This window comes from Morus notabilis, unplaced genomic scaffold (assembly GCF_000414095.1).
Source record: "Morus notabilis unplaced genomic scaffold, ASM41409v2 Scaffold552, whole genome shotgun sequence".
In the NCBI taxonomy this organism is placed as follows: domain Eukaryota; kingdom Viridiplantae; phylum Streptophyta; class Magnoliopsida; order Rosales; family Moraceae; genus Morus; species Morus notabilis.
In genome coordinates this window covers 57,761-124,117 of record NW_010384344.1, presented here as the reverse complement: position 1 = coordinate 124,117, position 66,357 = coordinate 57,761, and the positions used below count along the sequence as shown (strand labels likewise).

Below are 66,357 nucleotides of genomic sequence, written 5' to 3'. Positions count from 1 at the left end.
AGATAGATACAGAACTTGTAGTTCAATCTCAATGTGAGGCTACATCTACTATAGTGTTTAGGTTTTTGTTATGTAGATAGAATATTACAAAAGAGCTTGGAAAAGCTTGAGAAAAACAAAAGTTGACAATTAGGAAAGATTGCGGCTTAAGGCGTGCGTTAGATGCCTTGAGATTGAGGGAAAGCTTCCTTTTATAGCCGATCTCCTTAGTTTCATTGATTGGAGTAGGTTTTACTTATTTGAATTTGATTAGATTTTTCCGATCTTGTACTTAGTCAACTTTTATTGTAGAATTCGGACTTGGTAATAAGGAGTGCCTTAATTATGATTTGGTAACTCTAAAAATTCCTAAATAAAAGATTCCATTAAAGATTATAGATCCTTGGTGATATAGACTTAAGTGTTACCGTTCTGGATTGATCTAGATTCTGAGATGATTTTTAGTTGTCTTTAGTCAATAATTTCTTGAGAAAAGGAGATAAATATCTCTTAAAGTGCATGAATCTGGACTTTTAATCCTCAATCTTGATTAATATCATTTTTTTGTTAAGTAATTATACTAGTTAAAATGATATTAATTAAGAGTAGGGAATAAAAATTCAGACCCATACACTTTAATTTCTTTTGAAAGGTTTTTGTGGTTGATCTGCAAATTTAGTCGATTCGAGGTGAAACGTGGACGATTGAGATTGAGAGACAAAACCTAAAGGCAATGGGTGCGTTTAAAACTCGTTTTAAAATGATTGTGTTTTTTGTATGAAAATGGAAATGAAAACGTTTTCAATCTCGGATAGAAATCATTTTTGAAAATGCATTTGGTACTTTTATCAAGAAATTATTTTCAGTATAAAAAAATCCATTAATGTCTCTCTACTCGAGAGAGGAGAAAACGGAAACAAAAAATGACAAACGGCTAAAAGTCATTTTTCATTTATCTCCCATTTTAAACTAAACCAAAAAATCATTTTTATTTCTGTTTTTTGTCTTTAATTGTGTCAAACGCCGTTTCTCTCCCGTTTTTATTTTTTTTTTCCACAAAAAACGTGAACAAAAACAACTCTAAATACAGCCAACATGTCCCACATGGATTCAAAATGATTCTAGTATTTTTTTTCCTCTTCCTCTTTTTTTTTTTTTTTCAAAAGGTAATAATGTGCTTCAGTTTGTACATACACATCCAAACCAAGCAAATAAAATCGTTTATCGTACTTTATTGATAAATGAAAGAACCTGATGTACCACAATTCTCCTAAATTTTTATAAATATGCAAGTGTTTAAGATTATAGAATAAATATTTTTCAGGTCTTATTAAAAAAATTTCTGAAAATTATTAATTTTTTTCCCTCCCGTTGTCAAGAAATCTCGACTGAAAAGTATTAATATTTTTTTATTTGAAAGTTCTCTCCTTTTTTTTTTAAATTTTTTTTCTTTTTTTTGCGTAATAGCCGCCAAAGGAGAAGTTTTGGTCAAAACATGAGAGTCACAAGAACGTGATTATAAAACACCTCACCACATAAAATAATGAATCTAATTATAGCTGAACTTGGACCCCACGCTACTCCAATATGCTTGGTGCCCAAGAAAATTCCATTCCACCGCTTTTCTTGATCGTTTTAAAACACCGATGCATTCATAACTATAAATAAATAAATAAATAAATAAATAAATAAATAACCTGTTGCAAAAATCGGCTGCTCTTATTTACCAAAATAACCCTTTTCCCATTTTCCAGTCATTTTTTATTTTAATCGCTTTGACGAGTAAGAAGAGGACCCCATGTCCCCTTCCATAAAGTTATATTTTTGACGAAAAAAACATATTTTACTAGGATGCCAAAAATGTTCTTAGACACTCTTATTGTTGACGAGATTTTTGAAAATTGATCATAAGTTTTTCTTTTTATTCGATCAGATACTTAAGAAAGAAAAAAAAAAAGAAAAAAAGGAAATGAAATCAATTTTAAGGAAACTTCTTTATGAGCCAAGAAACATCCTATAAAGCGTGTCCTAAATGAAGACCACACAGGTCAGCACCGTTCAAGACCAACTCATACCCGTCAACTACAAATGAGTTGTCAACTTCGCCTAAACCATTCACCAAACAAAAAAAAAAAAAAAAAAAAAAAAAAAAATCCAAACTGTCCCTGTATATATTTAAACCCTCCCTTAAACCCTTCCTTCCACACATAAATCAGAAACACCAAAAACCACAAATAAAACCAAAACTAAACGACAAAAACATCCAACGCCTACTTCTTCTTCTCCTCCATTAATCCCAGAAAACAAAATCTCTCTTCCTTCCTTTGCATACAATTCTCTGTCTTCCGTACAAAATTCAATACGTGCACGTACATACGTACGGACGTGATGATGTCGGTTATGAGTCGAAGTGGGGCCTCCAAGTGCTCCTCCATGCTGGCCGTGGCCGGCGCCCGCCTCTTCTCAGCCGCCACCGCTCGTGCTGTCGTTAACGACTCGGCGGCAGCGGTGGCGGGTTTCTCGAGGCCATCGCGCGCCGTGTTTTGGGTCCAGAGGGGCTACGGCGGCGGAATTAGGAGCTGGAGCACCGTCGCGATCGGCGATGAGGAGCCGGAGAAGCGGGCGGCCGAAAACGGAACCGTTTCGGCATCCGAAAATGAGGTGAACGAGAAGGCAGTGGTTGTTAGCTACTGGGGAGTCTCTCCCAGCAAGATTACCAAGGAAGATGGAACTGAATGGAAATGGAGCTGCTTTAGGGTGAGTTTTTTTTTTTTTTTTTGTTAGAGATTTTTTTTCAGGAAAATATTGGAATAAATAATTTATTAGAGGATTTATTTATTTATTTATTGGTTTGTGATTAATTAAGCCATGGGAGACGTACAAATCTGATGTGTCGATTGATCTGAAGAAGCACCATGCTCCAACAAACTGGATGGACAAAATGGCTTATTGGAGTGTCAAGTCCCTTAGATGGCCCACTGACCTTTTCTTTCAGGTACCTGTTACCTGTCTATGCCTTCTTCTTATTTGTTTGCTACTTTTTTATTTTATTTTTTATTTGGAATTCAATTTTCTTTTAAACGAAACAGAATTATTTGTTTTTTATGAAAAAATAAAAGGATTACTAATATTGTGGTAAGTTGCAAATTTTTAAAACAAAAATAACCAAGCAACCAAACAGGATGTGTTGGGGGAAGATTCCACCAATTATTTTCCCTTTCTTTAAAGAAAACAATTTAAATGCGTATTTGTTTACGACAAGTTTTTGGTGTTTTAGTTCAAATCAGCTTGCTAATACTAAAGTTACTAACCATTGTTTAATGTAGATTTTCAAGCAAAAATCTTATCATGGATCTTTAAACAAAAAAAATACAAAAATAGGTTAAGTTGGAATTTTTAAACAAAAGTAACCAAGCAACCAAAATTTGTCGGGTGCATATTCCCTATGATTGCACATGGTTTAATCTAGATTTTTCCATTTCTTTAAAGAAACCAATTTAACATACATTTTTGAATACTTCAAGTGCAAATTAACTTTTTAATATTAAAATATCTATGATTAGGCAGAGAGGGCTACTTTTTATATGAAAAATGCTTCTAATTCGGACCGATTGAGTGGAGATGAGATAATAAAATGTGGGCCCCATCATATATTTGGATCGGGAAATTCAGTAGTAGTCTTTTCATGTTGGTAACCATAAAAATGTGATAATATATTACAGAGGCGATATGGATGCCGAGCAATGATGCTAGAGACGGTGGCAGCAGTGCCAGGCATGGTAGGTGGAGCACTGCTACACTGCAAATCGTTGAGGCGATTCGAGCACAGCGGCGGGTGGATCAAGGCGCTGCTCGAAGAAGCGGAGAACGAGCGGATGCACCTCATGACATTCATGGAAGTAGCCAAGCCCAAGTGGTATGAGCGTGCCTTAGTCATGGCCGTCCAAGGCGTCTTCTTCAATGCTTACTTCTTGGGATATCTGATTTCGCCTAAATTCGCTCACCGAATGGTGGGATACCTTGAGGAGGAAGCAATCCACTCCTACACTGAGTTCCTCAAGGAACTTGACAAAGGCAACATAGAGAACGTTCCTGCTCCGGCCATCGCCATCGATTACTGGCAGCTTCCAGCTGATGCAACATTACGAGATGTCGTAATGGTTGTCCGAGCAGACGAGGCTCACCACCGTGATGTTAACCACTTTGCATCGGTATGTGTTAACCTTTACATACACCACTCATATAATGCTAAAAAATTGATATTTTTTAACACGGATTCATTTCGAAATTGAATCTCCATTTTTCTTGAATTGCAGTTCAAACCATTTTATTAATGTATTCTCTAATAAAAAATTTAAATTTCTATTCATACTGCGAGACATTACTATTGTTGTTTACATTAGTATACTATTTATGGACTTATATGGGATTTGGATGAATTTTTTTTTTCCAAATTGCAGGATATACATTATCAGGGACGCGAGCTGAAGGATGCTCCTGCTCCATTGGGATATCACTAAATTAATGCATGAGATTAATTATTACTTCAACAATGGGAGTCTGACATTTGAAGGATAAAAGAATATTATTTAGCATGAAAGATCGGTGCTGCTGGAGACTGTATATAATAAAGTGAAGGTGGTTATTTCTAGTTGTTTTTCAGGGCTTGAAATCCTGGAGGACCTTTTTTTTTTTAAATCCTGGTTTGAATTAGTCTTTGTGGTGATAATTCTATGCTGTATCTGGTATTAAAATTGATGAAATCAAAGCCTAATGGTTTGGTTTTTTTTTTTTTTTTTTTTTTTTTTTTTTTTTTTATGGTAATGCTAATTTATCTTCCTGAATAAGCTTTCATTAGAATAGTAATTTAGACTTCCTATGATAATTTGAGCTTTGCGGGAAAAATTACAAAATTACTCTCGAGTTCAAACTAAAAGCGTGGTCGTATGCATTCTCAGGAATTACAAAACGGAATGTAAAGAACAAAGTTTACTACAATTTTTAGAAATCAGCTTTTGACTTTCTAGACTCAAAATATTGAAATCGAAAAAGAGCGAGTTGATATGAGAATTTGAGTTGAAAAAAATATTAAAGCATAAAAGTTGAATTTGAATTGTGAAATAATCAGGGTGTAAAACCTGTAGGATATAAGTATGAAAAAAGAGTCTAATCTATTGAATCAATAGATTTATCGCAATAACTCCCTTACTATTGCGATGCATTTGATATTCCATTTTTCAATTTAGCACTCATTTTGTGTTGTAATTTACGAACTTGGTCTTCCTCACTTTATAATTCTATTGTGCCAATATTATTTATTTAAGTTGTGTAATTTAAATTTTAGCATATCTTTTTTTTTTTTTCTTCGCTTTGTAAAACTAACCCTCTTTGCTTTTTGTTTATTTAGTATGACTTGTCGACCCTGCCAGACTTGGAGATCATGTCATGATTTGTGTGCTATTTAGGTAACAGTTTGTATTTCTGTTACCACAATATAGGTTACTGCCATTTTCTATGATATGTTTTGCTGTTTTATTTAAACAGTGAAGTCTTAACACATTCCTTGTAGATGCATGCATTTTTTTTTTCGCCTTTTAAATCATTATTCCATATTCCATATGAACCAATATTTGACAAAACTTTTTTGAGACTTGAATCAAACCACTGATTTGATGTTTTGAACCAAAAAAGCTTAAGAATATGAGTTTAAGTCCCTCTTGTTTTCAATGTTTTGAACCAAAATTCAAACGACATATTTCAAACTTTTTGTTCCAAACCACAAAAGTTCAAAACCACCCTGTTTTGAACATATTTACTAAATGGATCCGAATCCTTTCGTTATATTATTATTTTTAAATTTCCTTTTTCAGTGGGTACTTATTTGTTTGGGTTGACTCTAGGCTCAAGATCGTCAGTCACTGGTTACTATTCGCGAAACCGAGTGACTAATGAATTATTATGCAGACAAGCATTGCCACTTGGTGACGAGTAGTAACTCACTTAGTAACTTGGTAAACCAGAGCCAATAGATGACTGATGATCACCTACTAGCTTGAGTGAGGGACAATGGTGGATGACCAGTAACCCACTGGAATGAATATGGTTACCCATGGTGAGTGACTCTAGACACCGAGGACTGTGGGAGCTAGAGAATAAAAGACTACTTAAATAATAAATGGTTTTGTTCGTCTCACCAAATAAATCACAAGTTAAAATTTTTACTCTAGTCCTTTTTCTCATAAAAATTTAAATTCTACGTTTTTTGTTATAACGTTTTCTCTCATATAAATTTATTTTTCAACTTAAGTACTCAATTCGAATGAGCGAAACGAACGGAACATAATTATATCAAAAAAGAGAGTGAAAAAGACGCATAAATATAATGCTTATTCACAAGGGTTATAAATCTTTATGAATGTCAAGATGGGGGAAGTTATTTGGGGAAATAGATAGGAATGTGTCCCTCGCATAAAGATTTTATGCCTTGAATTATTTTATTACATATCAACTTAAAAGAGCATAAATCAAAGTAAAATGTACAAAACTAAAGAGGTGTTAATAACGGGACAAATTTTCTATTTTCCTCTTCATTTAGTTGTCCCTCATGTTTTCCTAACTTAGTAGATATGAATCAAGCCGATTACTAGCCCAAATTCTCTTAGGTTTAGTCAATTTGATTCATATATGTATTTTTTTTTTCACACTTATTAGTTTCTAATTATGGGATCTTAGGAATTGTTTACTCGCTTGCTCTTATTAGATCTCACAAAGAAAGTGAGAGATTTGAGAACAAAAAAAAAAAAAAAAAAAAGAAAGAAAGAAAGAAAGAAAATGAGATAAATACTTCTTTAAATAGTATCATTTTGTTGTTTGACCCATAAATATTGGCCCATTAATTTTTACTCAACAAACTAGATTAGTCAAAAATAGTATTAATCAGGGTAAAAATTCAAACTCATAGTTCAATGATTTTCTCAAAAAAAAAAAAAAAAAAAAACAAAAATTGTATTAAATAGTAGACTTATGAAACTAAATTAAGTGAATAACATATTTTAAAACTATTTGAAGTAATAGCAGTTTGCAGTGTAGATTTTTTCATTTACAATCGGTAAAAAATAATTTACACAGTAAAAAATTTTTATTTACGTAAAAAAAAATCTTTTTATCAGTCATAAAAAAAATTTACGTGGTGATTTTTTTTACTAGTCGTAAAAATTACATTTACATGGCAAACACTATTTACTTTAAATAGTTTTTATTAAAGAATGAAAGAGAAAATAGAGAAAAATAAGAAACAATCCTTCATTCCTTGAAAAGAGGTACAACCGAATGCACATATATAGAGAGGCCTTAGATTTGATTCACACAAATCTTACCTCACACGATAGCTGGCATAACAGAAAAAGAAATACATAAAATATGACAATATGCTAAAATTCTAATACTCCCCCTCAAGATGGAGAATACAGATCGTGAATTCCCATCTTGCTCAAGAGAAGATGAAATTGAGAAGAATGTAGAGCCTTAGTAAAAGGATCTGCCAGCTGATTGTGTGTCGCTATATACATTGTTTTAATGATCCCATCCTGTATCTTTTCTCGCACGAGATGACAATCAATCTCGATATGTTTGGTGCGCTCAGGATAGATGGGGTTGGCTGCTATATGAAGAACGGCCTGATTGTCGTAATAAAGTAACGCTGGACAATGATGGTGAACACACAGCTCACGAAGAAGGCCAAGGATCCATACAATCTCATAGGTGGTGTTGGTCATGGAGCGATATTCAGCTTTTGCCGAAGAACGAGAGACAACTTGCTGTTTCTTTGATCGCCAGGAAATGAGAGAAGAACCAAGAAAAATACAGAAACCAGTGAGAAAGCGATGCGTATCAGGGCAGGTCCCCTAATCTGCATCCGCAAAGGCCTTATGCTGAAGTGTAGAATTAGAAGGGAAGAAAAAACCTTGTCCTGGAGCTCTCTTGATATATTGCAAGATGCGAAGTGCTGCTTGGAGATGTGGAGTTCGCGGAGCAGCCAAGAATTGACTGAGGCGATTAACTGAATAGCTGAGATCAGGCCTGGTAATGGTGAGATAAATCAACTTGCCAATCAACCGTCTGTAACTGGTACGGTCAGTGAGCAATTCGCCATCCGAAGCGGATAATTTGAGGTTCAGTTCCATAGGAACAGAAGCCGGTTTACACCCCAAATACCCTGCACCAGAAAGCAATTCGAGTGCATATTTTCGTTGGCAGATTGATATTACAGTGTTGGAACGAGCAACTTTAAGACCCAAAAAATATCGTAGAGCACCCAAATCTTTCATCTTAAACCGTTTGCTCAATGTTAACTTAAGAGCATCCACTGATTCTTAATCATTGCTAGCAATGACAATATCATTGACATATACCAAGAGTGCTAAAAAAGAATGCCCACAAGTTTTGATGAATAAAGAATGGTCACAAGCAGATTGAGTAAAACCTTCTGAAATCAAAACAATAGAAAACTTATGAAACCATTGTTGAGATGCTTGTCACAGCCTATATAAAGACTTATGAAGCCTACAAACAACATTGGAAGGTAAGGTCTCCCCCTTGCGACGAGCGTAACCAGGAGGCAAAGTCACATAGATTTCTTCGGTAAGGTCACCATGAAGAAATGCATTGGTGACATCAAGTTGGGTAAGAGACCAACCCGAAACAGCAGCTAAGGAAAGCAAAATTTTAACAGTAACAATTTCGGCAATAGGAAAAAATGTGTCAAGGAAGTCAATACCTTCTTGTTGCGTAAACCCTTTGGCCACAAGGCGGGCTTTATATCGATCCACAGTACCATCTGCATGAAATTTAGTTTTGTAGACCCATTTACATCCCACAGAATGCTTACCAGGAGGGAGTGAGACAATGGACCAAGTCCCATTGTCTTCCAAAGCCTGCAGATCCAAATTCATGGCATCACGCCACAGCGGATTCTCAATGGCTTGGGAAAAGACTTAGGTTCCGTGTGTGAGGAAATATTCAAGATAAAGTGGCTGAATGGTGAAGAAAGCTTGTGATAGCTAAGAAAGGAAGAGAGAGGATATGGAGTTGAGATTAAGGAGGAGACTGCCGAGGCAGGGGAATCATGAGTGGCGAGATAACAATGGTAATCTGACAAATAAGAGGGTGGTTTTATAATGCGACGAGGATGAGATGAAATGATAGAATGATCAGGGGCAGGAGTTGACACATGGCCGGAATGAGCATTGGGATACTTGGATGAGGTAGAGATGGGAGTGGGAAGGACACGATGACTAAAGAAGTCATGAAGGACAGATTGTGATTGAGAGTTGACGAAAGGAAAGATGGTTTCATGAAACTGCACATTCGGGGATGTTGGTAGCTGAATCAAATTCGGATGCAGAAGTGTGGCGGGGAGGCGGATCGTGTATAACAAAAATTTTCATAAAACTTTTGAGATACTCTATAGATTATATTAATTTATGCACGAATAAATTAATCACATTTATTTATATGTCAAGAACTCAATTAGAAAAAAAATACCTGGAGGCCGACTCGGATGATAACTTGAGTTCTTTGACCACGAACAATCCTTGCTCCAATCTTTGTGTTTAGAAAACTAAAGTCTTCAACGTCAATTCCTTAATTCCACGTAGACGTGTGTGTGGGCACACGTGAGACAAAAACATGTTTGATTAAACACTCGAATTTTCCACAAACACTAACGCATGCACGATGTGGAATTTTTAGGAGAAAAATTTTCCTTCTTCTTGCTCTTAGGAAAATTCGGCCAGCCCTCTATTAATTAGGTTAAAAAATTTCATCCCGCGCAATTTTTTATCATCCCTTATTTATAAAGTAGAAGTCCAACTTCTAGAAGGAATCAAATCTCTCTCTCCTGTTTGAATTTTGAACAAAAAATTCTCCTCTACCTTATCTATTGTGGCCGGCCATATTAGGGATTCCTATTCCTGTGCGTAGCGCCAAATTGCATATAGGAAAGGAAGAGAAAATCATCATTTATCCTGTTGTCTAATTTTAATTTAAACTTAAATTAAGTCAAACTTAAATTAACATCGCCTAATTTCGTATCAATGACTTGCTAAATGTACTTTTACACATACTTTAAAATGCATACATGAATATATTAATTAACTTGGGGTAACTTTGAAAGTTATCTAATAATACAAAAATTAGAAGCTTGGAAAGTTATTAATTATGTAACTCAACTTATATTAATTCAAGTTCTCTTTTGGAATGACTAACAAGTCATGAAACTCGGAGATGATAAGCCAAGCAAATAGGAAGATAGAATATTATAAGGTACAATCTTGGGAAAGATACATGAGAGATGTTAGGATGTTTATTATATTCATTATGTTCTTTCGTCCATTGTGGTCGCAAATGTCCCTTCATCTTCACCTTTTACTTCTCATGATCATCCGCCTTCATCTCTACTCATTTCGCGCTTCGATGTCGACGCTAAGACTGTAAGGGAACAACCACCACGGCGGCCACCTCCGCCACCTCCGCCACCTGAAAAGATCGGGCTCATAAAGTTTGTAGAGAAAAAACGAAGCACATAAAGATAATCAAAGAGCTACTGGAAAGAGTATATAACCGTTGTGTACGTAATACATTTGAAGAATGTATTCGTATACAGGGCTTTCCAGTAAACCCTCCAAAATAATATCTTTACCTTTAACCCCCCATGTTTGATCAAGTTCAAATGTAATAATGATGATTCATCTTTATACGTACACATTTGCAATAAGTACTATTTACCTAATTGATCATATCTATTTTGCATTGTAATGACAGATATCATTGCGCGACTAGAACATATTTTTGGGATTTTTTATTTTGTTTGTATTCTTCTCACTAGTTGGGGAATATTTTATAAAATTCATAATATTTTCAAAGAAAAGGTGGACTACTAAAAACCAAAAAAAAAAAAAAAATGGTCAGCATGTTTAATTAACCAGGTTATTTTTTATTAAATGATTAGCCAAGTTTATTTTGTGACATAAATTTAATGTTTCAGCGCATGTCTTAAATTCACTAGTTATTATTATTATTATTTTTTTATAATTACGAGTTGGGGTATTCATACTTTAGACATCAACAATAGTGGGGCAGGGCTACGATTAAGCCCCCAGCACCAAAGTAATCCTCACATTGAAGAAACTAATTACTTAACAAAAAACATTTATTATATGTATTTTATCCTATCAAGTATCAAGGAGGTAAATCATTGATACTTTTATTACTGTTTTATCCAATCAGTGTCGGAGCCATAATTTTTTTTTGAGGGGGGCATGCATGAAACAAAAAAATGGAGCTAAACTACAACACAATAGTCTTTTTACCTTCATTTATCTCTTTGTATCTTTGACTTATTAGAGATTTTAAGTTTGAGATAAGAGTACTTAAAAGAATTAAAACTTAGAGTAAAACTGAAATTTTTAATAAAAAAATTCATGGAAATGTTGTAATTAAAACATTTTTAGGGGGACAAATGAAAGAAGAAAATTAAAAAATTTTGAGGGCGGGGGGGGGAAGCAAATATTTAAAGAGCTGCCCCTAGGCCTCACCTATCTCCGCCGCTGTATCTAATTATATTTGTAAGTGTGCTCAATAAAGATAATATAATGAAAAGTATACCTTGCTTTCCTCAAAATATTTATCGTTTTTTTACTCAAAAAAACAATATATTTATCGTTTTAAGGATAATAGTCAAGTATTCTTCGTATGAGACTTTTTTTTTCTTCTTTTCTTTTAATGGTTCGAATGTGGTTTACAAGTTACCTGAATACTGTATTTCAATTGAGATTATACCAACAGACTTTGAACCAAATTTATCTACAACAGTATCCCTGATAAAAACTATTTACATCAATGACCACACTTGATCCGTTAATAAAAATTTTGTTGTCTTAAATGTATACAAATCACAAAAGTACACCCAAAAAAAAAAAAAAACTTAATGATAGACGTCTAACTTATTCCTGTTAAGGGTAAAATACTCGAGTCCTAAATCTTCTAAATATAAACATAACCACGTATTAGATCACCTCACTTAATAGGTTGACTTTTTAAGATGGAAGTCCAGTCTCTTATTAAGTCTAATTCTTCTCCTTAAAATTTTTTCTAATCTCTCCCTTGAACTTTAAAAATTCCTTGGTGTCCTTGTTTTTGGTCTGCTTATAAAGCTCAACGTAGATGCTACTTAGATTGACGATCTTCCTTATCTCGGAGTTAGGGATATTGTATGGAAGGTTGATGGTGTTGTTTTTGGAGTGTTTTCCAAGGTGTACTTCCTCTCATATTGCTTGTTGCAAATATTTAAAGAGCTAGGCCTCACCTAGCTCCGCCGCTGTATCTAATTATATCTGTAAGTGTGCTCAATAAAGATAATATAATGAAAAGTATTCCTTGCTTTCCTCAAAATATTTATCGTTTTTTTACTAAAAAAAAACAATATATTTATCGTTTTAAGGATAATAGTCAAGTATTCTTCGTATGAGACTTTTTTTTTCTTCTTTTCTTTTAATGGTTCGAATGTGGTTTACAAGTTACCTGAATACTGTATTTCAATTGAGATTATACCAACAGACTTTGAACCAAATTTATCTACAACAGTATCCCTGATAAAAACTATTTACATCAATGACCACACTTGATCCGTTAATAAAAATTTTGTTGTCTTAAATGTATACAAATCACAAAAGTACACCCAAAAAAAAAAAAAAACTTAATGATAGACGTCTAACTTATTCCTGTTAAGGGTAAAATACTCGAGTCCTAAATCTTCTAAATATAAACATAACCACGTATTAGATCACCTCACTTAATAGGTTGACTTTTTAAGATGGAAGTCCAGTCTCTTATTAAGTCTAATTCTTCTCCTTAAAATTTTTTCTAATCTCTCCCTTGAACTTTAAAAATTCCTTGGTGTCCTTGTTTTTGGTCTGCTTATAAAGCTCAACGTAGATGCTACTTAGATTGACGATCTTCCTTATCTCGGAGTTAGGGATATTGTATGGAAGGTTGATGGTGTTGTTTTTGGAGTGTTTTCCAAGGTGTACTTCCTCTCATATTGCTTGTTGTTACGCTTTGAGAAACGACTTGATATTTAAGAAAAGGAAGATAAATGCTCTATATAAAAATGTGTGTAACAAGAAAATGCTTGTATGTATTAAGTATATGCTCCTAATCTGCTAATGTGATTGTGTTTATAAGGGTGCATTTTACATGTATGCATCGTCGCAAGGAGTTTTTTTTTTTTTTTTTTTGCTTGCACTTTTTAGATTTAATCTGCTATTGATTCGATCGATCATCAAATTCAATTGTCTTTAGAATTTATTTGAATCTATTATCAAATGGTTATGATCTAACAATGAAGATTATATCCTTTCATAAAAATTTTAGGCTTGTTCTTTTGAGTGAAAAACTCAAAAAAAGACAACTCGAGTTACAACTTTATTCGAGTTCATATTCTTTTAAGTTTAAATTTGAGTTTAAACTCGAGTTCAAACTCGAGTTTAGGACTAAAACTCGAGTTCAAGTTTCCCCTTCAACTCGAGTTCAGAAACTCGAACTCAAATTAATAAACAATATTTTTTTTATTCTTAAAAATGTTATAACTTTTTCATTTTAATTCCGATTGAGATGATTTTTTTTTCTATGCATTGACAACGAAAAGACGAATAAAACCCGACCCATATACCCTATTAAAATTTTTCATCAGCATTGAGTTTTTATTAAAATACTATCTAAATACAAATTCAAGTTTTGACTCACTCAAACACAAACTCAAAAAGATTATTATCTCAAACCATAACTCAAATGTACACAACCAAACACAAACTCAAGTTACAAGTTCAACTCAAGTTATAACTCAAATTCAACTCAAAAATTATACTCAAGTTAAATATGGTACAACTCTCGTATATATGATTTTAACTATAAATAAACTCCAAATATGATATGAGGTTTATCTTTATTTTGAGAATTTAATAAAATTGCAGTTTGTAGGTTTGTTGTATTTGGAGGTACTTTGACATAAAATCTGGTTAGAATACTTTTGTAGTGAGGACAAATAACATCTAAGAAAAATATTCTTTACAACTGGTTAATTTCTGGAACCCAAAAAGTTTTTCACCAAATTTGTTAAGCTGTGTTCCTTTTTTTGTTTTTTCCTAAATAAAGTCATTTTGGTACCTTCTCTTTATCAAAACAATTCAAAGGTACCACGACAAAAAAAAAAAAAAAAAAAAAAAAAAAGAAGAAAAAACTCCCTTCTGACAGGACCGATCGGAAAACAACCATTACAACAAAAGATGAATTTGATCATGGTTACTTTCAATGACGACTTTATTGGTTGTTATTAGTTTACAATCAATATGATCAAATAAATATTTCGTTGTCATAGAATCCATAACTAAAAACAAACCGTGTTTCAGTGTACATGTTCTAGTAGAATTTCTGTCTACACGTGTTTAATTTGTTTTTATATTTTATATAAACGCGTATAGATATACAATTTCCATAACATATTGGAAGTGACTTTTACGTACTAGCTAATTCGATGTAGACGTTGTTGAGCTTGTGAATATATGAACGTAAGAAAAATTTGAAAAGTAAGAATGTTCTACGTACAAGTATTTCTTGTAATGGCTAATGGGTTGGAAATATTCCATGCTAAATTTTAAAATAAGTTAATTCAAATTATAAAATATTGCCAACTCATATTCATCTGTAATATTTAATATTAGAGTAAATAAGTCATCATTTCAATTGGAAAGAGAAATTAAATATTTCTTTATAAATGCTCAGGTGCAGTTTGTAGATATATAATAGTTGAATAAGAAATAGAAGGCGGGCTTGGGTTAGAACCAACATGGGAAACATTAGAGGATGATTATGATTATGATCATAACTGTAATATTCCTTAGTGTTGTGTTTACCAAGCCCCCATCAGTACTTTCACCATTTTCCTATCATCCTCCTCCATCTCAACTTATTGCGTGCTTTAACGTTGATTATAAGCGACTGCCAAAGCCGCCGCCGCCGCCACCACAGTCCCTACGACCGCCACCTCCGCCAGTTAAAAAGGTTGACTTTTGCAAAAGTTGGGCAAATAAATTTTGTATGGAAAAACTGCATAGAATAAAAACAAAATAGCGTCTCCGAAGATATTTGACAAGTGCTTTCGTGAAACATTTAAAAAATGCATGAAAATAGATCTTCCGTAATAGAAGCCTTCCTTCCAACTAAACCCTTTGTGCGTTTTTCTTGTTCTCTTTTCAAGCCTGAGTTGTGAAGTAATGTTATTCGTCTCGTATATGTTCAAAAAGTAAATTAATAGAATTAAGCTGAAAAAAATACTGTAGTGCAAAAATAATTATACAGGCCTCTAGTTTGTATTTTTCTTATAAAATATATGATTGTTTACCAAAAAACAATATTGTTACTATTCAATTTTGAAAAATTTTATGAATTGTATGCTTTCACGAATTTGAGTTGATTAAATGTGGGGAACATTTTTTTTAAGTATTTTTTCAGTGTCAGTATATACTATGACTACATTTAGAAACAAGAATTTACATTTATAACCCAAAAAAAATTGAAAAAAAAGGAATTTTTATTACATCATTAGTATATAGAGGGGCAAGAAGTATATATATTTCTTTTCGAACTTCGAATTTTAACATTGTTCTTTCCAAGTGTGAACTGTAAGTGAGAAAATACGGACATAACTAAAAAAGGTTTAAATAAACTTTAACATATTACTGATTAGTTTTGGCTAACGGCGTGTTCTGAGACCGCCAGATACAGGCTCAACATTTCCCTGACCGCCGGCTTGGACAACAGAGGTGGCTTCCCAAGGTGTTCCTTCAATTGTTGGAATGCCTGTTCACACTCTTCCGTCCACTGAAATGGCTTGCTCCCTCTCAGGGTATCAAAAAAGGATATGCACTTGTCCGTGGATTTTGAAATAAATCTGTTGAGTGCATCCACACAACCCGTCAGCTTCTGGACCTCCCTAGGCTTCCTTGGCGACTTCATGTCGAGGAGTGTCTGTATCTTTTCCGGGTTGGTCTCAATTCCTCGACTACTCACCATGAACCCTAAAAATTTTCTAGACCCAACACCGAACGTACACTTGTGGGGATTTAGCTTCATTCTGTACATCCTGAAGACGTCAAACATTCCCTTAAGGTCCTCCACATGGTTCTCGGTTTTCCTGCTCTTTACCAGCATATCGTCCACATACACCTCCATTGACTTTCCTAATTGTTCCGCGAACATCTTATTGACGAGGCGTTGGTAGGTTGCTCTTGCATTTTTTAGGCTAAAGGGCATGACTTTGTAGCAGTAGAGGCCCCTGTCGGTGACGAACGCGGTGTCCTCTTCATCACGGTCGAACATCAGTATCTGGTTGTACCCAGAGTATGCATCCATGAAGCTCAGGAGTTTGTGCCCTGCTGTGGCGTCGACCAGCTGATTTATCCTCGGCAGCGGGAAGTTGTCAATGGGACAAGCTTTGTTCAGGTCGCTGAAGTCGACACATGTTCGCCATTTCCTGTTGGGCTTCCGTACCAACACAGGGTTCGATGCCCATTCAGGATACATGACTTCTCGGATGAAGCCATTCCTGATTGGTTTGTCAACCTCCTCTCGTAGGGCCTCATACTGCTCAGCGTTCATAGGTCGACACTTTTGCCTCTTGGGCGGACACTTCTCGTCGATGTTTAGCCTGTGGCATATGATATTAGGGTTTATCCCTTACATGTCTTCGTGAGTCCAGGCAAACACGTCGAGGTTGCTTCTGAGGAACTTGATCAATCCTTCACGGGCCTACTCTCCCAGCTCCGAGCCCACCCTCAGCCTTTTTGTAGGCTCTTTCTCGTCGATGGGGACCTCGGTCAATTCCTCGACTGGTCCCGTTCCAGTCTCTCCGGCTGGGAGCCTCAGAATTGAACTATTCTGCCCTAGTTTCCACCACCATTCTCATATCTCTCCTCGCCTGCACTGGCTCAGCGTAGTGGCAGACCGTCTCTGAGTACGTAAGCCTCGACTCGTACTGATTTCCTCAGACTTTTCCGATCCCATTGGGAGTTGGAAACTTCATCACCTGGTGATAGATAGATGTAACCGCCTTTAATGCCCTCAACGTCGGGCGTTCTATAACCGCGTTGTATTGGTCACCTCCCTTCACCACCAAGAACTTTAACATTACGATCGAGGTGTGTAGTCGGTCTCCAATGGTCATAGGCAATTCTATCCCCCCCTATAGGATGACACTGTCCCCGGTGAAGCCATATAGAGGCTGTGCACTATTTTGTAGCCTCGCTCGGGGAATCCCCATCTTGTCAAGACAGTCAGAGTACAAAATGTCCACCGAAGTCCATTGTCGACCATGATGCGGCAAACCGTGTGGTTACCGATCATGGCCTCCACGACTAGAGCGTCACTTTGGGGGAAATGCACCCCGTTCGCATCGGCTTCCGAGAACGTGATCTCGGCCTCCTCGTATTGTGCAGCCTTGGCTTCTCTTCCGGAGACGTTCATGACCCTCTGGTTGAACTTGTCTTTTGCCTCCCTCGCATAATCCTTCTGCACACGGTGAGAGGTGCTGCCGAGGTATGGCCCTCCGAAGATCGTTCTTATAACACCGACGGGTTCGGGCAAATTGTCATGCCTTTGATCTTCCTGCCGATCGGTATTCCGTCGATTGTTGTTGTTCCGACGGTTGGCTCGGTATTCACTGAGCCTCTCTTTTCGGATCAATCTCTCGACCTCGTCCCTCAGGTCATAACATTCGGCCATTGTGTGCCCACTTTCGCCATGGAACCTGCAGTATTTGTTTTAGTTTCTCCGTGCTGGGTCAGACTTCAGCGGTGGCGGTCACGCAGAACCTAGAGGTGACTGATCTCGTGATAGACATCCTCGATCCCCATAGTTAAAGGGGTATAGGCGTCGTATTTCTGCGGCTTGGGTTGCTTGGTATCCCCCTGGCCCGTCGAGGTGTTTCCACCCCTGTTGTTTGGGGCCGGGTTGTACCTCTGCTCGGTTTGCACCTGAGGGTTACCTCAGCGCTTTTTGCCGTTATTTTGGCTATTCGCCTGCCCTGCATCTTCCTTGACAGGGGCTGCCGCCTTGTTCTTTAAGGCTTTTTCAGCCTCCTCGGCGTTGATGAATCCATGTGCCCTCGTCAAGAATTCCTGGTAGGTCTGGGGTGGCCTCCGGTCGAGATCTGTGCTGTAAGGGATGTCATTCTTCATGCTCGACAGCGCCCCCATCAGGGCTACCTCGTCAGAGATTCCCTTAGTGGTGGTGACCCGTTCCCTAAATCGGGCTATCCAGTCTTTTAGGGACTCGTTAGGTCCCTGGTACACCCTCGAAAGGTTTTGTTTGGGCGGAATGTATTTTTTGGCACCTATGAACTGAGTTAGGAAGGCGTTCTTCAAATCATCCCAGCTAGTAATAGAGTTCAGTTTCAGGGACCTGAATTATCTCCTGACAGAGTCAGAAAGATAATTCCTGAACGTCCGACACATGACCTCCTCGAGGTACCCATGTAGGGCCATGTGCCCCGTGTAGACTTCTAAGTGATCGTCTGGATCACTCTTTCCATTGTACAACGGGATAGGGGGTGGCTTATACTTATCGGGCAAGGGTACCCGAATGATGTTTTCTATAAACGGGTGGTCGTGAGACGTGTACATCTTGGCGTTGACGTTTACAGCCTCGGCCACCTTTCCCACGACCTGCTCGAAGCTGTTCAGCCGACTCCCTATATGCTTTTCTAATCTGCCATCTTCTCGGCCATAGCCTTATTCTCGGCTGTGAGTTATTCCTCCTTGGCTCGCTGTGCGTCTCGGTCACGCCGAGCATTCAGCTTTCCCCTAAGGTCTCCCCCGTGCACAGTCGAGGATTCCACTGGGACAACGTTCCTCCTGTTAGCGTCCTGCTGCGGTCGAGGAGGCGCGTCCCCGTCATTCACAGCTTGGGCCACAGCCCTTTCCTAGGCTCTCTTCCTAGCCGCCCGTTGCCTGCTTCCTACGGAACTGTTCGACCTGGCTGGGCGGGGGTTGTTGTCCCCACTATCACTGACCCCCTCGGCGTCACCACGTTGGTCACCAATCACTTAGTTTCCAAGGGCAGCGTTCACCGGGTTCATCGGCGCATCCTCCAACGGCGGCATTAAGTTTTGCCATTGATCTAGCCCAGCGAGGGCCGTAGCCATTCTCTCCACGGCTGCAGCAAGTGTTTCGACCTGCTTTTAAAGTTGGTCAATATGGTCTGGGGGATTTCCAGCGGCCAGTAATGGTGGATCCGTTCCCTGCGACGGCGAGAGTCTGGCCTTCCTGGCCTTTCTGATTAGCGGTCATGCTGCGAGTGTTTTTTGGAGGCATGGTTGTTGTTTTTCACTAGTTTCGATTTTTGGGTTTAGCTAGCCCTCCTTCTAGCGCCAATTGTTGACGGTGATTTTCTGACAACGTGTGATTAACTCTCCAAAGACACTCACGATAATCACTCACGAATTAGCTAAAGATTAAAACCGTAAAATAACGTAAAATAGACAAGAATTTATAGTGGTTCGGCAAGAATTCTTAGCCTAGTCCACTTGTGGATGCACTAATCTTTCAGAGATTACAAGTTCTCTCTTGAATAATGTAATGGTGTCTAACCCTTCAATGAGAGTTTTTGGCTCTATTTATAGGCCTTTACATATGATGATCCCTTTTCCATTCCCCGAGGAGGCCATCTTCTATCCCTGGATTTTGGGATTGCGTTGGTGCATTTTCATGATGACAATCTCAGAAAATCAGGCTGACCTCCTTAATCGACTACTTGATTTCCTGACTTCGACAGTAGCAGTTGGCACAGTGCATCTTTCCCTGAGTTGACAAGACTGTTGCTGAATTTGACTGGACCTGCTGCCTTGACGTAATGGCCACCACAAGTCGAGTGAGGTGCTCAACGTCTGTTATCCTACATGGGCTCTCAATGTCCAAAGGGCACTTTAGCTACAGTGGTTTCCTCGACACTAGTAACCGATTCTCAACGAGGAGGCCTCGGCGCGTATCGTTCGAGAGAACGGTCAATTGCTCGACCATGGTGTAACAATTAGCTTTGAAAATTATTAAGTAATTCATTCTATCTTTTGCAGTGTCTCATTAGTCATGTAAACTTATGGATTTATAAGTCGATCAAATAAAAAGATTGAAGGCTCCTCTTTGGATAGAAATATGATGGATAATAGGAAGATTATTATATTAAGGATATATTTATATATATATTTATATATTTTTGCTATTATAGTCGGTAATCCCCTTTTATTTTCACCTTTTGCTTCATTATTCTCCTTCATCTCTACTCATTTCACGCTTTGATATTGACTCTAAAAAGACGGAGGAACAGTCACCACAACTACAATCTCCAGCACCTTTGTCGCCATAAAAGATCGACTTTTGCAACGAGTGGGCCCATAAAGTTTGTAAAGAAAAAACGAAGAGCATCAGGAATCAGGACAAACAACGAGCTTCTATCCAAAGCAAAAAAACTAAAGAAAAATTGCAAATAATACTATTTATTTATTTGCAAAAAATACTATTTATTTTAAGGAAAAATTGTAAATCCGCTACTTTGCTTTTTTTATTTTTTTTTATTTTTTTTTTATCATAAATGTCATTACATGCCCAAATATATATTGTTAGGATTTGTTTTCGCGTCAAAGAGAAAATTGTAAAATTTACCTGTAAGAGTGTATAGATATGAATTTTTACCTCTCGCTCTTGATTGATATTCTTTTGTTAGTATAGTTATTTAATTAGAAATGCTATTAATTAAGAATAAGAGGTAAAAATTTTGACCCATAAATTTTTAAATGGTATTTGTCTCTTTTCTCTCACAAGAAGCTATTTCTAAATATCTCTTTCTTGGGTTTCAATTTAAGTCTTCTATACAATTCAAATATTAATCAGATCATTGAAAGCATTTGACACAATGAGAAGAAATAAAAATCATGAATAAAAGGCTCTCAGTGAATCACTTTATTGAAAGGAAATTAACTGAAATCAAATATTCATTATCTTGGCTACACCTATAGCCTTGGCAAATAAATCTAGAGCATAATGGAAAATTAAAGCATCCTAACAATGATTTCTAACATAAGAAGAATAGGAAAGAAGAAAACTACTTGTCGAATTCGAAGTTGAACTCCATTTCTTGATGAATCTTCTTCTCGTTCACCGTATCATAGTCTTTCTCTCATCTCTTTGATGTCAAAAAATTACAAAAAAATAACCCTAAAAGAATTATTTATAGTCTTTGAGTTGTAATGGAAAGATTGTATATTTTCTAACGTTGAAAAAGCACCAATCCAAGTCACTATGTGAAGTAGCGTCGCAACCCTGTGTAATGAACGCCGCAGCGCTGAGTTAAAAGACGCAATTTTTCAGACTTTTCTTCAAAGTAGTGCCACAGCTCTGTCAATGTAGCGTGCGGTGCTGAACCTAATTGCAATGAGGGAATTTCGGATTGGTGCTTTTTCAACTTCAGAAAATTTATATGGTAACGAGGCACTCTGATCTTGAGTTTTTGTACCATAAAGCTCATTTTTGACTCGTTTTGGCGCCCGGCACTCCTCTAATAGCGTTACAGCGCCCCTCATTAAATTTTGGTTTAAAAAGTCTTCAAAATTAACCAACGAGTCACGAAATCTAATTGACACAAACATACAAAATAAACTAAAAGCAAGCAAATAGCTCCTAAAAGCTAACAAAATAACAAATTAGAGGTAACGAAATTATAAGCACAAATCTAACCTATCATATATCCTATTCAAGGAAGTAAACTATCAATATTTCTATTAGTATTTCCTCCAATAATATTCGAATCCTTCGTTTTTCGTAACTCATGTAATGACCATAAAGGGTAAAATATACTTCAATTTGTTCAGCAATATATACATATTTTTTAGAATAAGATGAGATATTTTCTAACATTTTCAGATATTATGCAAGCGTTTTTTTTTTTTGAATTCATTACCTTGTCGATATCAATATCAATGGATACGATCTGTAGTACGTGATACTTAATTCTGAAAATGAGAATCTTCAGTACTTCTATCAACACCTATCTTTTTATCTATACAACTATATTGCTATTGATATTTGGAAGCTCCATAAAAAATATACGGCATAAATCATATCAATTATAGGCTATCGCATATTCTACACATATCTTCACAACAATGTAATTATGAGTTAGAAATGCATGTTGTAAGAAACGACATCGAGTGCGCAGTGAAATTTTAAAAAATTTAAATCAATGCCAAAGCCAACTAAGAACATGTTCATGTTGTTATATAACATAAATACTAAAGATCTTAATCATACCTTTAGAGATTTAGGAAACGACACGTCTGACAGATCCAAGCGTTCCAAATAGCAACCGAAAGAGCCTCAACCAACTGATATTCTTTGCTATTCTCGTTTTCACGATCGGAGTGTGGGTGGACATACGTCGTTCAATTTTCTCTTGATATTCTTGAACTCCTTCCAACTACAAGAAAGCTAAAGGAAAAATCGTTCTTGAGAATTAAACAAATTTTTCTCTCAGGAATCTTTTGTCAATAGCCCCCAAAAAGTATCTGAAGTGATCTAATGAATAATGTGACTTAATGAGCTATTTATAGTGTTTTAGAAGTCATATTTTCATAACAATTAGGTTTTTTAAAGTTTATCTCACTTACAGAGTCGGTTTCGCCACGTCAGCATGTGCTACGCGTTACAACCGGTCGACCAGTGACAGAGACATTATAACTCACCGGTCGACGAGTCCTTCATGAACTGGTCGACCTGTCTGAACTAGCGAACTTGTTTTCCTAGTTTTCTAACATGGAAAACTTGCACCGAGCCTCAATTTTGATTCAAGCAACCCAATAGAGAAGTTGCCTGATCAAAACAGTCATATAATAGTCTTCCCATATTAAACAACTCTTAAAACAATAATTCAACCAATTTATCAGTTAATTCACCCGATAAATCACTTATGAATTAGTTAACCAATCTCATATTAACTTTGAACCTCTTTTTACAGAAATAACACAAGTTACCAATATGTAGGAAATACACCGTATCGTTACAGGAAATTATATGAGCTAGAAAAGGAACCCGATGGACATATATAAATCAATCTCCTATAGTCACAACACTACTTGTAAACCAACAAGCCCGTCTCATGATTATAAAACTCTAGCGCTACTCCACTAAAAGCCTAGAGCTGCACTCTCGATTTATATAGCGTATTTACAAAGCTCTGAATAGCTCTCGTTCATGACTCAATATATTAGTGTATCATCACCATAGGATATCCATAATCGACTTAAGGTCAAGTTCCATATTACCTTCCCGATTACATTTATCTTATTTCCATTACTGCTCCATCAGAAAACCACTATTCATACCATTATAAATAGTAAACCATTAGATAACACAGAGTTGTCTAATGGCCGAGCGCTCGTATTTTTCAATCCACAGATAATACATAAGAGGATATCATTCACTCTTTGTATGAGCTATGGATTCCACTATCTATGAATAACGAATTTACGCATACACGAGTCATACCCCCAATGTGTAAACGTACATTTACATAATATCAGGATGTCTTCCTTTGGTACATCAAAAGATACAAGTCAAGTATACGGGTTCATTACCCATCTCAGGATTAAGATGACAACATATAATTCGTCAAAAGTGAATTGTTTTATTCAAACGGAATTATTAATTAAAACAATTCAACTTTGGTCCGACCCAATATAAATTTCACCACTAGAAACTATATCAATGTCTCTACCCATTGAGTCACCCCCCCGACGACCAAGACAAGCCGTCTCCATCAGGAAGTAGATAACATAACAATCTTAACATGAATAAAGCGCCTAACTTTATTCCCTCGATTGTGGATCATATGTTTTAGACTATTATCTTTAGATTCCTGTCTTCCGCATGTTCTTCTCATTACATGCATGACTAAAGATTTAGAATGACAGTCTCAAACTTTCAGTTTACTTATCATACATTCAATTAATATGAAAATAACAAGGACAATACATAGATATATGAAATAAATAAATCTTTATTAATAGTCAAAATGTCTCAAAGAACATCATTACATTTATTCCTAAGCTCAATGCAATGATTGGAGTGCAGTTTATAAGTTTTTTTAGTGTATAAGTAGTATTTTTTCTCAATAAGTACTTTAGTATAGTTAATAAGGATTATGTACATAAACACAATTGATCAAAACGTTTACAACCTTAACCAAAATTTAAAAAAAGAAAATTACTGACTTACCCTCAAAGTATATGGGTCTAGATATATAACCCTTACTCTGGATTAATTATTTCTTTTGACTAATATAATTATTTAACTAAAAAATATTAATCAAAAGTAGGGTAAAAATCTGAATCCATACATTCTAAGTCGTATCTGTCAATTATCTCCTTTCCTCATTAAAAAATGAACGTCTTTATTTGGAAAATACAAAAATTAAAACAAAAAGGCAAAGTCCAAATGACACCGAACGGATCAGTATCTTCTCTAGTGTCATTTGGGTTTTACTTTTTCGTTTTAATTTTTGTGTTTGTCAAACAAAAACATTGATATTTCCGTCATTTAGGTTTAGTGTGTTTCTACCACTTTGTTAGTTTTCTCTCATAATAATAATAAATGTGCTCTCCCCACTTTTTGGTATAGTCTTATGTCTATTCCCCAAGTCATTTTGCTTTGCAGTATGGTAGGCCTTGGTGCTTTCAGTCTGTTGATCTCAACAATTGGAGTTATCAAATGACTATAGTGAGTTATCAAATGACTATAGTGGTGTGTTTAAAAGAGTTATTTGTATGCTTGAATAGTTGTGTGCCTCTTTAAATTTACATGTATCGCTCCTTGAAAGTTTCAGTCAAACTTACTGGTAGTTCTGGTTTGTGATGGGGATTGAGACGCTTAGTGTGTTAGGGTTATTCACGTTTGAATTGATGTATGTATTTCTTCGATTTGAAATGCAATTACAATTTTCAAAAAAAAAAAAAAAGTTGTTATCAAGTCAATCAAAGATAAACCATCAAGTCAAGTAGGTAATTTTCATGTTTACTAAAAATTGGAATTATAAAATATCAAATGACAAACACCTTCTCCCCTCCCTCACCAATAAATTTGATGACATGGCATGTGATTAGAATCTAATCTCCTTAATGACAACAAATTTTTTTGTCAACTACCTAATTTCTAACAAAAAAAATCCCAATTTATTGTAGCCGTCTGATCAATATCTAACGATTAAAACAATGAGAGCTATTAATATGACATTTGAACTATATTCATGAGTTCAAACCACTTGACTCCTTGAACCAAACAAGGGTTTGTGGGAGGTTTTCTGAGAAAGGAAAATTCCATTACGTATCAAACATAAAAAGAAAATCACCAAGAAAAAAAGGAAGTATACCTGCCATTAAAAAACAACGAAAGCCTTCCATAATAAAAAGAATAGCTATAGTTCCTTAATAACAAAAGCTACAACAATAATAACAATTATAACAAGAAAAATTTCATTTTAGTACCCTATGTTATATCGAAATGTATATTTAATATCCTGTATTTTTGATAATTTCATGTAGGTACCTTGACATTTTAGAAAATTATTTTTGATAAGTTTGACATTTTGAGTTTTTCTCTTATTTTCTTTAAAGTATAAATACCTATAGTTAGGGGTTTTTAAGTGTGATGATTTTCAGGGAGAAAATTAGAGTAAGAGGCCGAGGGAAACATTATTGAGTGATTCTCTCGTATTGATTTTCTTCAACAATATAGTGAATCTGCCAAAGCAAAAAAAGACGTAATTAAATTGGCAAATCTGTATAAAATTCTTGGTGTTGATTTCTGTTTTCACTTTTGTTGATTATTTTTCGTTCCTAACTTAGGTTTAGCCGTAATTTTTCCTAACATGAAACAACTTCAAGACAGCCGTAATTCTTTCCTAACATGAAACAATTTCAAGACGTACACGTGAGCAGAAGAACTCTCCTGCTTCACTTGATTATCACTGAAAAAGGCTCTTCAATTTTTTTAATACAACACGAAATTAAACCTGCAATCCGCTACCCAACCCCTCCAGTGTGAACCCGTATTTGCTCATGTAAAAGCCTTCCATTCAAGTCCTGGTTTCGACTCGTGGTGTAATAATTTACGAAACTTGAGTAGCACAAAAAGCTGATACGATGATTGTTAATCCATTTAACCTTTCAATAGAAATGATTTTGATTTGTGCTCCAGTTATATAAAGTGTTTGATGAGTTAGATTTTATACAAAGACGGGGGCGGGAGAATGCAGGCCTTTGGTTACAACGGGTTTATACGACGTTTAGCATGTCATTTGCTAGTGGCCTTAAAAACACCAGAAGTTAGATAAGCCTTTATTAGAACTAAGCAAAATATAACTTCAAAGTTCAAATAGGATGGAATAAAGTAGCTAGGTTATATCATTTCACAGGAATTACTAGACCTGGAAGGTAAAGGGTTACTGAAGGAAGAAGTGAGATTTCGAAAAGCTGCCAGGGTTCAAAGTAGTCATATAACTAAGAATCTTCGAGTTTCCGACATTTGCAACTACAAAGACCATTCAAACGCAATCGCCAATACACATTCCTGAGGAACTTGGCCACAATCTAGCAGTTTGGAATCTCGCATGAAATGTTGAAAGTACAGAAAACACAATAACTAGGTAATTTTAATCACCCTGTAACGATGGGAGATTCTGAGAGGTGAATCTTTTGAAACGGGCCTCTCCTCGGACCACAACTCTAAATTTACTGTACCAGTTCCCCAGTGGATCAGGCACTTGCACACCTGTTGGACGTCGAATTGATTGACTAGTGCCAGACCTTGACATTTATCGACGAGCATCCATTCACCTGCAGTGACAACATAAGTCAATTGGTTCGGCAACAAATTATCTCGATGGCAATCACAAAAAATTACAAACTTGAAACACACACACACATATGCATACATATATATGTACTTTTTTCAATTTTAAGATATATGGAAATAAAGCTGTTAGTCTTACTATCTTAGAACTGAAAGTGTGGAATCAGTTATTGAAACGATGTTTTGGTATGCTTGATCGAGCACCATTAAATGCACTCTCAAAGTACAAACATTATATTAAGGTTCCTATTATCCAATATATTAGTACAAGTCGATCAAGAAACTCTTTACGATTACGCTCGACAACTATACAACATTGTCATAACCAATTTTATACAACTTGAACCTGCTTTTGAACTTTTTTTTTGGGTGATATTTTACGAGGTTTACAGTATTCTAATGTTCCGTTTGGTTAGGGGGATGGAGAGTAGGAAGGATGGAGAGAGTTGGATAGATGGGGAATAGGAAAGATGAAGAGGATTGTAGCAATCCTTCATGTTGTTTGATAGGATGGACGGGGAGTTGAAAGGACTTTACTAAATTACCATATTGTCCATTTAAACTTTTTGTTAATAATTTAATAAGAAGGTAAATAGTCTTTTAAAGTTAAAAGTAGATGGATTGCTTGAATCCTTCCATCAATGGAAGGATCCAATTTGGTGGGCCATGAGGGAGAGCACACCCTCCACCTCTCCTCTCCCTCGTCCTCTCCCTCAAACCAAACAAGAGATTAGACCTCTCCCTCCATCTCTCTACCTCCCTCCGTCTCTCCCTCCTACCAAACATACTAAAAGATCAACCTAGAATTTGACTGCACATAAAAATGAAGTAGCTAAACCGTGCCCTTTTTTTGGTCTTTTAGTTCTTAATTGAGCTCTATATTTTGTGAAGGACCAAACCTAGTGTTTCCAATGATGACTATACATCTTGAAAACTGGTAACTTACCGTTAGGACGAAGATCCCCTTCATAAAATTGCTCCTCAGCCTCTGGCCAAATTTCATGCTTTGACCCATCAACGGAGGTAAATGAGACATAAGATTCTGTAGGGTGCACGAGGGTGAACATCGGATGGACTCTTAGGCAAACCAATCTACAACCAACAAACAAGTTTATTTCATTTATTCATCCAAATAATAAAAAAATGAAAAAAAAAAATGCATGAAATATGCACATGATATGATAAGAGATAACAAATCAAAAGAGAAAGAAAGATCTTTCCTAGAGAGAGAGAGAAACAAGAAGGCATTGAGGGATGCAATTTCCTTCATAAAATGAATTACATTTTATTTCGTAGTTACAGAGATTGCCTATGTGTTCGTCTATAGATTTCACCTCCCCTTCACAGTATAACTTGAAGTTTTAAAGCTTAAAAAAATATGCGGTGAGGGAGGGGGGTTGGTGGTCTCAGAAGGTGGAGCTCTAAGAAGGCTTGTATTGTAGTTGTCTTAAAGATAAAGTGACGTAGTTTGCCACTGGGATGTCAATTGTTTTTAGGGGAAAAGCTAGGACATTGAACGATGTAGTTTGGCACCAGACTTTCACGATCTTCTGTTCACGTCTTGGTTGTGGTGGTTGGGTTCTCATGCTACTTTTGAGGTCAAAGAACTTCTACAAACTACTTTTTGTGTCTAAAGAGTGGAAATTACGTGGGAGTCAATGTCATACAAATGCTCCAATGAAAGTTGCTTTCCCAGGAATATGAAGAAAATACACCTGGGATTGTTGATATGTAGTTGCATTTGAAAAAGGGGTGGGCAACACCAACTCTTCTTCACTGCCTAGTGGCTGTTGGCTAGCGGAAAACATTGGTCCATAAATCGATTTGTCTGAGTTGTCTTGGCTTAAGGTGTCCAGTTAAAAATGAGATGTGCAGCTTAAGGGGAGGAAAAGTGACAGGAAAATTATTGGGGATGCCATCATGTTTTTCCCTTAAGAGTTAAGAAACCAATTTACACTACTATCATAGAGTCCCAAAAGCTTACAAATCGCTTTCAATAATAGCTATTTTAGCTTTTGGCTGGTGTTGAGTTGAGGAACGGGGGGACAATCTAGATGGATTTAAAACCAATAATTATCAAATAAAATGGAACCCTTATATTTTATAAAAAGGTTGTTTACTAGTGCATTTCATTCTCTTTTGACTAGAAGAGGTCAGAAGAACGGGAATAGATGGGTTCTTGCTGCAACACAGAGGGATGAAAAAGTTATCTGAAATTGATTTAGAAGAAAAGAAAAATGTGGAAAAATTGGGGATTACCGCCCAGGGAGTGAACAATTTCATAGAATTGACTCTAGTGATGACAGTAGCTGTTAAATAGTAAATCCAAGTACATATAAGAATGAACTGTTTTATGAAGCAAACCTTGAAAATCCACCAGAACCAGCACCAACTTTTTGTGCCACAATGCTAGAATCGATTTGCAACGCTTCAGGATCATCCTTTGGAATAAGTATCTGACGCTGTATGACTAATCCGCCCCCAATGTCACCTTCTAAAGAAAGCAATTCCTCCTCTCCTGCATCCTCAAGATTTCGTCTGCACGAAAAAATATTTTAGGTATATATAAAAGATATTAATCTTTTTGTATTTATTATTATTATTATTTCTGGAACAAGTATCACTAGGCTAACCAAACAAATGCTGTTTTGCGATTTTATTTACTCTGTAGCAGACAAAACGGAATTGTATTTTCCAATTCAAAGCACCGCAAATGTCCAAATTTAAATTTGTTCTAATACTCCAAAACTCAACCTCAATGCATTAATTGTTCTCACTATACGTGCGTTGATTTTTATGTTAAAAAATTTAGCTGAAAAGGTATCTTTACTGCCCCAAGTAAGTATTCTTATGTAATCAGTGTATCATTAAAGCAACTCACTCAATGACATTATATTCCTCTGACCATCCAGCAGAGCGGTATTCTGTACCACTATATTCTTCATAACCATGAACCTCAACCCTGCTATGAAGCCACTGTGTCCCTGCAAAATATGACCCCGAAGAAAGAGAAAGAAATCATAAGCTATCTACTGTTTATACTGCAGCCACAATATTCGTATACCGTGAATTAAAAATGTTGAATAAAAAAATCAATATAACCCCGATTATACGACCATTTATATGTCACATTTATTATTCTATCCTAAAAAATTTTCAATTTCTTAAAAATAGCTTTAACAAATGAATTAAGTAAATTAAAATTTTGTAATGATGAATAACCAGGATTATATAAAAACGATGCTATAAGGATTCCGAAAGAAGCTATACTGACTGAAAAAGTTGCATGTGTTATAAATTCATACCAATCTCAATCCATCAATTTTTTTTTTTTAATTTTAATATAAAAGGTTTATAGACGGAGTTAATAATTTTGTTAATATATCCAACTGAATTCCTTCTTGATTGAATTGATTGAAGAAAGGAATTCCTATAAAGGAATTCCTATAACTCTAACAAACAAAGTAAATAGACCTAATACAAGCATAAAAAATAGCATAGTATTTTCTGACTCATGAGGATACGAGAAACTATTCTTAATACCGAAATTAGGATTAAGATATATATATATATATAAGTGGGGAGGATCGTAAGGGTTACATGATTAGAGGTGGACAGAGCTGGATATAGAAAACTACTCACAAAATAAAAACATCATACTCAAACTTTATTATTGATAATAATAAAACTTATAAATTATTCTAGAATTTCACAAGGCGAAGCTTATAATTTTTTCTAACTTGCAGTTATTCTACAACTTTTTTGGGAAGTGCGGAAGACAAAGAAAAAGGATTACAAAAGGAAAAGAAAAGAAAAGAGAAAGGAGGAAGGTCGGGAGACTTCGAGAGTGGCTAGAGAGAAGCGGAAATGTTATTCTAATGTGTTGTTCTGGTGTTCTTCTTCAAACTTTGGCCTCTATTTATAGAGTAAAGGGTTAACAGTGTCTTCATCAGAATGAACAGCAAAACTAGGTCCGCCTAGTCTCTCATTATTGCTCTTCAATAAGGGTCTTCTGTCACTTTATTTCTGTTATTCCAATAAAGATTCCATCAAGTTTGGTTGAATTTTCTTCTTTTTATTTTTCTGGATCCAATTAAGCATATCCTGCTTTATTGGATTTCAAAACAGTCATCTTTATTATTCTAGGCATAGTCAGAACTGTGCTCAGAATTTTCTTTGGACTTCTTCATTATTCTAGGCATAGTCAGAACTGCCTCCATTTGCGAAAGAATTTCTTTTAGCAAATTCTTGTATTCTTCTTTGTTCTTTGCTGTTACATGCTTACAGCTGACATGCTCTTTTGCTGGAGGAATCTGGAGGACGAAACTTGTTTTTCTCGTTCAATCTGCCTTTTTAGCAGGAAATATAAATATTATTTACCTTGAAAATCTATACAGAGTAGGGAGTTTTATGGTGAGCCTCCAATCAATCTGAGATCCCAAGAGGTAATTGTTGACGGTGATTTCTCGTCAACAAAAACCGGCCAGGTTACTTCTTGGTTTTCCTTTGGATTACCGGCCTATATGTTGAATATGTGTGAAAATTTACTGTTCGGGGTGTATGGTATGTATAGTTTGAGATGTGCATAAGTAACGAAGACAAGAAGTTTTATAGTGGTTCACTCTGTAAAATTAAAGCTACATCCACTGTGGTTGTATATTTCTTTTTGAGGGGATTACAATTTACATCGATTGCTATCTCTCACTCTATTTTTTCTCTTCTTGGGTATCGACCCCCTCCTCGTAGGGGGTCTCCCTTCTTTTATACTGGGCTTCCTTCGCTGGGTGGGTTTCCCTCGTAGGCAGAAGCACTCAAGTGCTCTCCCTTTTTAGGCCCAGACGTAGCCCACTAATCAGCATTGTTCATTCAGCCAATTAGTTTTCTATTACGGCTCTGTGCGTCCCTGTAACACTCTCATGTCCCCTGTGGGGCGGTTTAAGAGCTCACAATTAATGCCTGCAGACGTCCCCCACTTTTGTACGCAACTTGCCACGTCCTCCAGAGAACGTTCCCCTCGTTGCCAGCGACGCTTAGCCCAATCGTCCTTCGTGGTGGTCGATTCTGCAGTCGAGGGATCTTTGTGCCTTAAGCTCGACGACATGATCTGTCGACGCCAGAAGGAATCGTCCTAAGTTGGAATTCGTGCTTGGGCTCTTTAGAGCTGTAGACGTCGAGGTTTGTTGCTTGGCGGGGAGTAGTTAAGACCACGTGTCGCATTATCGTTCGTCCAGGTGTCCGTCACATTTTCCCACACAATAGTAATCAACGAGACATGGAAATTTGAAAAGAAAGAAAGCATAATAGGAATTCCATTTTCTTTTTCTTTTTAAGATGGCTGATATCTTTGCAAGAATATTTTGAACCCATCAAGAACAAGTTCTGGAAGGACATCAGGGACAAGAGCATAACTATACACCTGTTGCAGAACCAATGGGGGAGATCAAAAGTAACTCTTCTTTTAAAAATGGAAGAGCCACGAGTGTTGGTACCTATAATTTTTATAAAGGAAGGCATAGCGCCATGCCATCCATAGAATCCCAATAGTTGTAACCAATGGGATCAAAATCACGCGAGAATTTTCTATGTTAGGATAAATCCTTATCCCAAGTGGATGGTGTCAGAACTTTGAGAATTTGTGCTGTGGAATGAGTTACAATACCTCGTTCAGTTTGCGGATTCGAGTTGAGATGTAATTTTATATGAGAGTTTTTCACTGTAACAGAAAAAGTTAGATGTGACTTTTTGTGAGAGTTTTAACTGTAACAAAACTGGAATTGATTAAATTAACGGGGCCCTAGCGTTTCCATTTTCATAGAAATTTTTAACAAAAATGGAATCCGAATCCAATAGTAAGAATTCATAAAATTTTGTGTTTTCTAACATCTTTTGGGACAGAGAAAAAATCTTTTGGGAAAATCCTATGGGCAATCTGCCAAGGATTATCCAAATGATATATATATTTTTTTCAATTGGCAAAACTTGTTCCCAAACATCCCTCGATTTTTCAATATATTTTGCAGGATCTTGAGAAGATGTTTGAATAATTGTCTTCTGTTTATTCGGGATGAATTTCTGGATGGGATGCGGGTTTTGTGTCATTGGCCTTTGCATATTCTTCTATAGACAGTTAGGGGTATCAATTCTTTGGAAATTTTCGAAGAGGAGCTAGAGGTAGCGTCCTCTTTGGGTTTTGGGACTCAGTACTAATTCATACAACGACGGCTTATTTTTTGTGCTTAGAGCATAAGACTCTTTTGATCCTTTTTGAGCAACTACTTTTCCTTTCTCCTTGGCATTTGGAGGCATGGTGTTATTCTTGAAAGGTTTCAATTTAAAAGAGAAAACATTTAAATTTTTTTAAAACTTGTAATAAAAGCTACGAAATTTGAAAAAATTTCACGCTAAAAAAAGATTCAAACAGATGCAAAATCATGAATGCAGCTTTTCAAATGTTTCTCTGTTACAAATTAGTTCTGCTTCAAACTATAATTTCTTGAAACAAATTCAAAAACAATTTCTTGTCCTGATTTTACCGTTTTGATCCATGCTCATCTACAATGAATGGTTTCAAAAGGTTAATAAGAGGTGATCTAAGGATTATATCCCTCTTCAAATCTTTTCCTAACAAAAAATACGCCTTGTAGGGAGTATCTTTCTTTTTCATACAAACATTTAAGCGCGTGTTTAGAACTCGTTCCAAAATAATTTTTTTTTTATATGAAAATGAAAATGAAAACGTTTTCAATCTCAGATAGAAATCATTTTTGAAAATGCGATTGGTAGTTTTATCAAGAAATTATTTTCAGTATAAAAAAACTAATTAATATTTATCTCTCTTTCTTTACTCGCGAGAGGAGAAAATAAAAAAAAAATAAAAAACGATTAAAAGTCATTTTTCATTTCTCTCTCATTTTACACTAAACTAAAAAATTGTTTTTATTTTTATTTTTTGTCTTTATTGCGCCAAACATCGTTTTAGAAACGTTTTCATTTTTTTTCTCAAAAAACGTGAAAAATAAAAAGGGATCAATTTCAAGCATGGTTGTATTGAGTTTTTAATTTCGTTGCATTTACGGACCTTAGTCCTCTGGTTTTTTCAAAATACTTTTTCAGAATAATTCCTTCTTTGATACAATTGAGACAGCTCATGTATCAAACAAAGCAATTGCATTTATTTGAAATTCTTCATTTATTTTCAAATTTATTTGAACATACCATTTCTGACAACACTATAGATGAAAAATTATGAGATAGAATGGACAGCAAAATAGTGCACAACACTAGATATTTTTCAAAAATCTCATCGTGAGCCCTCCCTAGTCCTAAACGCCCCTATTTCTACTACTAAAAGACTAGAAATAATAGAAACAACTGACAAAGGCACAGAACTAACTAGCTATGAGGTCCCTGACATGACCCCCACCCCAAAGAGACACCTTATCCGGTGTCAAGTAATCGCAGCCGAATGTCGCCATTTCCTTCCCATTTCCATGTTTTCGTTGAGGACTTGACGGATTGCCCACATTGAATTCTCAAAACTAGTTTCCACTTTTATTTTCACGATTGCTGGTGTTCCTTCTTTCTGTAATTGTTACTCAAGTAGCTGTGGCCATGAATCATTGGCTTTGCAAATGACTGAAATTCTGGCTTTTCTTGGCGAAAATTTAGGAACGTCAAATGCAACTATGGGTCTTGGAATGATGAACCCAAAAGTGACCAACCCATAAACTTCAGATTATGGACAACAATCGCACGAATTATAGGGCTGCCATCTGCAAAAGCTTCAATTTCAACTCCATTCACGCCACTTTCTCCCATCTCCACCCCAAACGCACTAATTTTCTTGGAACCAGCTCCAATTTCTCCTGAATTCTTGTGGTAAATCTCCCCAACCTCTGTTATGCTGGAATTCCAAGATCCAACCCCAAATCGCAAGACCCAGTCACCGAAGCACCACAATTGACCCCAACGGCGCTTGAATTCCCAGACCAGTGCTAACTTTGTCGGAATCAGCCTCAATTCCCCCGGAATCAGCTCTAATCATGCCGGAATCGCGTGACCCGGCCCAAACCAGGACAGAATCAACCTCAACCATGATGGAATCGCGATGCTCAATCCAAAGTCTGTCTCCTTATCCTTGTCTAGTCTATATAGCCTTATTGGATTTCAAAACAATCATTTTCATTATTGCTCTGATTAACCCAAAATCTTAACATCATTAAAAACACTAAAAATAAAAAAGTACACGATAGAATGGAATAATCTCTAAAATAATACACCTATCTCTAAAATAATACACAGCACTAGACACTCTTTACAAATCTCATCACGAGCCCTCCCCAGCCCTAAACCCTCCTATTTACACTAATAAAAGACTAGAAATTCTAGAAACAACTGACAAAGCCACTAAATTAACTAGCTAGCTATTAGGTCCCTAACATAGTATTTCATTATTGCTTTAATTTTTTACTTTTTGCATGCTCTCTGCATTTTGTTTCTTACCATAGCCTCCTTTATTACTTTTAATTGTTATTGCATTATCCGTACATCCATTCTTGCATCATATATTTTAAAAAATAAAATTTAATATGGATCATTTTAGAACAAAATCTTAAACAAAAAAACAAAAAATAAATAAAAACAAAAAAACAAAAACAAAAACAAAAAGCATTCAGAGCAAATAGTTAATTCAGAAGAAATAATTTTTGCCAGCATTAAAAAGACCTTAACGATTGAAAAATTCCTAAAATCCCAACAAATGTAATCTATAAACAAAGAAGATTTTCCTTTGGTATAAATTACTGTGTAAAAATAGTTGAGCAGGTAGTTCTACTTACTCAAAAATCTACTTTTCAACTATTTCAAGAGATTCAGTTAAGAATCATCATAAAAAATATAGCTAGTTGCACATAGATCTTGTGCATGTAGGAATCAAGCTCTCAACCAAAGAAGATTTGAACACTCCAGAGAGAAAGAGAGAGAGAGCAGAAGTAAAAGGATAATTCTTGGAGAAGTCATAGCATTGTACGACAGGCTATAGACCTTATAAGGATAAGGAGACATACTTTGGACATTTAAGATGGTAATCATATATCCATCTTTTCCACCTTATCCAAGACAAGGTAGTTGATCTTGAAAATTTGAACAACAGAAGTTGGATTGGTGAGAAATTTGTCACCAAGGGAGCATACAGTTCACTCGGAAGAAAATGTAAAATAAGAGGAGGCTAAATACAACTCATGTTTCATACTCTTTTACGAATGCTACCTTCTTTATTTGACACAAGTCACTTTAATTTTATCAAACAAACACATTTAATAATAAGCCATTTTCTACAAAGAATTTACGAGTGCGCCACCCTCTCTCTTGAACCTTTAACCCCACTTATTAAAATTGTTTTCCCCACTCCAAGTTCTTGTTTTCCCCCTCACTTTCCTTTCTGGCTCCAATGAACTTTTTTTTTTTTAAGGTAACCTGATGATACTGCGTAATGGAAACCCAGACTATTGTGCTTTTCTATTGTTCATTATATATTTGTGATCTATTATCTATCAATGAAGGAAAAAAAAAAGTAATAGATTTGAATTTTATTTTATTTTTGTTTGCTGATGTGTGTTTTTGGCTAAACAATGCATCAACTCAACTATAATGTTGTTTCTTTTCGTAAACTATTATTTTTGAAATTTAAGTAACAGGTTCTTTTCGTAACAGGTTTTTGATTTATAAGGAATATATATGTTCATTTTTTTCAAATACCTTATTATTTTCTTAAAAATTTGGATACTATATATTCAGGGAAAAAAATAATTGTACATTTAATCCTTAAAAAAAAAAAAGAAAAGAAAAACCTTGATGTTGCAATCTTTTCGTAAAACAGACCAGAAAAGAAACGTGTCAATCGTATATATTAAGTTGGCAATTTCTATAAGAAGCGGTTGGTGGGTGCAAAAGAAAAGAATGGCATTCATGTAATCATATTTGTAAAAGATGACTTAAAAGATGACTTCTTATTAAGTTTATTTGCTTGAAAAAGTTAAGGTGATACGTATTGAAGGTAGAAGATAGCATCTGAGAAAGAGTATGTAATAGAGTCTGCATTTAGCATTTCTCGTAAAATAAACCATAGAAGAAGAGGGAGCATACAGTTTACTAGGAAGAAAATGTAAACTAATCCATAAACAGGAACACCCTACACCGAGGAGAGAGAGAGATACTCAACAATGTCTGGAAGTATTACCTGAAGGAATGTGCATCATGGATATTATTCTGCCTCCAATCCAAGGAACTACTTTTGTAACCCAATCACCACCTTTCAGTTCAATGGGAGTCCTCGATAGTTTTGTTCCTTTGTGTTCAGAAGCATCTTCCAGATTTGGGACACGCTTTGCATTTTCTACAAAATAACTTATGAATCATTAGAAACAAAGCAATCTCCTTACCAATGTATTTTCTAATTGCACTCCATAAGTTTTCATTTTAAGAAGAATGAGTACCAATTCATGATGTGATAAAATTGAAAAAGAAGTGAGAAGACCGCAAAGAGTTAGCTTGAAAACAAGAAAAATATGCTCGCAATTTGCCAGTTATATGTACCAAGTTAAAAATAAAAGTTTGAACCAGTAGCCAGTATAAATAAGTATTACCTAGTCGAGTTTGGCATTGCTTCATACTGGCAGAAACCAGCTCAGAAACTTCCTGCTCTGATGGCAATTTTATTTGAAGAGCCTCTCCATCTGTCCCCCATGCATCAACCTGATAAAACAATTAAGCAGTAAACCTAGAACTAAAACAATTCTATTACTTTAAGCATATGCTTAAGAGTGTTTCCCCTAAAAAGAAGGCATACCATTGCACCCCCACCAAGCAATAACTGAACATGAAGACGACGATTTGGCCTCTTCCAAGACCCTTCAGTTTTGGAAACTCCAACTGTAACAACTGAGGATTGAAGCTCAGCAACATAATGCGTCAACAAAAAATGACCTTCAGTGAATCCATATCCATCCCCATCATCTTCATATAGAACGCCTTTTGCTTTCCCTGTAAAGAAAACAATCTCCTATAAACTTAACAACTGCACAGTATGGTGCCACCAAATTAGGAAGTCTAGAGTAACAATCTGTTAAACTGATAACATAAATTACTTAAGAGAGAATATTTTGGGTTACTGGGTATGAGCAATTTAAACGAATTCCAGAAATCCACTGTCAAAATCCACATATGTACGTATGTGAAAATATGTGCACACCACTCTAAAATCCTTTTACAGATATGCATGCCTACCTCATTTACAGCAGTTGTTACTTCGCTTGATTCCAAATCCCTGAACTAGCTCTGGGGAAGAACTCTATGCCATTCAAGTCATCAAGAGATCAAATCAGGACAATTCTAAAGTAAGAAGCTAGGAACTGGTTTTTCTTTTAAATTGAGATTTTAAGTTCTGATGAACAAAATCCAAATTGATAGGAAGAAGAGAGCTGATTCGGGATTTAAGCTTAAAATTCATATGATTTGATCTCTTGTTGACTTGAGCGTCAGGAGAGTTCTTCCTTGGAGAGAATCCCATTTTCCAGAGCTAGTTCAAAGATTTGAATTCAATAGAAGTAACATTTGTGTAGACACAGAACTTTCCACCCCCCCAACACAAACTTTCTTTGTTATTTTGTCAATCTTTTAATTCTTTATTTCAAGAATATACATACCAGGTATTCCTCATCCCCAGAGAATTAATTGGACTGAAACTTACCGTGTTCATCTAAAGCCACAATGAGTGACAAGTCATCTGATGGTCTAGCTTCACCAACATGCTGATGTGGAGGACCCAAAGGAATAATTGCTCCACCTTGCAAATACAAAGCTGGTATATCCTGCAATAACAGAGACAAAATATAAAGTGACACTAAGATAATGGAAAAAATGAAATAAAGAAAAAATAAAAACAAAAAGGAAAGGGAAAATCAAGATTTAAGTGTACATACTGGATGTGAATCATCAAAATCAAAACTCAACCAGATTCCTTTAGGAAGTGCAGACTGAGAATAGTCAGTGTCCTGATCCCATACCGTACTGAGAACGATATATATGAAATCAATATGAAAGAAAAAAATCCACGAAACAGAATGGAGTACAATCAAAACTTTCAAAACGAACTTGTCTCTGAATGATTTACCAATTTTGTGAAATTAGATCGATCAAGAACATCTGTTAGCACATGGGATTTTCATTCATACATGCTTAGTGCAAAATGACTAAGAATTTAAGTGGAAAAAAAAAAAAGAGAGGACCATTAAGAACTGAACATTAACTTAGTTCTAAAGTCCTCGTAAATTTAGATACTTGGATCTTTTTTATTGAAAGTGTTTGGATCACACATCCAGTATCACTTCATTTTTTCTTAAGAAGAAAAAAGTTAAATGTGCCAAAAACATGTAGAGTAATTTACAGAAAATGAAAGTCAAAACACTAACATAGCAGGCATGATTGAATATATACAATATAATCAATTTTCTTCATAAGAAAAGAAATAGCAACCTTGTATAAACTAGAACTGGACCCAGCAGAAAAGAATTCTCATTTTTCCTTAAGCTGAGATCTTTGGTATCTGCACACACAATTTACAGATGTTAGCCCATATTACATGATATAAAATTTCATGAGCTTCCTCAGGAATTTCATATCATTTAAGAACCCACCAGCAAAAAAGGTCGGAGTTACCACCAGAGTACCAATGGTATGTGCCATATACAAGAGAGTGTACATATGTGGGAGAAGGCGGTAGCGCCTTTTCAGTGCAAGTCGGCATACTTCTTCACACTGTTGAATAGCATAGAAATTAGTAAAGATAGATGATAAGAAAAAATCATAAACATTCCCGAAATAAATAACTTTAATTTTTTTAAAGAAACATTATTTCATTACTTTACTTCAAAAAGAGGAATGAAGTACCAAAAAAAAAAAAAAAAAAAAAAAAAAGCTGAGAAAACAAAGTAACAGGCATAAGTAACAAGAGCTGATATAAGAAAATGGGAATAAGGTTCAGTTGTTTCCATTCATTATGAATAGTGTCGAAGAAGTTAGGATTTTTCTGTTAGAGATCTAGTAGGATAGATCAGCAATAAATTTGAATTTTAGAATTCGAATATTAGGAAGTTTGTTTTTTTCTGTTTTTAGATTTGTTCCTATTTTCTAGGGAGGTTGAGAATCACACGGATTCCAATCTCTATTTAATACTGTATGTTTCTGATTTCAATACACTGAAGAGAACATTTTTTCTCCAATAAATCTTTCATGGTATCAGAGCCTCGGCTCTCGATCACTTCTCACTAATGGCGCAAGAGACTGATTCAACAACAGGGGAGTCTACAGAGGGTATGCCTTTTAACCCTACTGTTCCGTTCAACAACCCTGAAAATTCCTCTTCATCTTCCTCTTCTCTTCATTTAACCATTGAATGGAAAAAATTACATGGAATAGGCTCAGTCCGTGAAATTGGTTATTGATGGCAAAGGCAAACTCAGGTATCTCACAGGGGAAATAAAGAAACCAGCGAACGAAGACCCCCAACCATGAAGACTTGGCGATCCGAGAATTCCATGTTAATTGCATGGTTGATTCATTCAATGGAACCAGCAATTGGAAAACCGTTTCTGTTTCTACCAACAGCAAAGGATGTGTGGGATGCAGTCAGAGATACATACTCAGATTTGGAGAATTCTTCTCAAATTTTTGGATTGAAATCCAAGTTATGGCAGTCAAGGCAAGGCGACCGTGATGTGACTGCCTATTACAACGAGATGATGACGCTGTGGCAAGAGCTTGACTTGTGTTATGACGACGATTGGGACTGCCCAACTGACAGCGTGAGGCACATGAAAAGAGAAGAAAACGACAGGGTTTTCGTTTTCTTGGCGGGACTCAACAAGGACCTTGATGAAGTTAGAGGACGGATTTTAGGCTGCAAACCCCTGCCATCAATTCAAGAAGTCTTCTCAGAGGTTCAGAGAGAAGAAGGGCGAAGACGTGTGATGTTTAGTGAAGCTACACAAAAAATTATTCCCGAAACAGAGAATTCTGCCCTAGTCACTAAGGGGTATTCTCATGACGAAGGAAGAAAGGACTTCAAACGGGCTGAGAAGCCATGGTGTGATCATTGCAAACGTCCATGGCACACACGAGAAACCTGTTGGAAGATACACGGAAAGCCACCAAATTGGAAAAAGAAGACAGGAAGTGAGGGCCGAGCTTTCCAGGCTGGAGTTACAGACCAGGGGCAGCAACCTTCTTCAAATACTATTCCATTCACAAAGGAACAGATAGACCAACTGTGCAAACTTCTGCAGTCTCAATCAAACTCTCCTCCATCTTGTTCTTTAGCACAAAAAGGTAATTACCTGTCCGCAGCCCTTTTCAATATTAATCAAAATTGTCCTTGGATCATAAATTCAGGTGCAACCGATCATATGACAGGTTCGTCAAAGTATTTCTCGTCCTATAGTCCTTGTGCAGGAAACCAGAAAAGAAAAATAGCTGATGGCTCACTTTCAGCCATTGCAGGAAAAGGTCAATCGTTATTTCTCCGTCTCTTACTCTCCGCAATGTTCTTCATGTTCCTAATCTGTCGTGTAATTTATTGTCTGTCAGTAAATTAACACAAGAACAAAATTGTTGAGCTAATTTCTTTTCAAACATATGTGAGTTTCAGGATTTGAACTCGGGGAAGATGATTGGCAATGCTAGGCAAAGTGGAGGACTCTACTTCTTTGAAAATGGGACTGATTTGAAGAGACAATCTCAAAGTACTTGTTTTGAATCTGCTTTTATTTCCAACAATAGTGAAATTATGTTATGGCATTATAGGTTAGGCCATCCCAACTTTCGATATCTGAAATATTTGTTTCCAAAGTTGTTTAGCAATAAAGATCCATCTATGTTTCAATGTGAAATGTGTGAATTAGCAAAGCATCACCGTGCATCTTTTCCTTTACAACTGTACAAACCCTCAAAACCATTTTCTCTAATTCACAATAATATCTGGGGTCCAAATAGGGTTAGTACTTTTTCGGGTAAAAGATGGTTTATAACCTTCATTGATGATCACACAAGACTTTGCTGGGTGTATTTATTAAGAGAAAAATCTGAAGCAGAACAAGTGTTCCAAAATTTTCACAAAATGGTCCAAAATCAATTTCAAACAAACATACAAGTGTTTAGGAGTGACAATGGAAGGGAGTATTTTAATGAGATCTTAGGGAAATATTTCCTTGGAAATGTTATAGTTCACCAAAGTTCTTGTAATAATACACCTCAACAAAACGGAACTGCAGAGAGAAAAAATAAACAATTTTTGGAGGTAGCCCGGTCTATAATGTTTTCTAATAAAGTTCCCAAATACTTATGGGGAGAGGCTATTTTAACTGCAACCTTCCTGATTAATAGGATGCCATCTAAGGTTTTGAAATTTCAAACTCCCATCAATGCCTTCAAAAAATATTTTTCCTCAACACGGTTGTCTGTGGATTTACCCTTAAAAAAATTTGGTTGTACTGCTTTTGTTCACAATCACAATCCCACTAGTGGGAAACTTGATCCTAGAGCAACTAAATGTGTTTTTGTAGGGTATTCACCAACTCAAAAGGGATATAAGTGTTTTGATCCAATCTTGAAAAAAAATGTTTGTTACTATGGATGTAACTTTTTTTGAAAACAAGCCATTTTTTGATAAACACTCATCTTCAGGGGGAGACTCAATGTGAAGACTCGAATAACTTTGTTGACATACTTCAGATATTTGACCCAAACAAAATCACCACACCACACAGCTTAGGATCAAATGAGTCAACATACTCGGAAGGTACTGACCAGCCTTTGTCCTTTCAGCCTACCCTGGAAACTAGTATTTCAGACCTTGAAAATGTAGGACAGCCAATCGTGATGCCACTACCTAATCAACCTCATGAGGAGATAGAAGGTGGAAACAAAACAAGTAATAAAATCTGGAAGGGAATTGTCTATTCAAGGAAGAACCTGATGCAAGGAAGTGACAACTCTGCTTTGCAGCAAGGCCGTGAATCTGAACCAAGAACAAATCAGCAGTTAGAGTATGATACAGGTATTACTATTCCTGAGTCTAGTTCCTCTTGTCCATTGTCAACATCTGAGTCTCTTATTAACCTAGATATTCCAATTGCTTGTCGAAAAGGTGTTAGGTCCTGTACTAAACATCCCTTGGCTAAGTTTGTGTCCTACGAAAATTTGTCCCCATCTCTTGCTGCCTCTGTTTCACGACTTTCTAGTGTAGAAATTCCAAACAATGTACAGGAGGCTCTAACTATTCCGAAGTGGAAAGAAGCTGCGTTTGAAGAGATGAGGGCTCTTGAGAAGAACAAAACCTGGGAAGTAGTGCCCTTACCTGAAGGGAAGACCACAGTAGGTTGCAAGTGGGTGTTTACCGTGAAGTATAATTCAAATGGTTCATTGGAAAGACATAAGGCTCGATTGGTGGCCAAGGGGTTTACTCAAACCTACGGTATTGACTATTCAGAAACTTTTGCACCGGTTGCAAAGTTAAATACTGTGAGAGTACTTCTGTCAATTGCAGCAAACTAGGATTGGCCTCTACAACAACTTGATGTCAAGAACACCTCAATGGTGATCTGGAGGAGGAGGTGTACATGGACGTTCCTCCTGACTTTGAAGAGAGGTTCGGATCCAAGGTGTGTAAATTAAAAAAATCCTTGTATGGATTAAAGCAGTCACCAAGAGCCTGGTTTGAAAGATTCACTCAGTCAGTCAAGAGACAGGGTTATACTCAGGGACAAACTGATCATACCATGTTCACAAAGTCCTCAACCGAAGGTAAAATTTCTATCCTGATAGTATATGTGGATGATATCATACTAACAGGTAATGATGTAATGGAGATGAGCAAGTTGAAGAAAAGTCTAGCTTCAGAGTTTGAGATCAAAGACCTTGGACCATTGAGGTATTTTTTGGGTATGGAAGTAGCACGGTCAGGAAAGGGGATCGTTGTATCCCAACGGAAGTACATATTAGATCTCCTTAAGGAAACAGGTATGAGCGGTTGCAGGCCCGTAGATACTCCCATGGATCCTAATGTTAAGCTCGGGGAAAAGGAAAAAGGGATTCCTGTGGAAACCGGAAGATATCAAAGATTAGTTGGCAAACTAATCTACTTGTCTCACACACGACCAGATATTGCGTTCTCAGTCAGTCTGGTGAGCCAATTCATGCATGATCCTTATGAAGAACACCTTGAGGCAGTCTACCGAATCTTGAGGTATTTAAAAGGGACTCCTGGAAAAAGATTATTTTTCAAAAAGAATGAACAGCGGAGCATTGAAGCATACACGGATGCAGACTGGGCTGGCTCTATCACTGATAGGAGATCTACCTCAGGATATTGTACGTTTGTATGGGGTAATTTGGTTACTTGGAGAAGCAAAAAGCAGAGTGTTGTAGCGAGAAGCAGAGCAGAAGCCGAATTCAGGGCAATGGCACAAGGAATATGTGAGTTGTTGTGGTTGAACCGAGTTCTAGAGGAGTTGAAAAGGACCGTGGAACAGCCCATGAAGCTATACTGTGATAATAAGGCAGCTATCAGCATAGCTCATAATCCGGTGCAGCATGACAAGACCAAGCATGTGGAGATTGATCGTCATTTCATAAAGGAAAAGCTTGAAGCGGGTATCGTTTGCATGCCTTTTGTTCCTACCACTCAGCAGATAGCAGACATTTTGACCAAAGGACTTGCGAGACCTAACTTTGAACATCTAATCAGCAAGTTGGGCATGATTGATATCTATGCTCCAACTTGAGGGGGAGTGTCGAAGAAGTTAGGATTTTTCTGTTAGAGATCTAGTAGGATAGATCAGCAATAAATTTGAATTTTAGAATTCGAATATTAGGAAGTTTTTTTTTTCTGTTTTTAGATTTGTTCATATTTTCTAGGGAGGTTGAGAATCACACGGATTCTAATCTCTATTTAATACTGTATGTTTCTGATTTCAATACAATGAAGAGAACCTTTTTTCTCCAATAAATCTTTCAAGTAGGCTTTCATCAGGACCTTGTACATCGATTTAAAAACAAAAAAGTCACGTAAAAGACACCAAGGCATATAATTTGCAACTACATGCTGCCCTTTCTAACCTCTCAAGAAACGTAAACGCAAGAACTATTTTTAACCTATTTTGACCAACTTTCTTAAACGGTTGTAACTCCTAACAACAAATCTTCAAAGGAAAAAACAACGAACACCCAAATATAACTTGCTTAAGGCTTGTATTGTAACAATTAGCTGTCAAGAAAAATTATATATACAAATTAAACATGCAAATTCCATCCCCAGGCAATAGGGAAGAAAAGAAAAATTGCACTATAATCTTTTAATAGCTACTAAAACAAGTGGCAAACTCTTCCTAAGGTATGTAAATTCCAGATATTCAGCTCCCACATAAAATATATTATGATGCATAACATTAACATAGATATGGGACACGCGCTTTAAGAGATCAAACCTCTTCACCAAAAGACCAAGGTTCATGATCGGTGGTTGCAGCTTCAGAGTGGCAACGGGCAAAAGGAAACAAAGCCCCCATGGCCATCCACCTTGCGAAAAGCTTGGGAGTTGCATTGCCAGCATAGCCACCAATATCAGGCCCAGATAGAGGCTGACCACTAAGACCCTAAAACAAATCAAACCAAATCAGAGCTGAGTAATGTTGGGATATACATATATATGTTACTATAATCAATTCAATTCAAGTTCAATCTAGAGATTCAAACAGTTCCAAGAGTGTTAAGAAACCTTTATAGTTTTTCAGCTAGGTAAAGTATGCTATTACAAGTTAAGAAACCTTTATAGCAACCAATATCAGGCCCAGATAGAGGCTGACCACAAAGACCCAAAAACAAATCAAACCAAAACAGAGTTGAGTAATGTTGAGATATACGTATATATGTTACTATAATCAATTCAATTCAAGTTCAATCTAGAGATTCAAACAGCTCCAAGAGTGTTAAGAAACCTTTATAGTTTTTCAGCTAGGTAAAGTATGCTATTACAAGTTACTCAAGATATTAAAGCAAATGTCAAACTAAAATTGAATAGATATAATTCTTTCAAGCCTAGAGACTTTCATCAGTGTTATTAGGTGATCTTCTCATTAGGATTTCTATCAGAACTATTTCATCACTATATATTTCTATTTTGACCTTCACAACGGGAGGAATTGTTTTTCTCTTTTTTTTTTTTTGAAGGATATAGGAAGCAAAAAGCCAAAACTTCATAAAAGACCATGTTCAGGAAACTGAAATGAGTCAAGGAAGGAACCCTAAAAAAAAAAATGAAAAACTGCTGATCAGTGGGAAACATGAATTCAATCTGATCTGGAATTGTAAAGGGGAATAATTCATGTCGCACCCGTTTGTTATCTTTCTTCTTCTTTGGGACATCTTGCAGTCTTTCGTAATGTCCATTTTTTAGAAGAGGTACTTTCCATCATCTATTATATTTTGAACGTTTCTGTTTCTTAAAGGAGAGTTAAACATAAAGTTCCCTTTTGAACTTCTCATCATATAAGAGAGACAATTATTATTAAAGTATCGTTAAAGAAAAGTTAGTTCTACTTCCATTCATGACAAATTATTACGTACCAACTGAAGAACCATTGAAAGACTCATATGGAGGTGCTCCCAAGTTGACAGATTGTCTCCCGTCCATGTTGCAGCATATCTTTGACTACCAATAAATCCAGCTCTTGTGAGAACAAAAGGACGCTTGTCTTTATTAGCCAACTTCATACCTTCATAAGTTGACTTCGTCATTAACATGCCATACACCTAAATGTTCAACATTATCCAGAAATTAAAGCTCAAAAATACTTTGTATCAATACTACATACAACAATTACAAAAGGCATTTATTGTTAAAAGCACAATTAAGAAGGTCTGATTGCAGAATACATTGTGATAATATGCATGATTCTGACAACCCCCAAGTTCATCATCCCCTCTATGAATATTGCTGTCAGGCATTGTTTTTGTTACGACCTGAAAAAGATCAAACATATGAGTAAACCTGGATGAAATAATGCAATCTCCAGGGGAAAAAAAAAAGAAATTATCTTTACTACCTTGAAGACAGCTGGTTCATTCATATCATTCCAAATACCGTCAACACCATTAGAAATGAAATCTTTAACTAAATTCGCCCACCACGACCTAACTTTTGCCTGCGTAAAGTCTGGGAAAACACAAGGTCCTGGCCATACCTCGCCTGGATATTCATGGAAAGCATATTAATTTTTAAGAAGCACTACTCTGAAGAGATAATTTTGAACAAGTAGAGAAGATGACACCATAATTATACGGTCACTATGAAAACCATAGGACATTTTCACCATGTTACAACACCAAAACTCATTAATTTCCAGCATTAAGAGAATATACCTACAAAAGGAGTTCCATCTGATTTTTGAACCCAGACATCTTCTTTGGAACCACTATCATACACAAAATAACCCTTGTCCTGCTTGATTCCCGAATCAAGCATCCAAATTGCTTTGAAACCATCATTGTGAAGATCTTTCACCAAAGATTTGGGATCCGGAAAGCGCTCCTGAAAGTTTCAGTATAACAAAGTTCCTGGTTATGAATAATAACAAGATCCGGTTCAAGAAAAATGGAAACTACTTCGATGGTCTTCAATAGAGCTTCATTTTAAGTCACAAGCAGATGACCTTTCATTCTGAACATGTACTTTTAGGCTCATTTTATATGTGAGTGAATAAACTATTCCAGAATAATATGTTTTCTACTAATCTATTTCTTGCAGTCATGTCTATGAAAAATACTGAAAGAAATACATTGAGAAACATATTATATTGGCAGGGGTGAAAATGTAACTGACATGATTACATTCAATGAATCTAGAATGTTGTGCTTAAAAAATAATCCTAAATTTTATTAACATATTAAATTGTATGGAGGAAATGCCATAAATAAAAGGCTTTATATAACAACATGCCTGATTAATAGTGAAACAACGATATCCATCCATGTAATCTATGTCCATCCATATGACATCACAAGGTATACCCTTCTCCCGAAACTTTCTGGCTATCTGCAAAGGGACGCCTGTCAATAATCATAACAATCAAAAGCATAATTTCAAAAAAATTCACCTTCCATGAGCTACAAGAAATTTGGTAACCTAGGATGTTGATTTGAGGTACTAAGTTTGTTGATACTAATTCACACAAAGACCTATAAACGCAAAGATGCATGTGTTGGAACATGCTCTTTTGAGTAGTTAAGAAAGAGAAACAGAGCGAAAGAAAGAGAGTCTAGTATTTGAGATGAGCAAATATCATATACCTCACGAACTCTTGTCTCATTCTCATAACTCCAGCGGCATTGGTGATAGCCTAATGACCACTTCGGGGGCATAAATATAGTTCCTAATCATAAAAAAAAAAAATAAATAAGACAGTGCAAGAACTGTAAACCAATATGAAAATAAAATGTTACAATGATAATTTATCAACAATCATAAGTTAAATTTGTAGTACTCAGACCACCTTTTACAAAAGACAATAGAAAGTGGAAACTCTTGCAAATTTTCTAAAGTTTTTTATTTCTTTTTAATACAAGACCATTTTATTGATGTTACATAAACTCGAATAAAACATGGAGAGCCAGGTCAAGGTGAAAAATCTATTTCTATAACTGTTATTTTCTTTTCCATTTCATTTTATGTGCAATAGATATCTGATCGAAAGATCCAGTGAACATAGCAGATACCTAACATCGCAAATTAAGCCACTAAAACTTTGTTTTATTTACAATTATCCTATAACACTAGAGCTTAAGTAGGCAATAATGCAAAGTGCCAGACATCTTCAAATATCAGAATTTAGGCTTCATGGCCCAAAGGGAAACATTTGCAAATGATATCATAGTGATATGTGTACGCACACATACACACGTGTGCACACACACACACACAGAGATATATATTTTGCTCCAGATAGACACACACACACACACACACATATATAGAGAGAGAGAGGGTCCAAATTTGATGTAGGAATTTACCAATTGCATGTGACAAAGATACCAAAACAGCAGTTGGTGAGCCAAATGGACCAAATGTAATAAGAGGATAGGGGGATGGAGCAATAAACTGTATTACTGATTCATTTCTCAAATCAATCTGCACAAAACAAAGGGAAAAAAAGGAATATAAAAAAGTTCAAAAGGTTTCAAGAACAATTAACTTCCATATACTGCAAAAAGTCAAATATTAGCACCTCACAGCGTCGTGATGTGTCAGCAAGAATCCCGAGGGCTTCTCCTGTTGGAAGAATAGCTAGTACCCAGGGATGTGACTGATACAACGATGTTGTTCCAGAACCATAGCCCCACGCATCCGTATTCCAGGTAAAAACCTAAAACGAGCAGAACATTATTACTACAGGATCAGGGAAAGTTTCTGCAAATGCCATTATATAAGAAACTTAAAAAGTAGCTTACCCTTTTTCCTGTACGCTCAAGTTGACCACTAACCTCTCCAGTTCCATAGAGGGAGGTACCAGCAGGAAGCTAAAATTAAAATAAAAATAATAAAAATAAAAAAATTGGCTTATACACTAAACTAAGGAATGGGAAGTGATTGATCACTTAAAACTTATATACAATAAAAAAATTCTGGTTGGAAATATTCTGATAAAAAGGAGATAAGTAACCTCTAATTTAACAGTCTGTTGCCCCAAAAGGCTCTTAAAAGTAGGAACGTATGAAGGAGAGTTGTGACTCTTGATTGGTGTGTCCCTGACACTGCTATTCACAAAAGAAAAACTTGGAAAAGCTTCAGCTCTAGCACTCTCAGAACAATCGAATCGGAACACACCATCCTCCAAGATAGGCTCAAAAATCATATCTCCTGAGGCATCTGCAGTGATCTCTTTTGCAGTTTTGTGATCAGTCATTTTAGATACTAATCTTCCGGTGAAGAACTTCTTAGTAAGCCTCTTCTTTCTGCACCCACAGAAAACAAAAATGCATAAGAAAGAAATTTACTAGAACATTAAAAATGTATAACATCTCTTGACTCTTGGAGCATGGAAAACTAAATAACACACTTGAGAACATAAAGGAGGTGACCCAGGCTTTCAAATTTTTCTTTTTATAAGAAACAAACTAATTAATAGAGATGATAAAAATGTACAAAAGAAAAGACAAGAAGTTTTAGGGAGAAAAGGAAGGAAAGAAAGGAAAACCACACACAATAGACAATAATAAAGCTTCCCAAGGATCAACAACAGACACATAAGGAAAGAACTAGTGGACATTGGTTTTATTTCAAAATTTCAGAATGAAGATCCAAATTCAAGGGTTTTTTTTTAATTGCAAGTAAAAAAAAATCAAATTCAAGGAATTTTGATAATATAGTAGTAGCTTCCCTTCAACAATGATCAATCACATCAAAATCAGGACGGATTTAAAACATATAAAATAAAATAAAATCAGGAGAACACAAAATTGCATTTGAACATGCAAGTGATAAAAACAAGCTTCAAACTTGGCAAAATAAACATTGCAAGAACACCAAAACGTAATCAGACAAAACTTCACCAAATTGAAGTATTGAACTTTAGCAACTATAAATAGTAACAAATCAAAATCCCCATCGACATTTTCAAACAGGAAAATCCGACCAAACTAACGTCAACATCGAATTCAAACAAAAAACAAAAGTAGTAAATCAAGAACCTTGACGAACCGAAAAGAGGAAGGCGATATTGACAGAAGCTCGCAGGACCGAAAATGGCAGAAGCTGAGAAAGAAGCACGAGGTGGAATCGGAATCTGAGAAGGCGTGGGCCCGGAAAACGATGATCGTCCACTGCCACTGGGAACTACTGGTGGTAGTGGTACAGTTGTTATTAACATTGCCTTTTTCATATTTGTTCGGTCTTCCAGTTCATATATTATAACAAAAAAAATTATATATAACTTTTTATAAAAAATTTTAATTATAATAAAATTAAAAATTAAAATTGGTGAAATGACTAATATTATAATGTATAGTCTCTCTATCTCTGTGTGTATTATCACTAAATTAATTAATTTAATTTGTTGGCATTATTATTGTTAATTAATTACGTATTAGTGGAATGACGAATCTCATCTGGGAGGGAGTAATAATTGGGGAAGTGGAGAGATGCTGATTAACGAGTGGCAAATGTCTAGTCGAGTGATGATCAGTGCACACGTAACTGACCGTTGGCTTTGTCGATTTGTATGATTCATCGTCAGATTTTTTTTTGCTAGTCATGATTCATCATGAGATTGCTCGTGACGGTCCGTCTTCTTTTTTTTTTTTTTCAATTTCAACCACATTCACAAGATGCTGAATATATAATTAAAAAAAACAAAAAAATGTAAATAAAAAAAAAGAATTTGTTGCACTTATGTCTATAAACTTCGAGAAAATAAAAAAAAAAAAAGCATATCTTGACTTTTACGCGACCATGTTTACTCCTTTGTTCTTAATAATTTAAAAATAAAAAATATTCAAAACATTCATATGTTAGTGTTAAAATATCGCTTTCACTCTTTTATTATGCAAATGTCAAAAATATACTCTGTCCTTCTAAAAACATACTCAAAACACTTCATAAAGTAATTAAAATATTTAAAAGTATCATGATTATTTTTCTCAAATTATATTAAATGTCATTTTAGATATAATTTAAATAAAAAAGTAAATAAAAAAATTTAAAATGCTCAAATAAATATTTCAATTAAAAGAAATACTTCAATTATTTTGAGAGTCTTTCATTTTTTAAGTTGATTTTACTTAATACTTTGGCTTAATAATGATTAAATAGTATTTAATAAATTGATAAGGGTAATCTTAGTATTTTAAAAAACTTGATGGCATGTTAACTTATCCGTAATAGGAGTGGACATGAATCGGAGTGGACAAGATTCAGAGTAGACAGGAATCGGAGTCAGAATAAGTTATTTACTTAGGTTCTTAGAATCGGAGTCATAATCAGTCACAATCTCATTCATGTGTTTATTTTCGCCCAGAATCGGAATAAATTGTTATAAATTTACTTACCTACCATTTTAGTAGATTTTTGTGTGTTAAACTTTAAAAAAAAGAAATTGTATATTATGCTAATTATCTTAATATTATGATAACTAATTAGTAATTAGATTTTTTTTTATCACACTAAATTAGAATAACTAATTAGTAATTAAATTTTGTTAATTACTCTCTTATTTCGTGCTAAAAGTTGAGACATGGTTACTCTACATTATCAACATATAAAATTAAATTTAGCATTACATTGCATATTATAGAAAACAAAAATCAGCTTAGGATATAGATTGAAAAATGAAAAGCAATAGGCATAACACAAGAATCAAATTATAAGCATGAAAAAAAAGTTATCTTAATTTCATTTAACTATTTTTATTGATATAAATTTGTCCATGGCACTAGTAAAAAATAAAAAAAATAAAAAAAATATCAGAGGAAGTGAGCAAGGATATATGAGAGGCGTGAACGTAAATTAGGGCATTTTTCAATTTTTTACTTTTTACTTTTCTATTCACAAATTTATTAGTAGAATTAAGGGTAAAATCGTAATTAATATTTATTGTTAGGATTAGCAGTGTCAATCTCTTTCCTCAACCCTAAATTGCTGTGAGACCCACACATTTTCACTCTCATTTCAAGATAAAAATTGGCAAGTAGACATGGAGTTGATTCCGATTCACGATTCTTATTCCCCACTCCTGATAAGTAAACATGTCATGAGTTGCTTCAGAGAGTGTTTTGATTGTGTTTTTATAGTAAGAAGGATGTAATTAATATTTTTACAAAACATGAAGAGTGTTTTAGGTATTATATCATCAAAAAATAAACATTTCTTATATTTAAGTAAGATTATCCAAAAATTATCTCCTACATTTCTCAAAAGTGTGAAAAAAAGTGTAAAAAAAATGACCCTTTACAAGGTAAAAGTTTCTAAAATACCAAAAGCAACCCCAATAACTACTATATAAACATCATTTTAACCATTAATATTTAAAATTTGTTAAGAAAACAATTTTAAAACTAAATAAAATCAAGAACAAAAAGAACCACTGTGTTCGCATGACCACGTAGGATGAGGGCACAAGATCTTGCATGGGACAGGGACTACACTAATCTGACATACTGAGTTTTAGATTTAATGAACAAATATAAAAGTTTTAGAGGAAAAGAAATCAAAACGAAAAAAATAAAATTTTAGGAAAAAAATAAAAAAAAAGGTTAAAAAAGGATCAAAATGAGAAATAAATAGTTTTAGGGTAAAAGCTATTAAAATGGAAAAAAAAAATGAAATTTTAAGACAAAAATAAAAAAAAAGTCAAAAAAAGGAGTGAAATGAAGAAATAAATAAGTTTTAAAGCAAAAAGATCCCAAACAAAAAAAAATAAAGTTTTAGTTAAAAAATAAAAAATGGTCAAAATAAATAAATAAATAAGTTTTAGAGTAAAAAAACAAAATTTCAAGACAAAAAGGAAAAAAAAAAGACAAAAAACAAATAAAAAATAAAGTTTAGGGTAAAAAATCAAAAGGACTTGAACGAAAAAAAGAGAAAAAGGAGTGGCATTCCAATTCCAACCAAAACGTTGCCGTTTTAGTTGAAATGGGAAAGAAATGTCAGGAGTTTTGACGTTAAACACCCTTAAATATTTTTATATATTATAATATATCATATGTAATTACGTAATATATTATGTAATTAGAATATAATACAATAATAAATAATATAGTAATATTATAAAATATAATATAGTTGTAGTATTGTAAATAATAATATGATAAATATATAATTATATAGTACATGCCTATATAATTATTGATTTACTTAGGTGGAAGTTTTTATGTGGTGTAGAAATCTATTATTTATTATCTATTACCAATTATTAAAGGAGAATGACTCTTTGAATAGTGCTCTCAATGAGCTTTTCCATGCTATCAGTGTCACGTGGCAACTCATCTTTTAGCATGTCACATTAATAAATACATAAAAATTTAAATTTAAGTTGATATCTGTAATATTAATCATTATATGCTCTTTTTTTTATTTCACCAAATGAGACTCTAATGAGTATGTTTTTCATTATTATTTATAAAATATCGTAAAAAAAGAAAGAAAGAATGTATAATAAGAAAATAATATTAACAATTAAAAAAAAGGAAGACAAAAAAACAAAAGAAAGTAAAAAAAAAAAAACTTTCAAAACATTTTATCAGGAGATTATTAAACAGAGATATTTATGAGAAGAAATATTTAAATAGGTTATCAAAAGGAAAAAGAATATTTATGAGGGTAAATTTGAGAAAAAAAATGTATAATAAGGCAAAAAATATAAAAATAGAAAAAGATAAGGTAAAAAGGAAAGAAAAGAGGGAAAAGGGGAGGAAAGTTTTTTAAAAAAAAAAGAAAGAAAAAGAAAAGGTGCCCATAAAAAACTTAGCAGACGTTTGGTTGATGAATTTAGATTCATTCTCAATTTACGTGTGTTTTTTGTGAGAGAAAATATTATAGCGAGTCACGAACCATAATCTGAACCATGACACGAACCATGACACGAATCCACCAACCAAATAAATAGTTTTATGGGAGTGGATAGATTGTTATTTTGGGGCTTTGTAAGACACTTGTTCCTATTGTAGGGATGGTATCAGGTCGAGGAAGATATTATAGAGAAAATTTTAAGTTTTAACCATAATTTTTTTTTTAATTCTATTATTTGTCATTACATAAAATGTTAATGTCATTATAAAAAATGGATATGAAAAGATACTCTGTAGGTTAAAAAAGATAACATACAAATTATGAAAAATATCCTATAAGATATAAAAAGACAATTTGCAGTAAATAAGTGACATAATATAAATTTAACAATAATGCTATAAATAAAATTGTGTCAATCTATTGATGGTATTTTTAAAATTTTCACTATATTATAATCAGTTGCAGGGCAGAAAATCAATTCACATGTAATTGGAAATTCATAAAAACAATTCAAATCATAAAAGCAATAATTAAAGCGACCTGGTAACAAATATGATTTTAGATGTAAAGCATTTGAATGTCTATCTGCATGTTTGGTAGATGGATTCAAATTTCGGTTCAAACGATTCTGTTACAATAATTTTTCTCACAAAAAATTAGCTTTAATTCATTTGATTTGAACCCATGAATCAATCAATAACATGAATAGAAGTTGTATGTAACATTGTCGAGTCATCGATTGTTTCTATCTCACATTCAACAAGATATCTCTTGCTCAATCCAAAAACACCTCTTAGTTTGAAACCTTGAAAATAAAATTATTAAAAAAAGAAAAAATAAATATTTAAGATGGTAAAAAAATATTGTTTATGTCATTTTACTCAAAAATAAATAATTTTTATTAAATTAATAAAAAAATAAAATAGCACAATAATATTTAATTATTTAAAATAATATAAATAATAAATTTATATAAAATCATGACCTACCATATAATTCTCACTTAAAAAAAAAAAAAAAAAGAGCGTTCAGAAACTAACTCACCAGCCCCATGAGGACAGCCATATTGCAGCTCCAATGACAAGAAAGTAAAATGCATACCGAAATTTCCACAGGAAAAAAAAAAAAAATTGACAGCAATGAGAAGCTGAGATTATTTTTGCCATTTGGGTTTTTAAAGAATATTGTTATGGATTAAAAAAAATTCGTTGGAAACCTCAACCTAAATCAATATTCTTTAGAAAACAAATCCTTTTTTTTTTCCTTTTCTTTATGCAAATTAAAAAAAAAAACTGATTTTTCATTGCTCATTTTTTTCCCTCCCGCCTGATTTGCTCTTTTGAGCAAACACCGTTCTATGTGCGCATGTCTTTTTTTTTTTTTTTTGTCAATGCACTGTGTCAATTAAAACCGTTGATATTAATTAAACATCCTTTTAGATAATCACTATTAGAAGTGTCTTTATTCAATTCTCCGATTCGAGTTTTTAATTCAAGTTGAGATGTAACTTTTTGTGATAGTTTTTTACTGTAGTAAAAAAAAGTTAGATATAACTTTTTTATAAGAGTATTTTATTTATAGCAAACTGAAATTAAAAACTCAAATCGAATAGTTGAACGAGGTAGCGCACCTACAACAACCCCTAAAGATAAAGCTTCTAACATTCCCATTTTTTTCCTTTAAATACCTACCATTTTTTATTTATTAATAAAATCATATACCTCATATTTCTAATGAAATAATTGTTCACCTAGGTTGTCATTGATATTTGATCGAACGGACTTAAATTTCGTTCTGACTCATCCGGCATTTTTCAAGGTGCTCTTTGGAAGAGAATTCCGATAATTATTATATATTCATGAATTATATTATGTAATTAATATTATAATTACAATTAACATAATATGTCGTATTATATTATACTATCCATAAGCACGCGCACACGTGCACACTCAGTTTGATAAATTTATTGAGAATAAAAAATAAAATATATTTATCTAAAATCTAAAGACCGATGTTTAAAACTGTAAATTTCTAATTACTAGCTAAAACGTTCTTGTTGTATTTTTTAATGTCACATTTGAGGAATTGTAAACAGAGTAAAAAGAAGATGAAAAAGTTACAAGAAAAATAGGAGTATAGAAATATTTTCTCTAAAACGCAAAATGGGGATCTTCACTAATGAGATATTTAGCCTTTACTAATTATTAGCACGCGCCCCGCGCGTGCAATTTTTGCAATTTTAGATATGAAAATCTTAGATTTCTTTTAAAATGTAATTGTATTTTTTTATTACTCCTAGAGTTGAGTTTAGAAAAAAAAAATTAGTGGATAACATATTTATAATTATAAAGGAAAGACTTAGACAATAAATTATATATGAGACACATATAAAAGATTTTTTGAAAAAGTTGCATGACAGGAAAAAATGCCCACAACGAAAATAATTTCAAATGAGGAAGAAAAAAATGGACCAAAGAATGTAAATAGAAAAGGAGGGCAAAAAACTAAAACAGAAAATGAAAAGCAAGGAAAAAAGGGGGGAATGGAGGGAATTCGTTCAAAAGGATTTTTTTTTATATATACATTGAAAATTATTAATTGCGTAATACAAAGAAAAATGTATTTGAGATTATTTCATTAAAAAAAATTAGGTAAGGACATATATGAGAAAGAATCATTTTACCATGACAATTAGAGAAAAAGTATTTATGAGGATCATATTAAAAAAAGAAGAAGAAAAGAAAATGTAGTAGGAAAAAGTGATAAGAATAAAAAAGGGGAAAGCAACAAAAATAATCTCTTGAGCAAAGTCAAAATAGATGCAGTAAAGATAATTTAACAAAGTGGACATTAAAAAACAGAAAGAAGAGCTCTGAAGAAAAATGAATTGTTTTCCTTAAAGAAAGGAGTTTTTTTATATATATGTTGAAAATATTTATTAGGTACACAAAAATAAATTTGAGCTAGTTTTATAAAAAATATGTTCAGATAAAAAATGTTTAGGTAGAGACATATGTGAAGAGAAAAAAAATCAAAGAATACTGAAAAACAAAAAAAAGAAAAAAATTTGAAAAAAAAAGGAATTTGTGAGAGCGAACATGGAAAAAAGATGTTTGAAAAAAGTAACCACGAATAGGCCGAATAAAGTAAAAAGTTTAAGAGCTCGTTTAGTTTGTTGATTCGAGTTTTTAATTCAAGTTAAGATGTGACTTTATATGAGAGCTTTTTACTGTAACAAAAAAGTTAGATGTGAGTGTTTGTAAGAGCTTTTTACTATAGTAAAATTCAAATTCTAAACTCAAATCAGCAAAATGAACGAGGCCTAAAATACTCTTAAAATGAATTAGGTTTTTTTTTTAATCTGGTAGGTTTTTTTTTCCCCTCATCTCTCGTTACTTTCCTTTTCTCTCTCTTCGTTTCTTCTTCCCCTCCTATCTCTCTCATGCATCGAGCCTTGCAGTGCCGATTAATCTTCCATCATCATGCTTCTCCTCATAGAGGTTGTCGGAGTTGACGACGAAAATGAGGCCTATCCGTGGAGGAGCTCAAGCCTTGCAACACCGATTTGGCACGCCGCCTAGCAACACCGATTGATGTGCCTTCACTGAGTTTCTACGCCCATATGTTGTCAGAGTTGACGAAGAAAAGGAGGCTTGGCGCCCATATGTTTTCATAGCTGCTTGCTAAGCCGGATACCGATAATTAAGTGGATACCGAAAGTTATTGTTTGGTAGCTGGCCAATATCTAAATAGATACTGGCATCGTGACATCGCCATAGGATCGCTCCGCCGTAATTCAGTCCTTACCGCTCCTAATGGTTTTATGCTAGGATACTGACGAGAATCTTAATTGGATACTGATATTGTGGTCGGATGGTATCCTAATGGTATATTTAATATTCAAAATATAGTGTAATGGCATCGTTGTAGTATTCTCTGCAATAGTTTATAGTCCCTACCGGAATACAGAGATAAGATTATTGTTCCTAATCAGACTCACGTGGCACCTCGTTGTAATAAGAGTGTAAGTACGTTACATGACTGGTATATCGAGAAAGCACAACAAAAATAAAGATTGAGACTAAAGATGCCAACAAATTAAATAGGGCCTAACAATGTCAAAAGATTAAGGAGTTGTTCTTTTGCAACGAAATTCAAAAAAAAAAGTTTGAACTCGAGTTATAACTTTATTCAAGTTCATGTTCTTTTGTAAAATTTGAGTTTGAACTCGAGTTTAAACTCGAGTTCAAGTTTTCCCTTCAACTCGAGTTCATAAACTCGAACTCAAGTTAATGAACATTATTTTTTCTATTCTTAAAAATGCTATAACTTTTTCGTTTTAATTCTGATTGAGATGATTTTTTTTCTATGCATTCACAACGAAAAGACGAATAAAACTCCACCCATATACCCTATTAAAATTTTTCATCACCATTGAGTTTTTATTAAAATACTATTTAAATACAAATTTAAGTTGACCCACTCAAACACAAACTCAAAAAGATTCTCAATTCAAATCATAGCTCAAATGTGCACATCCAAACATAAACTCAAGTTACAACTTCAACTCAAGTTATAACTCAAACTCAACTCAAGATCATCACTCAAGTCACCCTAACTCAAAAATGCAAAAGAACAACCCCTAAGAATTTGGGTGTTAAAAGTTTGAGGGCTTGTTCGGTTGCATTTTTAAGTTATGGTGACTTAAGTGTGATTTTAGTTATAACTTGAGTTAAACTTGTAACTTGAGTTTGTGTTTGGATATACATATTTGAATTATAGCTTGAATTGAGATTCTATTTGAGTTTGTGTTTGGGTGGGTCAAAACTTGAATTTGTATTTAGACATTATTTTAATAAAAACTCAATGGTGATAAAAAAAATTTTAATAGGGTATATGGATGAGGTTTTATTCGTCTCTTTATTGTGAACGCATAGAAAAAAAATCATCTAAATCGGAATTAAAACAAAAAAGTTATGGTATTTTTAAGAATAGATAAAATATTGTTCATTAACTTGAGTTTGAGTTTAAGAACTTGAGCTGCAGGGAGAACTTGAACTAGATTTTAGCCCAAAACTCAAGTTCAAACTCATTTAAACTCAAACTTTACAAAAGAACATGAACTTGAATAAAATTGTAATCGAGTTAAAATTTTTTTTTTAAGTTTTGATCCAAAAGAACAAGTCCTAAGAATTTAGGACATGATGTTCAAAATTCTTAAAATGAGAACCTAAGGGTGCGTTTAATATTGATTTTTATTTGTTTTTAAAAACGTTTTTACACATCTTTTGAGGCACGAAAATAAAACAGGTCTGCAAATCGTGTTTATTTAACAAATGTTTTAAAAATGAAAACGAAAATAAAAAACAATAAGAATGATTTTTGTGAAGGATTTAGAAAACAATTGAAAATTTTTCCTTTTATGTTTTCATTTTCTAATACTTATCAACAATGCTATAATATATTAATTAATAATTATAACAAAACATAATTTCACTTTTTTATTATACTCAAAACAATCTCTTAAAAAACAACCAAACACAATTTTAAAATCAGTCTCAAAATAATTCTCAAAACAATCTCATTTTCACTTTTATATTGAAGATAAAATCATTTTAAAAACGTTTCCAAACAGATCCTAAGGGTCAGAAGTTGTAAAGTATATATATGCGCAATCTCTCTTGAAACACCACCACCCCCCTGCCTGCCCCGATGCTGTTGGACCAAGCAGTCTCAGGACAGAAATTCAATATTAATTCTTTAGGGGACAAAAGCTATAGCAAAATAAACATTTGGGCAGTAATGTGATTCCTCTGTGAAGTGTGGGAAACAAAAGCTTATTTTTGGTAAAAAACGAAGCATATGTTGTGACCTGTCCTCAATCTCCAAAGGAGGTAACACAGTGTCCTCTTCTTTCACCCAAAAAATAATAATAATAATAATAAATAAAAAGGAGAACCGAGTGAGAAAGGCGTCAGGGAATCTAGTACTATTTCTGAAGGTTTTTATTCATGCATCATATATTCGAAATAATACACGACACAAAAGAAGGCTTTCAACAAAAAAAAGACAAAAGAAAGATAAATGAATAACTTGACGTCCTGACTAACAACACCTCCACCAATTAACCAACCAAAGAAATGTAGGAGCATGCGGTGTGACTGATGCATTATTTCGAACCTACAACAAAACAACTTAGCAGTTAGCCTTAATGATACCGGTAAGATAGCCATGTCTAAGGAAATAAAATACTAATGTGTGATTTAAATATTTTTACTACAGTGTTCTCTCTTACAAAAATTTAAATTTATATTCAAATTTATGAACTAAATGACACTTAAAAATCTTAATTACGATGCAATTACATGTAACAGTGCATGAGATGCCATATGGCATTGTGATGCACTTAGCCCCACTTCTCTCCCACACAGAAGTCCTGTTCAACTGCCACACCTACGCATTCTAGTGCAACAGTATTCATTCTCAAACTGCTAAATCTGAAAATGAAAAATGCTTTGAGATACTAATGATGCTTAACACCACAACTAATAGAAGATAAATCCTATCTGTGTGGTCGGGCACTTATTCGATACCAAAAGTCCCACATTGAATGCTTATAAGACAAAACAATAGGTTTATAAGCCTTTGAGCTTCCTCCCCTTATAAGTCAGTTTTGCAAGGATGAGTTCTACCTAATGGGTTCATAAGATACTCACCTTCTATTAATGTGTAATTTTAGAAACCACTGGTCCCCTAGCATTGTTCAGTGTTCACCTAAAATTATTTAAGGCTACATTTACCAATTTATACTGCGTACTGTAATTTCTTTGCAAATATGTCCAGCATCACTGGTATATTGGGCTGTATACCTTTGAATTGAATTTGAAAACTTTGCAAATAGAGGTCTAATTAGTCACACCCCAATTACAAATTTGCTAATGATAAATACATAAATTACTAATAGAAGTAAAGATTTCATTGTCATAAATGCTAATAAGATAAGAGCATGCAATGATGTACGCGCATCAATAATCATATTGCAAGTTCGATGGTAAGGAGGTCATTCGAATAAGGTCGTCTAAGTACCAGCCATATAAACAAATAAAACCTTTTTTCTTTTCTATTTCTCTCACATCTTTCTCGGCCACAAAAAAAAAAAAAAGAAAAAAGAAAAAAAGAACCTTACTCATCTGAGGAAAAAAAACCCTCTCATGCTCTTGAAAAAAAAAAAAGAGAATAAACAAAATGTTGAAATAAAGAAATTGATGAATTTCATTTAAAAAAATGAGAGAGAGAGATTGATGAACTAAACAACAAGTCATGGAGTTTCTTGAGGACCTGAGATTCGGTTTTTTTGGTGCGTTAGCAAAGACGATTTCTTGAGGACCCGATGTTAAGGAATACTATTTATGTGAGGGATTTGAAAAGAAAATTGCAGAACAGTAACATTGGCCAGTGTTGCAGAACAGTAACATTGGCCAGTGAAGGTGATGGGGTTTGACTTTGTGGTGGCTGGTTATTTGGGTCTCTGGGGATTTATGTGGTTTCACGATTTCTTTTGACGAAAATTTTCATGGTTATTTGGGAATATATGTGAGTTTTCATAAATGGTTTTCTAGAGAGAGATAGAAGAGAGAGTAAGGCCTTCTCCAGTTAGCGGATCTGAATTTTTAGGGCCCGTTTAGTTCACTAATTCGAGTTGAGATGTGATTTTATGTGAGAGCTTTTTACTGTAGTAAAAAAGTTAAATGTGATTGTTTGTGAGAGCTTTCTACTGTAGCAAAACTCGAATTCTAAACTCAAATCACATCTAACTTTTTTGTTACAGTAAAAAGCTCTCACATAAAATCACATCTCAACTCGAATTAAAAACTCGAATCAGCGAACTAAACGGGTCCTTAGTGACGCAACAACTGAAGTTTTTTAAATTAAAAGTAAAGATTAAAAATATGGGGAGAATTACAAAAAAATCTACGCAAGACGGATAAAAATACCTGTTCTGTAAGGATTGCGGCGGGTGCCACCTTCAATAACTTTGTTAACAACGTAAGGATCATTGTAGGTGATGAAGAATCCAAAGCCCGCTATCTCTTCATATTTCCTCAAGTGCTTCAAGGTAGCTAGGGACAAAAGAACACAAACAAAAGCACCAGATTAGCAACAAAGCAATACCTAACTACAAGGAAACTATATAGATCAAATCCCTGCAAGAGTTAAGTTTAAAGTTAACCATCAGTGGTGCAGAATTAGGGAGTGAAAGGGAATAGAGAAGAGAAGAGAGGGAAATTTAGAGAATGAGTGGGAAATAGAAGTGGAATTAAGGATTTAGAAAGGGGAGAAGAGGAGAAAGTAGGGTAGAGTATCATAATAGTCTGAATTCCCTTCTAACAAAGAAGCCACTTCATAGGCTAATTACATAATAAAAATAGGAAACTAAATTAAATGCATAAGAACAGAATAAAAAATCGATCTCAGTTTATTTGAAAATCAATCCCAATCAACCAAATCAATTCCCCAATCGAGGAAATCAATCCCAAATAATCCTATTTTAACATGATCCCCATCAATAAGTGAACTTGGTAAAGGTAAAATTTCAATTAATGCTTCCATCGATGCCTAATTTAATCAAAATCAGACCCAACAAAATAAAGAATCAAATTTGTATTCTAATTTTCCTATATACACTTGCAAAATTTTAAATGAATTCAAATACAATGAAATCAAACCTTTTTTTCGGTGACTAGAATGAAATCAAAATTACGTGCTTAAAAATGGAGCCATTACATTGTCGGAGCAGCCAGGATACTTATAGCATTTTCTCTGTAATTGGAGGCAAATGGGTACGTAATTTATCAATCATCTGATTAAGCTTCCTCAACTGATCCTTCTCTCCTTCTTGTAATAGACGCCTCTCTATCAATCGAAATGCTGCTTCACTCAAATGCCTCCCTCTCTCCAGCACTTGTTTTGAGCACTCAAAAGCTTCTTTCACGAAACCTCTAGAGCACAGTCCCGTCAACAAAAGCTCCAACGCATGACCATGAGGACAATATCCTTTCCCCATCAAATACTCCCATAAATACAAACCCAAATCAACACGAGAATTTGCACAAAAAAACTTCATTAGCATAACCACAGTTCGTGTTTTAGGAACAAAATTGTTTTGAACCATTTTGTCAAATAGGTGAGATACACCCTCGAAGTCCATTTTTTTAATCATTCCAGAGAACATGATGTGATAGGTCATATAATCATGGTCGATATGTTTCTCCTCCATTTCATCCATTAACGCAACTGCAGACTTCAAATCCTTACATCTAATAAGCGAACTCATCAAGGCATTATAAACCCCAGTATCAGGATGTAAGTTTCTGAAAGGGATCTCCTGAAATAATTGCTGCACCTTGATTAGATTTCGAGCAATTCCAGCTCCATGTATCAAAGTAGTGATTGTTTCTAAAGTCGGAGAGAAATTGGCCTGTTCCATTTCTTCAAGAAGTCTCAGACCATCGCCAAGGCATCCTGCCTTACAGTAAGCATCAATTCTGATGTTATAAGTCACAACATTTGGCCTAAAACCTCTAGCGACCATCTCATGATAGAACAATTCTGCAGCCGTAATATCTCCCGACTCCTTGAAACCCGAGAGCAATATATTCATGCTCTTTTTGTCAGGGGAAAACCTGGAGTACATCTTTCGGAACACAGAGCGCGCTTCCTTCATCTGCCTCTGTGTGCAAAAAGCTCGAAGAAGAATATTAAACTCATCTGTACCAAATTTTTTCCCAACAAAAACGTCATTCTCCATCTTTTCAAAAGCTGCAAGTGTGTCTTCATAAGACTGGAACTTTGCAATCTTTGACAACATGATGCTCATTGACTTTAGCGTAAGGCAACACGGGTGTTCTCTTCCAATTGTTGCCATCAACTCCCAAGCTTTTTCAAAATAACGCATCCGTACAAGGATGTGCAATGTCTTCTCAAAGGCATCTGCACTCGGACTGAACTGTGAATGGCGGAGGGAAAATTCGAAGAACTCAAGGGCTTTAAGGCCATTGGAATGGGCTGCAAAGAGGCGACCAAGAACATTCTCCACAAAAGTGTTGGAAAGGACAGCTAGCGGGATATGTTGGAGAAGGGTAGGTTGGAGAGGTTGATCAGGAAAAGGATGGTCATTTATAATTCTAGTAATTCTTTCAATCTCAATTTTAGTTTCAGATGATGGATTGCGGTGGCTAAATGATCTAAGAACTGAATTAACAGTTGAGGTGCTCTTCTGAGTGACCCGACCAAGTCGATTAAACAACTTTAGTCCTGACATCAGGAGCATCCTCTCATTAAAATTCAAGGATTCATGCAACTACGGAACTTCTGCTGACGGCTGAAAAGCTTCATTAATCCCAATATCCTGGTCACCAAAAGCACAAAAGATTCAAATGTTGAATGGTTTTCAAGACAAAAAATGGACCATAATAATATATGCTCAGAAAAGGCGTTTTAGCTCATAACTCATAACTGAAAGTTAACTAGTAGCTACAGCTGAACTAAAATACAATTGTTCCCATAATTAACCCCGCAACATTTATCTTATCTTATATAGCTTAGGCACAATATACATTTCATACTGTCTTAAGCTTTTCTATGTTCCATTTCTACCAAAAATCTCATCATACAACTCTTGTTTCTTTCAGCTTCAATCAATGCCCACACATTTCCGAAATGCTTAAACAATAATAGATTAGATGTGACATTTTAAATAAAAAGTCCATTTTTTATTCAAAACCAAAATTTAATACAATTTTCTTATTCAATTCAGAAGAAATTTTTCATACCTATTTAGACACTGCAACTGAGTTGGGAACGAAGAAGCTTATTCGTTTGAAGAGAAAAGCCGGCGCTTTCCAAGGAAAGAGAGCGAAGGAAACGGCTTAAGAGAGCCTCAGCCTACTGCTTCTTCTGGGACGGAGGACTGCCGGCTGCGATCTCGCCCACCCAGAGAGCCCTCAGCCGCGCCGCCTCGCCCTCGAACCCACCCAAGTCGTCTCACGAGCCAACTGCCCCCTCTCGGACAGCCACCGACAAGCCAGCAAGCCCCTGGGCCAAATCTGTCGTTTCTGGCTCGTGTGTCTCCGGCGACGACGATCTCTAGAAGGTGAGGTTCTGTAACAGGTTAGGCGAGAGAGAAGAGGAGGAAGAAGGAGAAGAAGAGAAAGCTTGCAAGAGGAGTGGGAGATAGTTAAAAATAAACGCACGTTAATTTGAATATAATTTTTGAGTTAAATTTAAGTTATAACTTGAGTTAAACTTATAATTTGAGTTTATATTTAGTTGTGTATATTTAAGTTATGGTTTAAGATAAAAATATTTTTGAGTTTGTGTTTGAGTGAATCAAAATTTGAATTTATATTTAGATAGTATTTTAATAAAAACTCAATGCTGATGAAAAATTTTAATAGTGTATATGGGTCAGGTTTTATTCGTCTTTTCGTTGTCAACGCATAGAAAAAAATCATCTCAATTAGAATTAAAACGAAAAAGTTATAGCATTTTTAAGAATAGAAAAAAATATTGTTCATTAATTTGAGTTCGAGTTTCTGAACTCGACTTGAAAGGAAAACTTGAACTTGAGTTTTAGTCCTAAACTCGAGTTCGAACTTAAAAGAACATGAACTCAAATAAAGTTGTAACTCGAGTTACCTTTTTTTGAGTTTTTCACTCAAAAAAATAAGCCCAAAATGTTTTAACACAAGGGCCAAATATGTG

General features: G+C 34.8%; 3 protein-coding genes across 6 annotated transcripts; 1 reads left to right on the top strand and 2 right to left on the bottom strand.

The window, feature by feature from the left end:
- The first annotated feature begins 2,021 nt into the window (after window positions 1-2,021).
- LOC112094824 (ubiquinol oxidase 2, mitochondrial-like) lies at window positions 2,022-5,410 on the top strand. 2 transcript variants are annotated; one of them, XR_002903692.1, is made up of 5 exons: window positions 2,022-2,736; window positions 2,846-2,974; window positions 3,702-4,190; window positions 4,440-4,617; window positions 5,387-5,410. XR_002903692.1 is itself a non-coding variant. In XM_024176511.1 (4 exons), exons 1-4 carry the CDS (start codon window positions 2,368-2,370, stop codon window positions 4,497-4,499), a joined length of 1,047 nt encoding a protein of 348 aa, XP_024032279.1. In that variant the 5' UTR covers window positions 2,022-2,367; the 3' UTR covers window positions 4,500-4,773. The 2 variants fall into 2 exon arrangements, 1 of the variants encoding a protein (XP_024032279.1); XM_024176511.1 differs by lacking the exon at window positions 5,387-5,410 and having other exon boundaries at window positions 4,440-4,773.
- A 21,196-nt stretch (window positions 5,411-26,606) lies between these two features.
- Window positions 26,607-50,960, bottom strand: LOC21405522 (alpha-glucosidase 2). 2 transcript variants are annotated; one of them, XM_024176508.1, is made up of 23 exons: window positions 50,778-50,960; window positions 49,751-50,042; window positions 49,539-49,607; window positions 49,316-49,453; window positions 49,101-49,218; window positions 48,381-48,463; window positions 48,031-48,126; window positions 47,454-47,622; window positions 47,138-47,280; window positions 46,968-47,054; window positions 46,659-46,844; window positions 45,521-45,688; window positions 39,677-39,797; window positions 39,516-39,585; window positions 38,963-39,050; window positions 38,731-38,851; window positions 37,831-38,024; window positions 37,628-37,736; window positions 37,222-37,377; window positions 29,866-29,968; window positions 29,349-29,522; window positions 27,931-28,076; window positions 26,607-26,968 (listed from the first exon to the last, which is right to left on the bottom strand). In XM_024176508.1, the coding sequence occupies exons 1-23, from the start codon at window positions 50,954-50,956 to the stop codon at window positions 26,775-26,777; spliced, it is 3,204 nt and encodes a 1,067-aa protein (XP_024032276.1). In that variant the 5' UTR covers window positions 50,957-50,960; the 3' UTR covers window positions 26,607-26,774. The 2 variants fall into 2 exon arrangements, with proteins under 2 accessions (XP_024032276.1, XP_024032277.1); XM_024176509.1 differs by having other exon boundaries at window positions 50,788-50,860.
- Window positions 50,961-60,568: 9,608 nt separating this feature from the next.
- Window positions 60,569-65,786, bottom strand: LOC21405521 (pentatricopeptide repeat-containing protein At3g61360). 2 transcript variants are annotated; one of them, XM_024176535.1, is made up of 4 exons: window positions 65,427-65,786; window positions 63,321-65,002; window positions 62,589-62,714; window positions 60,569-60,774 (listed from the first exon to the last, which is right to left on the bottom strand). In XM_024176535.1, exon 2 carries the CDS (start codon window positions 64,922-64,924, stop codon window positions 63,401-63,403), a length of 1,524 nt encoding a protein of 507 aa, XP_024032303.1. In that variant the 5' UTR covers window positions 64,925-65,002; window positions 65,427-65,786; the 3' UTR covers window positions 60,569-60,774; window positions 62,589-62,714; window positions 63,321-63,400. The 2 variants fall into 2 exon arrangements, with proteins under 2 accessions (XP_024032303.1, XP_024032304.1); XM_024176536.1 differs by having other exon boundaries at window positions 63,379-65,002.
- Window positions 65,787-66,357: the final 571 nt, after the last annotated feature.

Coding starts and splice junctions, on each gene's coding strand:
- LOC112094824 (XM_024176511.1), top strand. CDS start 2,368: ATGATGTCGGTTATGAGTCGAAGTGGGGCCTCCAAGTGCTCCTCCATG. Junction 2,737..2,845: donor GGAAATGGAGCTGCTTTAGG/GTGAGTTTTTTT, acceptor TGATTAATTAAG/CCATGGGAGACGTACAAATC. Junction 4,191..4,439: donor ATGTTAACCACTTTGCATCG/GTATGTGTTAAC, acceptor TCCAAATTGCAG/GATATACATTATCAGGGACG.
- LOC21405522 (XM_024176508.1), bottom strand. CDS start 50,956: ATGTTAATAACAACTGTACCACTACCACCAGTAGTTCCCAGTGGCAGT. Junction 37,737..37,830: donor TGCTTGGTGGGGGTGCAATG/GTATGCCTTCTT, acceptor TTGTTTTATCAG/GTTGATGCATGGGGGACAGA. Junction 29,523..29,865: donor GAGGAATATAATGTCATTGA/GTGAGTTGCTTT, acceptor TTTTTCGTGCAG/ACGAAATCTTGAGGATGCAG.
- LOC21405521 (XM_024176535.1), bottom strand. CDS start 64,924: ATGCTCCTGATGTCAGGACTAAAGTTGTTTAATCGACTTGGTCGGGTC.